Raw genomic sequence first — 71,754 nt, 5'->3', positions numbered from 1 at the left:
AGCCTCTCTAGCTACATCACCAAATTATTTAAGAAGGGTTTCTAAAACAAAACTTTCTTCTCTCCTTCTTCCATATCAGAGAGTGTAAGAAACATATGTTGCATTATAGGATTAAGATTAACAATTCTAGCTTCCAACATGTGCACTAAAGAGGCAGTAGCAATTTCATAAGTAGAAGCAAGTTCTACCAAGGATCTATCTTCAAAATCTTTAACCGTACTAACATGAGTGAAAAATTCTTCTATATTATCTCTTCCAATGATAGACCCACGCCCTACCGGTATATCTTTCAAAGTGAACTTAGGATGAAGTATGATGAAATAAACAAAGGTAAACTGAATTAAATAAAGTAAATGCAAGTAACTAATTTTTTGTGTGTTTTTGATATAAAGAAAGCAAAAAAACAGAAAATAAAATAAAGTAAAGCAAGACAATAAAAAAAGTAAAGAGATTGGATGTGGGAGACTCCCCTTGCAGCGTGTCTTGATCTCCCCGGCAACGGCGCCAGAAAACAGTCTTGATGGCGCGTGAAGCACACGTCCGTTGAGAATCCCAAGAGGAAGGTGTGATGCGCACAACAACAAGTTTTCCCTCAGAAAGAAACCAAGGTTATCGAACCAGTAGGAGATGAAGGCCACGTCAAGGTTGTTGGTGGAGGAGTGTAGTGCGGCGCAACACCAGGGATTTCGGCGCCAACGTGGAACCTGCACAACACAATCAAAATACTTTGCCCCAACTTAACAATGAGGTTGTCAATCTCGCTGGCTTGCTGTAAACAAAAGATTAAACGTATGGTGTGGAGAATGATGTTTGTTTGCGAAGAACAACAGAGAACAGAGTTTGCAGTAGATTGTATTTCAGATGTAAAAGAATGGACCGGGGTCCACATTTCACTAGTGGCGTCTCTCCAATAAGATAAATAGCATGTTGGGTGAAAAAATTACAGTTGGGCAATTGACAAATAGAGAGGGCATAACAATGCACATACATATCATGATGACTACTATGAGATTTACTTAGGGCATTACGACAAATAACATAGACCGCTCTCCAGCATGCATCTATGCCTAAAAAGTCCACCTTCGGGTTAGCATCCGCACCCCTTCCAGTATTAAGTTGCAAACAACAGACAATTGCATTAAGTATGGTGCGTAATGTAATCAACACAAATATCCTTAGACAAAGCATTGATGTTTTATCCCTAGTGGCAACAGCACATCCACAACCTTAGAACTTTCTGTCACTGTCTCAGATTCAATGGAGGCATGAACCCACTATCGAGCATAAATACTCCCTCTTGGAGTCAGAAGTATCAACTTGGCCAGAGCCTCTACTAGCAACGGAGAGCATGCAAGATCATAAACAACACATATATGATAGATCAATTAATCAACTTGACATAGTATTCCATATTCATCGGATCCCAACAAACACAACATGTAGCATTACAAATAGACGATCTTGATCATGATAGGCAGCTCACAAGATCTAAACATGATAGCACAAGAGGAGAAGACAACCATCTAGCTACTGCTATGGACCCATAGTCCAAGGATGAACTACTCACGCATCAATCCGGAGGCGGGCATGATGATGTAGAATCCTCCGGTGATGATTCCCCTCTCCGGCAGGGTGCCGGAGGCGATCTCCTGAATCCCCCGAGATGGGATTGGCGGCAGCGGCGTCTCTGGAACTTTTCTCGTATCGTGGCTCTCGGTACTAGGGCTTTCGCGACGAAGAGAATAAATAGGCGAAGGGGCAGAGTCGGGAGGCACTCGAGGGGCCCACCCCATAGGGTGGCACGCCTAGGGGCCCCACCGCGGCGCCCTAGGGTGTGACCGCCTCGTCGCCCCTCTTCGTCTCCTCTCCGGACTTCTGGAATGCTCCGTGGAAAATAAGACCGTGGGCTTTTGTTTCGTCCAATTCCGAGAATATTTCCTGTGTAGTATTTCTGAAACCAAAAACAGCAGAAAACAGGAACTGGCGCTTCGGCATCTTGTTAATAGGTTAGTGCCAGAAAATGCATCAAAATGATGTAAAGTGTATATAAAACATGTGAGTATTGTCATATAACTAGCATGGAACATAAGAAATTATAGATACATTTGAGACGTATCCGCCTCCGATGTCGTCCGTTTTCATCTTCGTGCCTTGTTCTTGACCTAAAAACGTCTATAAAAATACTCCCCCCCATGCCTTTCGGAAGGGAGCGCCGCCGAAACACAGAAACACGAAAATAGAAACCTGGAGCTGCAGATTGGAGGGGGAAAACTCCGGTGGGGCGTTGCCGGCATGGTCTCCACCTCCTCCAACGACTCCACCATCGTCACCATGATGAAGAGGAAGTAGTCCACCCCTGGACTATGGGTTTGTGGAAGTAACTTATGTATCTTTCCTCTCTTTGCGCTCACTAATTAGCACCGTATGAGCTGCTGAACATGATTACGGTCATCTATGTAATACCTTTGTGGTGGATCTTTTTATGAGTTAATATATATATATATATATATATATATATATATATATATATATATATGTTTAACATTGCAATAGTTTTGTTTCAGTTATGAAAGTAGATGCATATTATGTACCCCGTTCTTGTTTACTTGTTCTGATCAAACTTGTGTATGAGAGCGTGTGAGGGGGGACGTATGCATTAGATGGAGTAATAGGGGGTTGCTAGTGCGGTGAATGTGACAGAAATTTCGCGATCCACTTGGGTGTTTACCTTACTTTGTTACCTCACTAGGGATAAAGAGAATATCATGCTACCGGGGATGTGGGGTGACCTTGCCACTTCTCCATGACTAGATCTAGCATGTTCTTATTTTAACTTCATGTCATAGAACTTAATGTTATACTCTGATTTATCTTAATTACTATGGTGTTATGATTTAGTTCGCATCTTGGTCGAGTATAAGAGAGATTAATACACAAAAGATCTCTATGTTAGGACGTGATGCCCATATAACTAGTAACTTGTCATGAAACCTTTATGTTACAATCATATATGTCAATTCTAGTGTTCTATTGTCTATCACTTTATAAAAGAGAGAGTGCATTTGTGAAACTATGAACCCAGTCCTTTTTTAATCATAAGAAACACCTTTCCAACACTTTATACATGTTTATATTTTCAGCCATTCAAAAATCCGAAAATACAAAAATACTTTTATTTCTTGCATTCACAATACAAAACCCAAAATATCATTCATTATTGTTTCCACCATCCTTGCATATTTATTTACAATCATTTGCATATCCCTCAAGTTGTTTTCTGAACTGTGCAAGTAGAGAGATCTATCCCACTAGTTCCACACACCACATTGTTTTCTAGCACTGTTGCATTACCATCTATATCATTGCATATTTATTTCTTGTTTTCATTTATTATCTTTTCACATCTTTGCTCACACCTTGTGCTTCACAACCACTTGGTGAGGTTGAGGGCACAAAACATTTTGCTTTGTTTTGCAGGTCTCATAAGAGAAGGATAAGGAGATAAATCTTTAACACACAGTTCCCCGAGAGTTCGATATTACCCTCCAGTCACCCTCGTGGGGAAAACACGTCTTCCACATCTACAGACTCTGCACTTGGAGCTCAACCTAAGCGTATACACTCTACGCCCATCATCTAGGCGTAAAATCGGTTGTTCGTTCACATGTGTTTGTTTGGGTCTGACGGTAGCCTCAACGGCTCATGTATTTAGTTCACCTTGGTCGGTTTGATTTTTTCTCTAGTTTCACCAAAAAGGCCAATATATGAGTAAAAGGGATGTACAAACTGAATATAGTTCTAGCACGGCTAATTTAGGGAATCACATAGTTCACACAAATAGTAAATGAAGATTTAAAAGGACACAAGTTTCAGTCAAAAATAGAGAAATTATGAGAGACATGTGCGATCACAAATCAGTTGGCAGATGATGTCTTGCTTCTTATCAAATCAAGCCCTTTGTGATGGATCCATGAGACTCAAGTCGGCAAAAAGGGTCCGATTCTCCTCCTCAAGCAACTTGGTATCGGCCTCAATATTTTGTATTTATATAGCTTGTTTTGTGAGATCGATGAAGGTGGCACATTTGGCCTCTTTCTCTTGGCACCGCTTATCATCTCTCTTGGCAATGGCCCCCTCCTTCTCGGCCATCATTGTCTTCAAGGTTTTACGCAATGTGAAGCATCGCGCTTGAGATCGGACTTAGTGGCCTTGGACACTTCGGCAGAGATGGAAGGGACACCATTACCCAGGGCTTCCTCGTCAACATCATGATCGTCGCCACCAAGACATTGCCATTCTTGATGCTATTTTTGTAGGACGTGTAGCCTAGCCTCCACTTGGGGAAATTATTGATCTCCCTCCAACAATGTACCATGTGGTAGCCCTTGTTCCAAGCAACCTTGAAGTACTCCAAAGCACAGGGCACCTACAGATACGCAAATTGCTAGATATACTAAAATGCAAAGCCATGTACATAGCCAAATTAAAAATGGATATGGACTTACCGCATTTCCGAAGCTGATGACATTCATGGGGCGGGCAACTACGTGATTGATCGCTACACCAGGCCCCTACACTGGAAAAGCTTGATCCCAGCGAATAGAAGATGCTCAGCTCCGCACAACATAGGGATTGGCACGCTTTCGGAAAGAACATAGAATAGTAGAGGATCCGATGGAGTAAAGTTTCCTGGAAGAAAGAATATGAATTGATCTAGCTATAATATAGATAGAGTGTTAGATGAAATTCTTGACAAGGCAAGGAAACAGAACTTCCACATCCTCAGGAGCGAGCTTGTTGTAGTTGGTCTAAAGGGGGAAATAAAGGACTGTACCGCTACTACTTCCTTGATTCCTGGGAAAGAAGGAAGACCGAGGGTAACTCTTCTTTCTTAAAAATCTATATCCGAGCTCGTTTTCATCGAGCCTTCCCCCGTTTGGAGTATAGCCAAGTGGTAGGGCATCGGTTTTTGGTACCGGCATGCAAAGGTTCGAATCCTTTTACTCCAGAGCCGAACTAGAAAAAGGAAAAATATAGCGATAGTTTTATTCCTCGTCCCCATAAATAAATACGTAACTAGGAAAATGGAAAATTGCATTTTTTTGAATTTTCAATAATACGATGGTTGAACGATGGGAATTGAAACCGCGTATGGTGGATTCACAGTCCACTACCTTGATCCAGTTGGTTACATCCACCCCTTATCGAGTTAAAGGATTTTTTCTCTTTTTCATTCATTATTATTCTATTTATTTTGACCTCCATACTTTGATCGAGATATTGGACATAGAATCTTGGGGGAAATTTTGGGTTTGTTAAAACACGCTTGCTACATCACTTTGCTCTAAGAATCCCAACCAATAGGTATCCACGTAGATTGGTAACATCAATAACCTTTCTCTAATACGAATGGTCTTTTTGCTAGGTGCCGCAAATAGGATCTTGGTTAATTGCAACCCAAGATTTGCAAAGACACCGGTCCTCCTTGCCGTTGTAGCCTGTGGTCCTTTGTCTCACCTCGTTCTTTCCATCGCCAGTGTTGGCAACGACTTCAGCAATGCCCAGGCCCTCGGCATCACCCTCACCCTTGGGATCATCATCCATGACATTGTCTTGGCCCATTGGTTGGCCATATTGCCCAAACAATACCCCTTCCCCCTTGATAACATACCCTTGAGTCATTTCCTCCATTCTAGGGCCGTCATCCGGGATGAAGTTGCCACCATTGATCGTCCCGTGCACGTAGGTGTCATTGTCCTCGGCATAGTACAACTACAGATTGTTGGGCATCACATGCCATTGTCATGTGATAATGGACGAGCCAGCATATGGGTTGCGACTTTACCTCGTCGACCATCGTTGTGAGGGTAACTCCGTCGAACAGCTTTCGTGGCAGGGGCATGTTATCCGGCAGGATCTCCCATATATTATTGCTAGACGTTAGTCCCGAATCACCGCCCACATGCGTATGGTTTAGGTCAAGGACATGCGTCGTGAGGCCCCTTGGTAGAATGGGACCTCCGGCGACGATGATCATGCCCCACGAAGACGAGAAGGTGGCACCTAGGCGTGCATGACGGGGCATAGCGTAGCCGGCGGCATATGGGGAGGGCAACGTAGAAAATGTGGTTTTGTGGCCTGGGAGGTCAATGAGCATGTCAAAGAGGCTTGAACTTGGCCGAGTGCCTCCTGGTTGATTGCAAGGATGGCCTAGGACACAGTTCTAGAGGTCAAAATCGTAGCATTGGCTTTGGCCTGAATGACCATGGCTATCTAAGCGGTGGCCTTAGTAGCAGTGTGGGCTGCTACCTAGGCTTCCCTTGCCCTTGCGATGGCGTGTCGGTCCCCGCGCTTCTTCGTCTCTATTGCCCTATCTACCAGTGTCATTTCTTTCTTCAGAGCCTTGGCCTTCTCCTCGTGGTCGGTGGCAGGGAAGGGTGTGGGAGCGAGTGTTGTGGAGGCATGGGTAGTAGCGGCGGCATCGTCGTACATCGCATGCTAGGTTTGGCGCTGACAAAATTTTACTTTTGGGTGGCGGGAGAGGAAGAGGCGGGCCATAGGGGTAAAAGAGGGGGATGCGAGGGGACGCGCGTGGATGCGCTCGCTATCCACGCCGACACAATTAGAGCCCAAATTTGAGCTTTAAATGGATTTACTTGTACAGATCGGTCCGTTTATATCGGGCGGCAGGGCGGGGATTTTGGTGTCACTGTGTCAGGCTGCCTGCATGGACCAGAACAGACATCCGTAATCTGTTTGCATCATACTCTTAGAGATGGCCCAAGGAAAAAATATTGTAAGTAATTTCTGTTTGCTACAGAATCCATGGGGTAGCCGCATATCTTTCTCCGTTAGAGAGAACGAAAAGTAAAAGAGAGCTACAAGGTTTGTTTGATTCAAACAATTTTAAGAGGAACTGTGTAGGATTCTTACCTATAGGAACTTTTTCTATAGAGGACTTTGACTTAAAGGATTGAACCCTTCAAGAAATTATGGACCGCCTTTCTTATAGCAAGAGATTGGATATATTAGCAAAATTCCTATGTGAATATGACAACTATAACATGTATTCAATCTTTATAGATTTCCTACGTTTTTATTGTAGTGCAAACAAACGATTTCTACCGCTAATTTTTATTTGTATTACAGTAGAATTTCACGTGTCGTGATATACTATTTCTGTATTTTTTTAATCATGTGGAATCTTTGAATCAAACAGGCCTGACTAGATCGTCTGAAAAGAAAAGTGCACGGTGGATGTTCCACGTGTCCGGCCAGAAACTTGGCGCTTTTACTTTGTTTTTACCTGGACACGGTACAGTCCAGTCCTACACGCCTTTAAACTTGACCGTTCCCTTTGAAGTTCTGGATTACCAGCACGAAGTCAGGAACGGTAAAACGTCTCGGTTACGCCAAAAGCTCGCCAACAGACAACAGTATCGCGCTTCACTTTGATACTTTGACCTCAGAGGACGAGTATTCACATCCAACGATGCTATTCGATGATTAAATTAAACTCTGGCAAAAGAAAGTGAATTAATTGTGAGAGATATGAGCTGGAGTACATGATGTTTCAGTGGCAAAGTCTTCCAGGAAGTGTAAAAAAAAATGAGTTTGGAGTAGGATTGTTGGAGATCTCAAAAGAAAAAGACTAGGATTCTTGGAGATGATTTCAAGTATACGATGGCATAAATACTGAGTTCCTCTTTGATTCACAAGAATTTCATTAAAGAATTATGAAATGTCAAGGTATCATGATGATTTTTTTTTTGAACAAGTATAGGGCCTAGAAGGCCCCAGAGATTTTCATTCAACACACACGTGGCGGGTACAAATTGCATAGAGGCCCTTTGGCATCTCTCGCACTCAGAAACCAGAAATTTGAAGAAAGACCCTCTAAAGTTACAAAGAGCACCCTGGAACAAAAAGTAGAAACACAATCAGGTCCCTGGACTCCGCCGCCAACTGTCACCGGCATCCTCAAGGCGTCGCCGCCGAGGAACTGGGCGCAAATGCTCGAACACCCGAATCCGACGAAACTCTGTCGCCGTTGGACACCAAGGAACCACCAAGGACAAACCACTTGATGGAAGCCTGGCGCCGAGCTCCAGCCGCTTGGAGGAAGGGCCTCCACACAGGAGGTTGAGTTGATGCCGCCATGCCAGTAGAAGAGCGCGGAGGCAAGCAAGCCATCCGCGGGATTGAGCTCGAAGAAGAAGGAACACATATAGCACCACGCAAGCATATGTCGTCGATGCTGACCTTGGAGAGTAGTAGATCCGCCACAGCTTTCCTCCTCACCACCACGGCAGGCCAGGAGGGCGCGCAACAGAGACCTCCACCACCTTGAACAGCTCCGGCGACAGGGACATCCATCTTCTAGATCCAAAACCAGCGGATCTTGCCCCCACTCCTCCAGACCACCATGGCCAGCAAGAAGAGGAACCGAAACCCGCTTCACCGCATCAGATCTGCACTCCCCCTCGCCACCACGGCCGGACAGGAGAGCTTCACCAACGCCGAGAGATCGAGGAAGAGCAGAGTCAGGAGCCACCGATTTATTGGGGAAGGCGGTGTTGCCGACGCCCCTGTCCCTCCAACCGCAGGAGCAGAAGGGCGGGCAGCAGCAACCCTAGAAGCCCCATGGATCCAGTGGCCGGGATCCAGAGCTCCGCCTCCAGCTACGGGCAGAGCGCCCAGAACACCGGCAGAGGCCGGAACACACCAAGAAACTACAGATCCTAACCCTAAACTACTCCGGCGCCTTACCTAGACACACTCCGGCCAGCTATTCCGGCGAAGAGGTCGGCGGCGGCCCGGCCAGCGGCGAGCGACCCTCAAAACACTGTAGACGCGTGAGAGCCTGTGAGGGGGGAAATGCAAGGACAGGTATCATGATGATGGTAATATTTTTTTCCCAAACTTGTAATGTCACTTGATCCAAAAGAAAATCATGTAGCACCGCCGAACTCCTTCAAAGTTCAAACCCATGACATTATCCATCCGGTTGTGAAAATGTCTTGCCCACGGATATTAAGCTTTCCACAAAACATAAACAACCAGTAAAAGTGTACACTTGCAAGAAGATAAATAGCAAATCTGTTATATGATCTCTCCAATAGTTGGGGCATCTCCAGCGGCCCGACAGAAACGGACGCAAAGTGACTGATTGCGTCCTCGTGGTTCGAAAGTGGCTCTGCACTCCATTCCAGAGGTCCGATACAAAATAACCAGGTTGCCCGCTTGGGGCACCCAGACGCAAACGGATAGCCGCGGCTCAAAAGCCAATTTCATGTCCGCGTCCCGATGCAAAAAGACGGTGTCTTTTGGTGATTGAAATGCGTAGAGGCGCTGAGAGCACCCAGATGCAAACGAACAGCCACGGCCCAACAACCAATTCCGCGTCTGCGGCCCCACGCAAACGAACGCTCACAGTTACTTTTGGTGACTGAAATACGTCGGGCCGCCAGAGATATCCTTAACAATCTAATTGCAACAAGACTGATAAGAGCCCAAATGATCTTTCCTAGAATAATAACCTGAATCAATTTATCTAGACTGGTAAGAGCCGAATTATTGTAATAGAATGGATGTGTAGGATTGTCGGAGATGCTTTTCATGTTTATGCTGATATTTTACCGATCGAGAATTTCATGGAAATAGAAATGATTCATTTCATAACAAAATGTGCAGAGCCGGTACAATTCGTTCGACCGAGTTTCAAAGGATATTGTCCCCCCTAGAAACCACTTTTTACTTAACCCTTAGACCAGAACTTAGATGTTCCTTATGTGATGTAAGTAAACAAATTCGGTGACATATTCTAGTGTGTCATCATGCCGCTATCAATATCTTGGTCTTTTTCGTGTTGTGGTTTTCGAATTGTTACAATGGTAGGGATATTATCTTGATGGTTGATTTTTGTTTTTCAAATGTAGGACCCCTCGCTCACGAAAAACAAATTCGAGGTTCAAAAGCCATGACCCCTCCCTCTCAAAAAAAAAAAAGAGTTCGGAAGCCATGACTGAGTCACTGAGATTGTTGGTCAAATGATCATCATCACAGGCTATACAATACGTTTTGCTATATTTGAAAGGAGGAAGCACAACAAATTCTTCTTTTTTTTTTTTTTTTTTTTTTTTTTTGGCGGAGCACTCTAGCTACTTGATTGCTGTCAGGAAAGTGTTTCGATGGAGTTGGTGAAGCACCGCCAAAGCTCAGCCGCATCCCAATTCGAAATAAATTATATCTGTCAGCGCCAAAAATTATCCCTGTCTTCTGATCCTTCCTCTTACAGTAAACCCGTGTTCAGTGTGCGTAATGATATTCCCCTAGGAACAGGCATACCGCGGTTTTAAAACCGTTGATAGCACAGTTACCAATTTTTTTGCGAAAAATTTAGTACTGTACCTGTTACGCACGGCTCAGCAGAAGCAGTTCTAGGGACGAAAACACGATGGAACTAGGTGCTGTCACATTTTCATCCTCCTGCAATTTTATTAAAATTTTCACGTATGTACTAAAACACATTTACATGTATATCTGTATCTAGATAAAATTGAGATCTTCTTTTTCAGGAGGAAGTATTATTCTGAGAAACAAAAAACGATTACATAAATCTTAGAAACATATATAGAAACACGTACCATAAAAGATTTATAGAGAAAATTTGGCATGGAGAGAAAAGAGCGTCTGCTCGTATGTATTGTATTTCGTAAAAAAAAAAGCTAGCGCTCGGGTGGCTACCTTTCATCCACATCCCTCCGTGTGCTGGGGGAAACCCTAGCACCATCTGGTTCGGGCAGCATTAATCACTTTCTTCTTATATGTATTGCTTGGTACGTGCCAATCCGGAGCTCGGGGCATGGTGGTACTTCTCTGGAGGGCGCAACGGTTGTGGGTCTCCTTCGTTTAGTCGATCTGCCTCTGACACCATTTTCTTTCGTCTTTTCTTTCATTGGGCGTGTGTTTGTTGTTCCTCCAGCTTTGTCTTTCGTTTCAAAACTTGTGGTCGTATCGTGTGGCTGCTATATTAATATAGCATGGCGAGGAGTCGATGATGGCGCATACCGACATCGTTCCCTTATTGAAGGTGTTGATGTAGCATCTCTCACATGCCTTTCTCAAAATACTCCAGGGTAAAGCCTAGATTTGGTCTTCTCGATCGTACGATGGCTACACCACTTAGCACCGTGATCTCTCTTGGGGGCATCGCTTTGTAGATGGATCTAGTCGTAGGAGCCCCTTCCACATGCAAGGAGCATCAGATGTGCCGCATTGGCCGCTATTCGTTGGACCAGAAAGGCACATGCCTCTCTTGTTGGGCATGTCATTTCTGTCCAGTGACAACGAGTTTGGTGAATACGGGCATGGCAAATAGAATGGATGCGACAGTTTTCGGTGCACACTTTGGTAGAGGGAGTCACTCGGGTGTCCGGCTGTGTGTGACGTGTGTTTCACCTTCCAATGACTTGTATGTCTTGTGGTGCTTTAGGCGTGGCTTGTTGTTGTTCAGGTTTTCACCCGTTTTTTCACAAATTAAATGAGTAAAGTGGGTATCTGAATCATTTTGTATAACTTCAACAGATTTAGCTGGTTTCTTGCCAAAATAAAACCATACTCATGGTTAGGCATGCCTGATTGGGCCATCCACAACAACCTGAAACTTATTTGGTAGAAACGGGAGAAAACCGGAGGAAGGCTAAAATGTTCTGTTCGTAGTTCGTATTTCTGTCCCTCAAAATTCCGAGATTCCTTTTTTCTAAAAAAAGAAGATCGATATCTTTCGGCTCAGTGTTTATATTCCATCGGTAGCCAACAATACTTGTGTTCTTCTTCGTGAGGCTAGCTGAGTGAACGAGAACGTCGTTCCCGCAACAGAATATTTTGCTTTTATGAAATACCAAATTGTTAAATCAAAGATTTAATCCGCTGTGTGGTTAGAATACTAGTGCCCTACCAACCATTGAAGCTATAGGGGCCTGATTGGTTGCTCGCATCATTTGCTCGCATCTATAGAACATGGATCCGTGGATGTTTTTCGGGTAAATGCAACCTCAAATCCACGTTGTGCAAGTTGTTTGGTTACAAACAATTCCTATTCCGCATCAGTTGAGAAGTAAAGTCCCTGGCGTTTGGTTATATATCCACAAATCGTGTTTCAGCAAATGTCACGGCTACATCCACCGTGCCGAATATGATCACCTCCTACCCTGTTTGGTGAGCATACCCAGTTCACCATATATGCCCATGAGGTGTTCGGCGAAATAGAGAAATAACAACAACCATAGATCACATAATCAGCAAGGCTATCATATGTATATTAGTTCTAGCAATGGAGTTGCACCACGAGATCGTGAGCAGCATCTCGTGATGCAACATAAGTTCATCAACCGAGGGGTTACGTAAATACCACCTCACAAAATATACAGACGTGCTATCGGTGCATATCAACCCTACATACTCCAAAATATACATCATGGATGCAATGTTCATCATCAGCAATAGAACATGCATGACAACAAGCATCCAAAGCTCCCGCTCATCATTAGTAACACTTCATCAGGAAGACATTGGACCAGGCCATCCTGCCATCAGGGGTCATCGCGAGATACCTGGTCGCCTGTGCCTTGTGATCCATGAGTTGGCTCAGAGCACGGTGGACCACGGCGGGAGTGAGCGGACCAACTGGAACACGGCCTTCGTCGTAGATCTTCTTCATCTGAGCATAGTTCTGTATGGGCTTGTTGATGAGTTCCGTATCCCTAGGGTGAGTCTGCGATGATGATCTTACTTAGTTCTTCCTCATGTGAAAGTTAACAACACCCATCATGAATGAAGTGCAAGAGAAGTTGCAATGCGCTAACCTTGGTGTACGCATAGTATGCATCATCGTCCATCATGATAGCTAATGTCTTCTCCATCCAATGCACCCCCTCAATCTTCTTGAGCCTACAAACATGAACCCACCTTATTCTCCAGTGCCTCAGATGGTTGTAGAACTGAGCGACACCAACCTCACGACCAGTAAACTTGAGAATGACATGTACAATCTCCTTGAGGTTACGATTCCTGAAGAACTGCAATCCAACCTTCTCTTCCGTGACCAACTCGCACACCCGGTTCAACACGAAGGTGGAAATAGCGGCATGACATATCATGTTCTTCTTCTTCCTAATAGAGCACTGGAGTGGCACAACATGCATCACAGACTTGGACAGCAGATCAGGCGACTTCACGTCCTATACATACAAGCAAAGTAGCCAAGTGCAAGACCAATGGTAAGCAAGCTATTTGTTTCACAGATAGAAGCTCTCAGGTCAACATTATGCAACAATGGTAAGCAAGAAAGCATGCTAAGAAGCTTCATTCAACATCCAAACATATTGCGCGCACAAAGATTGACCATAAGACAGTACTAATCTTCTGTGCTTGCTGCCATGTATAAGTGCATAGCTGGTACAAGGAGTAGTTGTACACATCATAGAACCAATCGTCATACAAACTATCACACTTATACGTGGATGACTTGGCTTAGAAGATAAACATGTATTCGACGAAATAACGGCCACTAGATATCTTAGGAACGCACTGTAAGTCCAAGCAAGAACTAAGCAAAACAACCGTACTCTTATAGATCGAAGCAAAAAAAAAACTAAGAAAATCTACTCTGCTCTTACAGATCGAAGCAAGACCTTACATATCATTGCATAAATTTAGCAAACGTACACTAAAAGTACAGATCGAAACAACAAACTAAAGTTAAACTACTTTAGGTCTTATAGATTGAAGCAACAAGTAAGAAAAACAAGTAGATCTAAGCAAGAACTCCGTATCCCTGCACATACTAGCAACCTTAGTGTAGATCTAAGCTAGGTTTGGGAGGTACTCACAGTGATCGGTCAATCGGACCTGGCGGAGGAAGACGACGACATGTTGGCCAGGTGGTGGAGGAATAACTACCGCAACGGAGTTCCATCGGCTTGAGAAGAGGCCGTCCCTTACCTCGGTCGTAGGCGAATAGCTATGGATAGAGAGGTCGAAAGGGGGGAAATGGTGGCGCCTTTGGGCTGTGAGGCGGGGAGGTGTAAATAGGGAGGAGTCTCCAAGGGACGTTACCGAATTTCTCCCGCCATATTTTCGCCGGTGCGTGGACTCATGCCATCCGTCCCTCGTATCAGCACGGCGCATTTTAGCTCCAGCGAGTGCGAGACGAAGCTGCATCGTTAGAAATGGCCCTTATGTGTATTTTAAAATTTGTTCGATGCATAGAATCTTTCTCCTGTGAACAACCAAACGCTCGATTTTCGTCTCCATGCATAAGAAAAACACATTGTTGATAACCAATCACGAAGTTATTTTTTGAGAAAGCTAGAATCTTACCGCTCCATTTGTATCCTACCATTAGCCGACACGACTTGTGTTGTTGTTGGTGACTGTCGATCTCTAACGCGTCTCCCGTCCAACACAGTGACACACGTGTATACGAGACCGACGGAACGGAATCCCCACGCCGCCGCCGCAGCAAGAAACCAGCGCGCGCGCGCGAAGCCACCATCGTCCATCGACCATCGCCACGCCACAGTCCAAACCCCGACGCGGTCGCGGCCCCAACCCCGCCGCGTCCTTTTACCTTTTCCACGCACTCTAATTTAATCCGCCCCCCTCTACTGCTCCGCTCAGCTCCTACTCCCAGCCACCGTCTCGCGAATGACGGCCGCCGCCGCCGCCGACAACCTCCTCCTCCAATGACCCCGCTGCACACGCTCCACCTCGCGGCGCTCCTCTTCCTGCTGCTCGCGGCGGCCGCCTCCGCCTCCACGCTCGCCATCGCGGGGGGCTCCACCGTCTGCGGCGTCGCGGCCGACAACGGCACCGTCTACTGCCTCGACTTCGCCGCCGCCACCAACTCCTCCGCTTCCCCCATCGCGCGTCCGCTCGTCTTCTCCCGCGTCTCCGGCGGCGACGGCTACCTCTGCGCGCTCGGCGCGGGCGGCGGCGACCCCTCCGTGCTCCTCTGCTGGCCGCCCGGCCCCTCCGCGCAGTACCAGCTCCGGCGGGTCTACAGGGGCCCCACACCCTACTCAGACCTCTCCGTCGGGGACGACCACGTCGCGGCCTACGACGCCCAGACGCGCGGGATCCAATGGTGGAGGGGCGGCAACAGCTACCCGCAGTTCCTTCCAGGCGCCTTCACCTCCCTCGTCTCCGGCCACGGCTTCACCTGCGCGCTCGAGGCCACCAACTCCCCCAACGTCCGCTGCTGGGGACCCAACGGTAGCGCCGTGCAATCCGCCTTCGCCAACACCACCTCCATCTCCTCCCTCGCGGCCGGCGGCACCCGCGCGTGCGCCGTCGACTCCGCCACGGGCACCGTGCTCTGCTCCGGCATCACCGGCGCGGGCTCTGCCGCGCCGACCGGCCTCTACCCGCACGGCCTCGCCGTCGGCGACTCGCACGCGTGCGGCCTCAGCCGCCCCAACCACACCGCCGTCTGCTGGACCCTCGCGGGGCCCACCCCCACCGTCTACTACCCGGCCCCCGGCACCGCCTTCGAGTTCCTCGTCGCCGGCGCCAACCTCACCTGCGGCCTCGTCTCCGCCAACTACACCGTCGTCTGCTGGTCCGCCACCTCCGCCGACAACGCGGCCGTCGAACTCTCCTCGCTACCATCCGTTCTCCCCGGCACCTGCGTCCCCGACGCCTCCGCCTGCGACTGCGACGCCTTCCCCGGGTCGGGCCAAATCTGCGCGGCCGCGGGGTCCCCCGGCAGCGTCATCTGCAAGAGGATTTGCGAGGCTTCCGCGCCTCCGCCGGCCGCGTCGCCTCCTCAACCGCCACCCGCCGCAGCAGCTCCTTCCAAGGCCGTGTCCAAGAGGTGGATCGCGTTCGCCGTCGTCGGCGCGGTCGGCGCCTTCGTCGGCCTCTGCTCCATCGTCTACTGCCTCCTCTTCGGCTTCTGCAGCCACAAGCGGATCCACAACTCCGTCCAGCCCAACCTCCCCGGAGGCGCCGGCGCCGCCCCCGCCCCGGCCGATACTAACGTCGCCGCTGTCGCTGCCGCCAGCCCCTACGGCTCGCCGAACGGGTCCCGCGCGCGCGGGTTCCTCTTCCGGCGGCAGCTCTCGCGGGCCATGACGCGGCAGCGCAGCGGGCCGTCCTCCTTCAAGGACCAGACCGAGGAGTACACCTTCGCGCAGCTGGCGGCCGCCACCGAGTTCTTCTCCCCGGATGCCCAGATCGGGGCGGGCAGCTTCGGGACCGTGTACCGCGGCAAGCTCCCCGACGGGCGCGAGGTGGCCATCAAGCGCGGCGAGTCGCTGGCGCGCAAGTTCCAGGAGAAGGAGAGCGCGTTCCGGTCGGAGCTGGCCTTCCTGTCCCGCCTTCACCACAAGCACCTCGTCGGCCTCGTGGGGTACTGCGAGGAGAACGACGAGCGGCTGCTGGTGTACGAGTTCATGAAGAACGGCGCGCTCTACGACCACCTCCACCCCAAACCAGCCCACATCATCGGCGACGAGCCGCCATTGGTGTCGCCGGTGATGTCGTCGTGGAAGCTCCGCATCAAGATCCTGCTGGACGCGTCGCGCGGCATCGAGTACCTGCACTCGTACGCGGTGCCGCCCATCATCCACCGCGACATCAAGTCGTCCAACATCCTGCTGGACGGCAGCTGGGTGGCGCGCGTGTCCGACTTCGGGCTCTCGCTCATGGGTCCGTCGTCGCCGGACTCGGACGACTCCGCCGGTGCAGCAGTGCAGCAGCACGTGGCCATGAAGGCCGCCGGCACGGTGGGGTACATGGACCCGGAGTACTACGGCATGCACCACCTCACCGTGAAGAGCGACGTGTACGGCTTCGGCGTGGTGATGCTGGAGACGCTCACGGGGAAGCGCGCGCTGTTCAGGGACGCCGGCGGCGGCGGGGACCCCGTGAGCGTGGTGGACTACGCGCAGCCGAGCATCGTCGCCGGGGAGCTCGGCAAGGTGCTGGACGGGCGCGCGCCGGAGCCCACCCCGAACGAGGCCGAGGCCGTGGAGCTGGTGGCCTACACGGCCGTGCACTGCGTGCGGCTGGAGGGCAAGGACCGGCCCGCCATGGCGGACATCGTGGCTAACCTCGAGACAGCGTTCGCGTTCTGCGAGGGCAGCGCCGGAGGGAACGGCAGCCGCGACGGCCGCGCCACTGGCGGCGGCGGCTACAGGAACAGCTCGTCCAGCCTCTCCATGACGTCAATGGAGTTGTCTGGGAGGATCGGGGAGTAGATTATTTTTCTTCTTCTTAAATTTTGTTCAGGAGTTTCAAACTGTGATTAGCCCGGGAAGGGAGGAAGGAAGCGATGTTCTTGGAAATGTGTTGGTTAGTTCATTTTTTCGGGGGTAGATTTGATTTGGAGAGGTCTGTCTCTGTGTGTGGCATCTCATTTTACCACACATTTTGTTCTTGGTGGCTGTACATGATCTCGATGAGAAATTTTCTAGATTATCTACTCTGTTTTCACAGGCTTCATTTCCAAAATCCAGCACGATGATCTCTCGATGAATTGATCTCTTATTTTTCACGGGTCTGTGTGTGTGGTTATCTCACCCAGAACACACACTGTGTACATGATGGTGATGAATTGATCTCTTACTTTTCCAGGAGGGGATGGAAATTCCAGATTCTCAACAATCATCAGCTTTGATAGAACCCCTTACCAAAACGATAGTGTCTTTAGATTACTCTGCGAATTGAGCTCTGATTCCAACAGAATCATGGCGTTCCAAAGGCTCTCGAGCATCCATTCAGGAAGAATCTTTATCATCATCGAGCTCGAGCACCTTTCAGTTCTGAACAAATCATTCACTGTAAGGCCGGTGCCAGCGCAGGCTGGAGGGGAGGCGGTAGCGGCGGCGATGGGGCGGGAGAGGGGCGGTAGGCGGGCGGGAGTGGAGCGGCGGGCGCCGGCTGGCTCGCCCGGCGGTGGCGCCGCTACCGCCGGGTGTCGCCGCGTAGGCGGCGAGATGGAGGCGGGAGCGGGCGGGAGGCGGGCGGCGCGTTGGCGGGCCGAAGGGCGGGAGGCAGGCGGGCGGTAGGCGGGCTGGAGGCGGGCTGGAGCCGGGCTGGAGGCGGGCTGGAGGCGGGCTGGAGCGGGCGGGAAGCGAGGCGGGAGTGGGCGGGAGTGGGCGGGGAGGCGGGCGGGAGCGAGGCGGGAGTGGGGCGGGAGCAGGGCATTATTTTGAATGTCTAAACAAAATCGAGTGAAATAACTTAATGTGGAAAAGAAATGGTGATGTGGAGGGGAGAGAAGTGAGAGTGGGGACTATAGCCCATGCATTGGCACCGTGTGGTGAGAGTGGGGTGAGAGTGGGGTGAGAGTGGCCCAAAAGCTGACGTGGCGGGGCGGGAGTGGGGCGTTGGGTTGGCACCAGCCTAAACAAGAAGAAAAGGAGTTTGAACAAATCAAGTGCGAAAACGCTGCTTCACCGGCTTCTTTTCCGTTTTCCAGTCTCTGGTCCAACAGCGCGGAGTGGTCAAATTCAAATTCCAATCCAACCCATGCATGCTGCTTTCATGAGTGCATACGCAAACGCATCGTTCGCCGGTCAATTTGGGGGGTTCGCTCGGGAGTTGTTTGGAAAGACGCCGCTGCCTGCTTCCTCCGGGCGAGCGAGTTTGGTGTGTTTTTGGTCCACCATGACAAAGTACGTACGCCAAGGTCGTTTTCTACGAGCGTTTCACACCCGTCTTGGCCGCCGGTCGTCTCCTGCTCTTTCTCTTCCCAGCGTGCGTCAACGGCTATCTCTGAACCGTGGACAATTCCACGCTTAGAAAAATATTACTCCCTCCGTCCGTTTTTAGGTGACCGACCGACGTTTTTTCGAAAACCCCCCTAAGCATTTTCCGACCAAACGCGCGGTCCAACCGACAGAGTCTCTTCCGCGCGACCTTTCCTTCCGCGTCACAAGCCCCAACCTTTTCTTCCTCGCGCTCGTCGACGGCGTCCGCCACCCGACGCCGCTCCCCCTCCGTCCCCACGCCTTTTCCCTTGCTCGTGACGCCGTCACCCTCTTCTTTCGCGTCTCCGCCGCTCTCTCCTTCTCTCGAATCGCGACCGCTCTCATCCTCCCGTGCCCAGCAAGTTCATGCTAAAAATGGGGATTTTTTTCCTCCGGATCTCTCATGGCGGCGGTGTTGGCAGCATGGCGGAGCTACAGCTGGTGGCGGCTTGTGGAGATCCAATCTCGCTGGTGTCTTTGGTGGTAGATCGACGGAGCTCCAATTAGGTGGTGCTTCTTTGGATCCGCCAAGCTGGAGCTAAAAATAGCCACTTTGCTCGATCCGCCAAAGCTGGTGTCTTGGCGGTATAGTTCGTCCGCCGGTAGCAGTCGTGGGCGCGGCGGTCGGCGGCGGCGTGCCACATCAACTTCATGGTAAGGTACGTATCCTGCCGCATATCTCAGATATGTCTTCTTCTCCCTCAATGCTTACACGGCTCTGCAACTCTCTTTCTTTTAATTTCTAGTCTAAACCATGTTGCAATTTGTGTCGAGGAGAATCAATGGATGCTGCAATTTCTGTGAACTATGGGTTATCTCAAATCTTTTTGGGTTTCTCTGTAAGAGATTTATGAACCAAGGATGCTGTAAGAGATTTATGAACCACTGAATCCAAATGTTGATATTGCAGTTTATGAACCACTGAATCCAAATGTTGACATTGTAATCTTTATAGCACAACTATACCACATATGCTTGTGATGAAGCATATATAGTCTGATACTCCACAGGAGTAGCACATAGTCAATTAAGTTGATCCAAAAACACATCAGAATGGTTGCTAGTGTGAGTGCATCAATGGTTGATGCATCATGTCCATTAATCTTTCAAAGCTATCCTGGGTAACAACCCTGAGTTATGGAATGATCTTGATAAAACTTGCAAATTTATTTTCCACTGTTTTGATGTGGATGTTCTAGAAACAGGGGAGGTCATGCCAATTTTTGCTGATTAGTTGGCTTGACTATTTTCTTATACTCCGTACTAGAGAAGTATCAGTGTTGCTCTCTATGAACTACAAAATTGCAAAAGAAAAGTATTGGTTGAATCTAGTATATCACCATTAACTCTAGAACAACACAAATTTGGTTCTCAAGTTTTTCAGAAACCGGAAGATTCAATTTCAACGGTGGTCTAGTTATAGTTAACATAGTTTTTTTTTTCTTTCAAATGTACTCCCTTCGTCCAATTTTATGCAAAATCCACGATTTTGCCCAATAAGCATGGGCTATGTTCCATGGGGAAAGAGGGAACATTGATAGGAAAAACATAGGAAATATTATGTTTTGCCCATGACTACAAATGCAAGACGTTTATGCTTACGGCATGGGCAACCTGGCTCGAAAAAACTGACCCGGAAACCCCAAGTCATGCCTAAAGCTCACAAGGAGTGTTTTTCAGGTTTAGTAAGAACATATATATATATATATATATATATATATATATATATATATATATATATATATATATATATATAGAGCCCAACTATTCTCGAACCCCCTTAAGAGTGGTTCTAGAATAGCTATTCTAGAACCCCCAAACCAACTCGGCAAGCGAACCTCCCACCCCGCGCGCAACCCACCTCCCGCCCGCGCGCCTCCCACCTCCCGCGCGCGCGTCGCCTCCCACCACCTGCCGCGCGCCGGCTGCCGCCGCCGCCACTCCGCCGCGCGCCCGGCGACCGCCGCCACACCACTGCCGCGCCCCGGCGACCGCCGCCCCCACCACTCGCTGCGGCCCCGGCGACCGCCGCCCCACCACCGCTGCGCTTCGGCGACCGCCGCCTCACCACTCGCCGCGCCGCTTCGGCGATCGCCGGCGACCGCCGCTTCACTCACTGCAGCCAGAGCTTCCGCCGCCCCGTCACCAGCAGCGCGCACGACCTCCACCGCCCCACCACCTGCCACGCGCACAGCCCCCACCGTCCCCACCAACTGTCGGAGGCGCCACTGTCGCCCCAGGGAGTCTACCTCCCGCCCCTGCTCCCAGCTCCTCCGGCGGCGCCCCAACCAGACCGAGAGTACAAAAAATCTCTAGAGTACAAAAAATCAGGAAGTTCACATCTACAAGACTCGGTAGTTCACATCTACGGAACTTGGATGTTTCACATACACGAAATTTTTTAAAATTATGAAATTCTCCAGATTTCAAAAAATCAGAAGTTCACATCTGCAAAGACTTGGAAGTTCACACTCGCAAAATTCAGAAGTTTAGAAATTTTTTCTAGAGTTCAAAAAATGGGAAGTTCACATCCGCCTAAATTTAGATGTTCACTTTCGCAGATTGGTGAAGTTCACTTCGCCGAATTCAGAAGTTCAGAAGACTGCTGCATAACTAAACATGAAAATCGAAAAGTTCACTTCGAACACAAAAAATATAGAAGTTCACATTATTTTGGGAAGTTCACTTCGAACAAAAGACAAAACAACTCGGAAGTTCAATTCAAACATGTGGAAGTTCGCAATATTTTCAGAAGTTCACTTGCCACCACCGGGAAGTTCATTTACCTCCATACGGAAATTCACTCCCCGTATAGAAGTTCATATTTGAAATGGAAGTTCACTCTTACAATGTTGAGGTCCGTCTGGAAGTTCAGATGCGAGAGAAGGGAAGTTCAGATAGTGCAGATGCGACGGTAGTTCGCTATATTTTCTGAAGTTCACTTCAAACTAGACCAAAGTTTTGGAAGTTCGCCCTGTACAATATTGAAGTCCGTCGGGAAGTTCAGATTCAGGGGAGAAGAAGTTCACATCCACAGAAGTTCGCTATAATTTTATTACATGCCAGAAACTTTTATACCGCGATCGGAAGTTCACTAACAGATATAAAGGAAGTTCACTTCTATATTCGAGCACCTCATACACTCTGTTTTTCTGGACGGAAATCATACGCATAGAAATCGTCCGTACAACCACCGATTGCGCAAATCGACCAACTCAACTTACAATTAGCACTAATATAACTCTACTAATACTCCAACATATCGCAATGCCACACCTAATCAATCTAGATGAGCCAATTTCGAAATGTTCTTGTGTCGGCGTTATCTTCACTTTTATGTATTTCTGAAATTAAATTAAAACCATTTAGAATTTGGAAAAACATTCAACATGAAAAAGATTCGCCTAATCAATATCTTTTCAACGCAATATCATTTGGAAAATTCCGATAAGTGGTTCGGAAATTAGCCCCAAAAAACAGTTCGAAAAACCGAGAAGTTCGAAAAACGTAATCACGTATTTTCAAATCTGCTCTTAAACTGTAAAGAATTTAGAAAAGTGTTCTTCATGAAAAAGGTGCGCCTAGTCAGCACCTTTCCAACGGCATATCATACGCATCATTCCGATAAACGGTTTGAAAACTGGAACCCCAAAACTGTACAAAAATAGAGAAATCCGCGAAAACGTTGTTTTGTATATTTCAAATTAGTTCTAATAAATGTAGAATTTGGGAAAACAATGAACACGAAAAAGTTGCGAAATTTCCGTGCGAATCCAACGGTATATTATACGCATCAATCCGATAAGCGGTTTGAAAATCATCATGAAAATACTGTCCGCACGAACATGCAATTCTGGTATTCCGTCGAGAAGTTCACTAGGAAAACTCGCGGAAGTTCAGAAAGGGTTCGAGAATAGTTATTCTCGAACCGGTTCGAGAATAGCAGACCTATATATATATATATATATATATATAATACTTCACTATTTTACCCTGAAATAATTTATCAAGTACTTCTTAACTTAAAATAGGTATTTTCATGTGTCTTGAGACGAGACTTTTTCAGGAAGCCTGGAACAAAGCAGGATTTTCCCGACTGTAAAGAGGTTTAAATAGCCGTGCAAGACCCCTCGGCGAGTAAGGAAGCGACGTTTTGGCTCCTAGGTGCATATGAAGCTATTATAAAAAAATATGCATTTTTAGAAAATTATCAGAAGATTCTGAAAATAATTCATGTATACATGCAGGGCATTCTATGTTAGCACACAAGTCTTCAGGAAAAGGAATATTTTATGTGGCGTGTGTAAAAAGATTTAAAAAAATTGTAGTCATATTCAAGGGTCACAAAAAATGTTAATTTTTCAAGAAAACTTGTTGTGCCAACATAGGATGTCTGTATTTACATGTTTTTTTCTGAATTTTTTGATATGTTAAAGTATGTTTTCAAACAATAGATCATATGCACCCTAAAGCATAAGATGGAAGGCTCGTGATGCACCTGAAAGCTGATTTTTTGATACAAATAATATATTAATATCACGAAGGTACTAATCACATCCCACCTCTGCACCAACAAAATGTTCATAGACATCAATAATGCACACAACTAAACAAATAAAAAAAGAGAAACAAAAAACAAAGACATCGTCGCGATGATGAAACACCTGCAACCACAATACTCTAACCACCACTAAGACAACACCCTTCTCCAAAAATAACGTGCCCTTTTTTTAAAATATTATCGTCGTGCGATCAAAGATGTTGGGTTTTCACCCTTAAGAAAAGTCTGATTTCAAATGCATGGTAAAACAAATGCATGCTAGCCCTTCGGACATTGATCAAACGACTTGGCACGAGAGTCTCCATGCGGCCATTCCCCACGCTGGTAGAGATGATCTCATGCATTATTGTGCCCTTTATAAGTGCCATGTTGAATAGTGTCACACAAGTTGATTGACCTACTCTAGAAAAGAAAATGAAACCGATTGACCTAGGCTATTCTCGGTACTAGTACCATGTTGAGACGTCTCAACAATGCGTTTGTCCATATAGGAAGAAGAAGATGTGACGTATATGGTGGGTGAAACGAATCCTTCATCGTGTCACGCTCGAAATGGCTTCTCCCATCGTGCCATTCTCCCCATGCTTAACTATCCGGCCATGGAGGCCATGCATATATGCATGTGAAGTGTTGGACGAATACCTATCTTTATCAGTGCAGCAAGTAAAAGGAACTATAGAGGACTGTGTGAGTTTTTTCTTAGAAGAAGAGGGCTAATTGACTCTTTGGTCCCTTTGATATTTTTTCAAGGATACACCTAACAAGTGTATCATTGTAAAATAAAAAAGGATGACAATTAAGCCGCTACAACGTTTGACCCTCTAGGGTCCACTATCCTCATATTATGTTTTTTTCCGATAAAGATCCTCATATTATGTAGAATCTACAAAAAGAAGTAGTAATTCAGACCGTGAGGATGTCAATTTTATCCATGAATCTTGGTATCGGTTGTGTGACCGGTTGAGTATGGGTACACAATTAGATACTCGTATAGTCGTGTCGCTTGTGTGGAAGTGACCCTAAACCTTATACACAAGCCCAGACCCTAATTCTTAATCCACAAACCCCAAGATTGTGTGATGAACAAACTTGAAGAAGTTTATGTTTATTAATTTGCTTGTGTAAATTTCAGCAAGTGTTGCTCCCATTCCTTGGATAGTCTCATGGTCGGGCAATGGGTGGGTAGCCGGGTTCCATATTAACTCTTGGAATGGGAGGTAATATTAGTTTGATTTTGTTGATACATGCATCCCAACAAACGGTGCATTCAACTACAACCACACGTACACAAATCAGAAATTAATTTGTCGATAATCTTTTCTCGGTTGTTATCGAGCGATGGATCCACGGAGGCATGATTAGTCAACAAAGTACCGATTAGCACTGGCCTGTTCCGATTATTCAGCTTCAGTTTTCCCATCACCAACTTTTCGTATGTCCTTTTGGGCAGCAATCACTTTATTTATTCTCGAGGTGCATGTGAGAACACAGGACCTGTAGGTGCATATATTTTTGGTCGCCACTGTTTGGGTCCTGGTGGTATAATAATCTGCCTTTGATCTCCTTGTGATGCTCTTTTCTACTACAAAGCAATTTTGGTTTGGTGAGTAGGCCAGTGTGCGTGTGTATATGTAGCGCCAGTGCGGCCGACTCGAAGCGGCCAAAGAGCTTTCAGCCGAAAGCGGTCAAGATGGCAGCGCCGGGAAAGGGAGATGCACGAAATTTGGGGTTTAGTTTTTTGACAAATTTATTTTCAGGGCGTCCTGAAAATTAACAAACATGACAGATGTTTTTTACCGTCGGATCGAGAAAGACCGGTCGTACTTCTTGCCTGTGTCCGTCTCATGCAACTATCGGTGCGACCATATGGAACCATCGAGCGGCTTTAAATCCTGCACGTCGTGCGCTGGCTTTTGCTTCCTAAAAAATAGGGATACGACATAGCTCTGTTCCTGCCAGATCGAGAAACATAGGATCTTGTCTCTCTCGCCGTCCCTCCCGAGTGGCGGTGGGAGGGAAACCCTAGCCGTGCCACCGGTACCCCTCATACACACCCCTCCCCTCCCTTGCTGCCCCCAGAGGGGGCGATCGGGCAAAGCTTGGTCGTCACCAGTGGCGGCGGGTTGTTCTCGTCCCCTAGTGCGAGGGATCGTTCCGGGATGAGGCCTCCGTGCTTCAGTGTGCTGCGTCTGTTTGGTGCCACGCCGTGGCGGCTCACCGGCATGGTGCGGCCGCAGGGTCTCCAGCGAGCAGAGGCACATAGGGCCAACAGTGGTATGCACTCGGTTGTGGCCTCCGTTCTTTGGGTGGCAAGGGTGGTGGACGGAAAGGGTTGTTGCATTCATCGTCTCGGAAGCAACACCCATATTATTTGCAGCGGCAAGACCGTGGGCTCCATCTGGGTCTGTGGGGCTTATCCCACATCTAGTGGTTGCAAGTTGGCTGAGCGTGGCTTCCGGTGAAAACGAGCTATATCGGTCGATCGTAGCATCTATTTGTCGTTACCTTGTTGAAGGCATTGTTGTTGCAGTCATCGTCGACTCGCTTGGGCTGCTCCGGGGGAAACCCTAGATCTTGGTCTCCTGTATCGAACGATGACGACACCTTCAGTGTCACCCTCCCTCTCAGGGGCATCATTTTTGGAGTAGGTGTTGGATGGAGGAAGCAAGAGGTGGAGCACTGTTGCAATTACCACTTCCACAACGATGGATCTAACGACGTGGCGCAGGAGGACCCGGTGACAAACGTATCATGATGGAATCACATAGGACGGGGGGTGCTGGCTGGCATCGTGGACGCGTCAACAATAGAACTGGTGAAGGCTATGCCGATCTTTGCCCTAAAAATTGCTTGGCGGTTTTGATGGTGGTGACTGTAGCGTGTGCAGGGTGCTCTCTAAGAGTCTGCAACACCTGATGAGTGCTATTGTTTCGTCTAGAGGGTGTCTCGAGGTATGCGATATTTCAGATTCCTAGTTGGTGGGGTGGTTTCGTGATTTCACGACATAACGCCTTGTCGGCATGATCTTCACCTATTGTCTTGTGTTGCGTGGTTTCGGATTTTTTTTTGATATATGCTAATTATCAGACTTTGTCCAATAATTTAATAAAGAGGGACGCATGCATCTCTTCGATGCCCGAGCTGTCTCTTCTTCCCTTTTGGAAATGAAAAAAAAAACAAATAAAAAGGGCAGGTCAAAAAGACTACGAAGGCATGGCACTCAAGAAGGCAAAAGGGTAACGAGCCAAGAAAAAGGACATAAACTTGCACCAACCCGATCCTGTTTTGGTTCCTCATAGTACATACTTTTTCCGGCTGATTGGTTTTGGTCATCTCAATTCGACTGCACGTACTGGTGCTACATATATTCCACTCCAGCTCGAGAGAAAAAACGCAAAGGATGTATGAAATGCAGATCACTCTCAGTCTTCTTCCATTTCCCTTTTGTAGTGTCAGTCACACAAGAGGAAACGCTAGGGTGTGTCCTGCTTTTGCTTTTGCCTTGTACTAGACCTAGTGTAATGTTAGTGTCAGTGGATTTGTTACGATGTTTGTACTGGTTCCTTAATGATCATGGAACTAGATTCACTAGCCCTTTGATCGCCAGCTAGCAAGAGTTTAGCTAGATCCTCCTGTTGTCTAACACTATAACTACCGATCAAATAAATGTATTTAGCTTTCCTCTTTCGTCTTTGTACTTTCAGTTATATACTTACTATGTGGATGCTTGGCCTAAGAGTAGAGGAGCAGCTGAGCTTGAGCGGAGTAGCTGTAGTTCAAGCTTGACAATGGCGAGGGTCACCTGCTCTGCTCTCCAACAACTACACCCTGCACGGCACTCACTGCACAGCATATATACATCACCCTCATGCGGCGACCAAGTACCAACAATGGCGTCCACCTTCCCCTCGCTCGACGGCCTCCTGGCCCGCCGCCCGCTGCTGCTCTACGCAGCCACGTGGACCGCGGTCGCTGCCATGTCTGTGGCCGTGACGGCGCTCGCGCCGGAGCTCGCCTATGTTTGGGCAGTCGCGCCGGGGACGCCGCTCAGCAGGGCCTGCACCGGCAGCGGCTTCAACGGCGGGAGCATCGGGCTGCCTCTCGACGGGCCGCCGTGGGATGGCGTGTGCGTGCCGGCCAGCATGTTTGGCCGTACCGTCCCTGATGTGGTCGTCCCGCTCGTGTTCGCCGTCGTGGTCGTCGCCAGTGCCGTCGGGTTCACTACCGCAGTCGGCGTCTGGGAGGACGATGAGGAGGAGGTCAGCGATGGCCAAGTAGGACAGGTGTAGGCTATGGCAGATAACTCCATATGTACTTTCCAGTTTCTGAATGTTTTCACCGTCAATAGAGCAGAGACAGATATTCCTGAATGTATCTGGCACTGAAAAAAGATTCAGGCAAAATAGCTCTGAAATTAAGATGATAGACCAATTTAAACGATCATACTAACAAGGACACAGGCTGATCTTTAACACGACCCAAACAAAGCACGAACATTTATTCGTGAACAACTGATATTGGTTTTCACCATTGTCATCATACTTGTTGCTGCTACATACTAACCAAACCAATCATCTGTATCACAAGCTCAACAATATTCCGAAAGACACGCCCTTTCCCGGGCCTGCTTCCAGCTCTCATTGGGCAGATCTGATGAGTTCTTCGCTGAGTTCCCATAGCTGCTTTTCCAAGGCGTCACTCTTTGCCAGTTTGCTCGTCTTCTCCCCGTTGCAGTTGGCAAAGCATTTGATTTGCCCGTCACTTCCTTCAGCTGAGGGTTGAGCCCTACATAACAGGCAAGCATAAGAACATCATGACCTCAATAGACAAAATGCACATCTTCATACTCCATTCTTCTGAATAAAGATGAAAAAAGTACCCAATACTGTAGAAAAAATGATACCTTGAGCCGTCTAATGAGCTCTTTCGCGTGCAGTATGTTTCCAAGCATAGACTGTCCAAGGCCCTTTTATCATCGTGTTCGCCGATACAAAAACCATTAGCAACAGTTGAATCAATCTTAGATTTTTCTTTTAACGAACCATGACAACGCATACACTTTCTTATCGTTGAGTTCACCAAACTGAACCCCTTTGGATATGTATGGAGGTGAGCGACTGAGGACAAGTTCACAATGCGACTATCAATATACCTGTAGATGTATCGATGGCTTTCATATTATAATGGAACAGGTTGGTACTAGAAAGTGACCTGATTGAGCATAAGGAGTGAAAAAATGTTAGTTTCAGGATATCTACCATTGATATTATATGTATGTAGTATTTTAAGACAATACGAAATGATTGGCAGCAAACTGCATCTCGACCTAGTCTTCACACAGTTGGAACAGACAGAATATGGCACCTGCATTGTTTCTGCAGAACAGAAGGATTTTGGACAGCTTGATCCAGAGAAATGACCAGTGCTGCAATAGAATTTCAGAGATATACAGCTACCCGAACCGAAACTTAACCTTAACGCAATTTACGTACATGTAAGACAAACAAGTACCATACAAGGGATGAAGGTGTTACACATACATCAAGATGTTGAGAGGAAGATTCATCAAGTTGAATTGTAAACCCAAGTTCCCAGCATCTTCTGCTAGGACTACCAAATCAGAAATGCCGGTGAACTATTTATGAACATGGAATAGTCCTGAGAATCAATCCAGTTTTAGATTCTTCCCATTCCTACTTGGTGATCGATCTTCTGTGCCCATCTTTCTTCGTATGTATTGCTTTCTGTTATGGTGCTGCTAGAGGGATGGCGCGAGAGGGCCGGCCGGGGGCCTTGCCCACGGCCGGTGGCAAGAGGGAAGAGATTTCCTTCTTAATTCTTGCTTGATTAGATTGATATGTCTCCTCTCCTTATATAGAGAGGTTTACTTAACCCCTAAGCAAGCGGCTCTTATCTCTAATTAACCCTAAGACTAATGGGCTATACCGCCAGCCCAAGCCCATTACGTACTCTAACACTACACCCCCCTGGACATGCAGCTCGTCCTCGAGCTGCAACCTAAACAAACCATGACTCGACGCAACACAAACCTAACACCTAAAAACGAGCCTTTTACATATCGGCGTGTTTTTTTACTCTCAACCTGAAATGGAATGGGACGCTTTATTGTTGACCCCTGAACATAAAGTGGACACCATCCGCCCATCGGACGTGCACCTATACAGCCTCCTGGATCCCATGGAAACCAACGGGACAAAAGGAGCCCGCGCGGCGGCCGGCGACGGAATGCAGTGGTGCTATGCGGTGCGCTCCTGTCGGTGACACCATGCCTTCTCCACGCCGGATGACTGTCGATGGCGCAGACTTTGAGGTCGCTGTCCGCGGGAAAAACAGCATGTCCGCCGCCCGTGGGGGAAACCGCACACCCAAAATCCCCGACGCAGCGGACGAGATCGAGGTCCGTTGCGCAACGAAGCGCAACTTGGAGGAGCTGCAGCTGCAGATCACGCATCTCCCGCACACGCCGACGCACTAGGAGGCCACGCGCAGCAGCCTGTAGCCTCACCGCCGCCGACACGTGGCGGATAGCGATCCAAGCCGGAAGCAGTGACGGCGACGGAGGGAAACGGACCAGGTGGAAGGGCATCCCGGGCGGTGTCGATGTATAGCCCGGGGCCAAGGTCGCTCCCACACCGCCGAAAGGCAGGGACGGCGTCGGTGGCGGCAGCAGCCGCTGCTGCGGTGTTGGTGGCGACGGCAGCTGCTGCTGCTGTTGCAGCTGCCCACCGAACGGCAGGGACAGCGTCAGTGAGGACAGCAGCTGCAGCGGCGGCGTTGGTGGTGGCGGCAGCTGCTGTTGCTGCTGCAGCGTCCCGGTGGGGAAGAAGGCGGCCGACTGCTGGAGAAGAGGGACCCCCGGCGCCAAGGTAGGGCTCGGCCCGGAAATGGTGGACAGCGGCAGCGGGGACTGCAGCAGCCCGGCGTCGGGTGGCGGCGACGACAGCAGCAGCGTCGGCTGCAACGGCCCCGCGATCGCGGCGGAGGCCGCCTGGTGCGTCGGCTGCCACGGCAGCAGCGCCGATGGCGGCGGCGGCCCGTAGGGACCGGCTAGGAAGAGGCAGATCTCCTGGACAACAGTGGTGAGATCGCGGATTGCTCCGGCGATCTCCTCCGGGGTGAGGGCGACGGGAAGCGGCGCGGTGGAGGTGGCCGGCATCGGCCTGGGCGGGGCGCCGGTAGTGGTGGCCATCGGGCCAGTGGTGGTGGGATGGCTGGACATGATCGAACCCGGAAAGCTGATACCAAATGTTATGGTGCTGCTAGAGGGATGGCGCGAGAGGGCTGGCCGGGGGCCTTGCCCACGGCCGATGGCAAGAGGGAAGGAATTTCCTTTTTAATTCTTACTTAATTAGATTGATACGTCTCCTCTCCTTATATAGAGAGGTTTACTTGACCCCTAAGCAAGTGACTCTTATCTCTAATTAACCCTAAGACTAACACTTTCACCAATATCCTGGTTCTTGGTTCTGGAGTCATACCTCTGGACTTCATTGTCGTGTAATACTGCAATGCCTGGTCCAGCTTGCCATGGGAATCAAGTCCATGGACCATAATAGTAAATGATCGCTGATCTGGACCTGATCCATTCATCTCCATCTCCTCCCATATTTGTTGTACCCCATTCTCATATTTCATACTGACATAAAGGTTCAATATTAAGTTATATATGTCAGAATCCAACTTACAGACTGAATCCTCCATCCTCTGAACCAAATTAATAACATCTCACGGCCTCTCAGTTGTCTTCAGAATGTAGGTTTATGTCATATTGTTTGGAGAGCATCCCTTTCTTCTCCATATCATCCAAAAGCTCATAATACTTTTAGATATCTTTGTATTACTGTTGATGATTATTAATAGATCGATGGAATATTCGCAAAAAAAAGTGTTGTAGGTAGCCGCATCTGCTTGGCAACCACGGTCATTCATCTCGCAAAAAACCTCGAGTGCTTCTGGAATCTTTTTCTTGAAGCACAATTGGTCAATGATACTGTTGCAGATCGCCACGTCGGGATTGATTCCTTTCTCACACATGCTCGAAAACAGTTTAACAGCCGTGCTAATTTTGCCAGCTTTGGTCAGTAAATTTATAAATGTACCATAGGTGAACAGCTCTGGCTTGAGCTTAAACGCAATGATCTGGTTCCAAACCCTTTTAGCATCTGCAAGGCTTCCCTTTTTTTTTTTGAACAAAGCAAGGCTTCCCTTGACACACCAGCCATTGAGAATGATGTTCCAGCTCTTTATCACAGGAGGGAACTCATCTTGCTTCTGCAGAAAAGAGGGCCTCGGCCTCCTCGACGTGCTTGTACCGACACAGCGATATCAGGAGTATCTGGAATCCCACCAAGTCGACCTCAAACCCATACTCCTTCCTCTTGTAGAACATCTCGATCGCCTCCTGCACCTTGTGCGCCCCGCATACCGGTTCAACAGGACAGCAAACATCCTGTTCGTCACGACAGACCAGCAGCGCTCTTCAGGGGTCTTGTCGAACAGCTGCCTCATCACCCTGACCTTCTTCATCCGCCCAAGGATGTTGAGCATCTTGGTGTAGTCCTTGGGCCGTGGGCATACGTGGGTAGGCCCGCCGCCCAGTTGAAGAACGACAGCGCCACCTGCCAGCTAGACCTATGCTTCTGCAGGACTTTGAGAACGACATCCTCATCCATCTCACCGGCAAAGCGACGAAGATCTTTCCCGAGGTCAGCGTCAGCATCGCAGGACCTGAGGACTCCCATAACTTTGCCAACGCGGACGTCCCGGGAATCCTCTGATGCGGTGGTGTGGCAGAGTCTTAGTGATATGAGTACACATAAACTTGGGTGGAACTTGGAGGAGTGGAGGCGAGGCTGCCTGAGGAAGCACCTCGAACGCATTCTGCCGTACAGTTGGTGGGCGCGAAGCATGAACGCCCAGCCACCTCGGAACTGCGCACGAACAATGTCTAGATTAGCAACGAGTGGAGCTGACTGAAATAGGAAGAAGATCTGGACACGAAGCGTACTGGAGATGCAGTTTTTGGTCCTGGGGGAGGCGGCGAGCACGGCGTACGGCGGTGCCGGCGGCATCTTGCCTGCCACAGGTTGGCACGAGGGAGAGCGAGGCGGGAGCGCGTACAAAAAACGGACCGGAATGCCTTGCGCGCGCTCAACGGAGCCCGTTCTTGGAGGGCCGCAAAACTTGCTTCGAGTCCCCGCCTGATCAGCAGCGAGTTCCCGGCGGCCGGAGCGGGAGAGGGAGCAGCGCTTGATATTTGAACCTATCACTTTATTGGGCCTGTTGATTGTTACAGGCTTACAGCTATGTGAGCAGCGTTTTCCGTTTAGTGGGCCAACTTCGAGGCTCTAAATCGTTCGAATAAAACATAAAAACAGCCCATAAAATAAGTTTTCTTTTCGGGGTGCATAACATAAACTTTTGTTTTTTGAACAAGACTTTTTTTTTTTTACGAAAACAAGACATAAACTTTGTTCATGCGCATGAAACTTTGTATAGATTCACAACCAAACTGCTGCATGAACGAGTATAATGAGTAGATGGTAACTTGTTTTGTTAGCCTCGCTAAATTAATGACTTTATATAAAAGGCCATCCATGTCCAAGACGAGTTTTTGAGTTTTATTATCACCCTTGGCTATGTTATTAAAAATTTGTTCCATTTGATGTTAAAATCAAAATCCCGTATTTTATCTTCCCATTGGTAAAATGTCCACATCTGAGTTATATTAAGTTTTTATTTCCTCAATTACTCAAAGGCCGCGAGCAAAAGGAGGTAATTGCTCCTACCTCAGATATATCAAAGCCAATTCGATCCTGACAGAATTTAGAAATTTTTGTTGCCAAGATTTTACTGGATTGGATTGGTGCAATCGCATGCCCTTTTTTGGGGGCTTGTAACATATATTTTGAATTCTAGACTGCCATATGCGCTAGCTCATAGATTTTTCTGATGGCTTAACTTGTTCCCCGCAGAAAAAGGAAACTTGATGGCAGTCGGTTACTTCTCTCTTTCAGTTGTACTAGGTCATGATATTAATTCAATAGAAAAACTCTTTATTCCATATTTGACAAATCATTTTGGGTCTTAGTTATAATCAGCGAGTTTAACTAGGTTGGCACACTTTTAGTTTACATCATCAACCTCGACTCTCCGCTGCGCGTGGAAAACCTCGGTTGCGATGCATCCTTGTTGTAACAACGCATTTCTATCTTGTGTACTCCTTTAGGGAAGGGTCATTGCAACCCTTTCGTAGCTACACTATTTGTTAAGTTTGTTTTTCCCATTTCAAAACAAAAAAGCTTATAAAATGATTTTTAAAAAACTTATATGGCATGGCATTGAGGTGGACGAGATATGACTCACTTATGGTAATTTTAGAACTAAAATATGCAAATTAAAAGAAATACGACTAAATTGACGAGGTGACATTACTTTTATGACCAGGTGTGGGCACTTTACTCTTTTACCAGGGATGTTAAGTAGTGGATGACTACTCTACTTTTTTTTGTATGCAATGCCTCATCCAGTGGTCTCTTTTTTTTCTATGCCGGGAAGATAAAATTATTAGAAAGAAGTGATTGCACAAGCCGCGGGGGAACAAAAAAGTCTTTATGAGCACAAAGATTGCTTATGAATGCAAGAAAAAAAAATCCAACTCTCAATTGCTAGAATTTCTCCACGAGAGTGCATGAAGTCAACATATTGATAAATCAAGTCAGCGTCAAGAGTCCATAATTGTAGGCAGATAGAAGAAATGTAAATCAAGTGGTGGATAAAAGTGCATCATATTCGATAGAAACCTCTACAAGTTACCTCATAGGATAGATCTTTAGCATTATTCCGTCTAAACATTAATTCTGAACGCATCTTTTTTGTTAGTCTCTCAATAACGCAAATTATTATTTCTTGCTCCAATAATATTATGAAACAAACAACATGCACGTCAGATAGCAAAAGCATTCCTTGAAGAAAAACTAGTATGTACAGCAAGAATTAAATGGCTACTAGATGACCTCGGACAATACACATATACGACTCATACACGACGCAACATGCACGGATCGCACAAGCGGATGCTCTTGCATACTGAATCTGATTGCTAACTAGAACAAGATGAATGCGTACCTTAGGGTGAGTTCATGCATGACAACAGCTTAGCTTATGATGTGAATTAATCGGGATCCTCACATGCATGCTCGTTCCCCTCAAAAATAGATTTGACTGAAGAAATGTTTTCCTATAAAATGTCCACAGCTGAAATTGAAAGGTTGAGTGAAGAGTTTTCCCTCAAAAACAGATTTTGACATCTTTGAATGGTGGAAAATACACATTTCTCGCTACCTAGTTCTATCTTGCATCGCTCATGGTGTGTTCTCCTCCAACAGCTCCCTCATATCCGCCCATCTCTCCTTATTCGATTACCTTCCCGAAGTGTCTCTAATCATCTCCAATGAGCGTCGGTTGTATATCTTCTCCGGCCTTCTTCTGAAACATGCCCCTCTCCGGGCATATTGGCACAAAAGGATCGCGAGGACACCGTCGTCTTCCTCGTGGCCGGCAGAGCGCCACCACCGCTAACCTCCTTCAGTGTTTCCATACATCAGCATTCCTCTACCTCCCATGTGTTCTCTCTATATCATCTAGCCTTTGGGTGCAAACATCCCTCGACCAGCATTTCACCACAATAAAACTTATCATCATAGGGGTCCTCCTTGCTGTCACAATCCTCACTCTGCAGCGGTCCTCTGCGGCTGCGGTGTGTGCGTGCGCGCATGGCTCCGTTTCCGTCTCCACGGGACCGCCGACCCCGAGTGCGGCTGCCACCAAGCTCATCCTTCACCTCCACCACTTATTGACGATACATAGCGCGCACATGCTTCTACATCCACGATGATTCGGAGCATGGGCATCCTTCTCTTCCACCGCGCGTCAACGAGTCGTTCTGTTGGCCCTGTTTTCCTCCGGCTATTAAATACAAAAATTATGTCAAATACACAACGATTTCACGCTATGGGGCGTGGGGGGGGGGGGGGGGGGCAAATGTCCTGTCTCCCACTACCTAATTAAAATAGTATACAACTTTGTGTTTGCCACGCTATCCACAACACTGACACCATAGCCTCCATCATCATCGGCTATGCGGCAGCAGTCATCGCGGTCTACCTTTTCAGGCGATGTCGTCAGTAACGACAATACATGGCTTTCCATCGTGTATCCGCGCCTACGAACGAGGACATAGCGTAGTGCGACCGCTCTTCGCCGAGGATGGATGACCTCCTGTCCTTTCCGCATGGAGCTCAGCGCAACGTCGGCTTCCAGCGCAGCCGCGCATCGCGGATGCTGGAAATCACCGAGGTGGAGCGGCGCTGTGGTCGACTGCCACCTGCGGCACTCGAGCGCGGCCAGTCGTCGGTGCCTCCGGAAGCATCAGAAGTTCCACCGGCTGCACTACACGGAGGCCAGGTGCCACCAGCGGCCCTCCAGCTTGACGGAGCCAACGTCATCGCCCCATCACAAGCGGCCTACGGCTGCAGGCGAAGCCCACCCATGGTGGTGAGCGGCTGCGTCAAGGCTCCCCAGCCAGCGCCAGCCATCCTGCCGGCGGCATCGACCTCGAGATCTACCCCGACGGGACACCGGATTGGGTGCACCGGCGGTCTGCTTCTCGTCAGATGTGTCCATTTTGTCTATGATCTGTGTCGTGCCGTTCTGTTGGCCCTATTTTCCTCTGGCGATTAAATACAAAAATATGTCAAACACACACCTATGGGGGGGGGGGGGGGCAGTTGCCCCTCTCCCATGCCCTAATTAAGCAATAGTATATGACTTTGCGTTTGTCACGCTATCCACAACGCCGGCACCATAGCCACCATCGTCGAGGCGCCCCAGCCAGCGCCAGCCATCCCGCCGGCGGCGTTCTCCGCTCGGTTCACCGACCTCAAGTTCTACCCCGATGGGACACCGGATTGGGTGTACCGGCGGTCTGCAGAGACCAGCCACACGACGGAGCCCGCCAGGGTCGAGTGAGGTGCTAGACCATGGCCGCATTTCAAATGAGAGTGTTTGCGTGTGTTCTCCGTGTCGTTATGTAAGTCCTTAGCTGTGGGTTAGGTGATCGTGTTGCATAGTTCCTTTCTCCATTAATTAATGTCCTTATATGTAGCTCCTTAGCGTTGGGTTTGGTGATCGCCGTATGTTGCCGTGCACTTATCCACAAAAATAAATACTTTCTCCTATCCTATTTAATTGATTCAATTTAGTATAAAATTCTGCTAAATTCGAGTCAATTAAAAGAGACCGGAGAGTATGTGTCAGTAGTAGTACAAAAATAAAAGAATTACAGAGAAAAAAAAGGAAAACTAAATGAACCCATCCATCTGATAGTCAGAGAAGAACAGAGTAGGAGCAAAACCCTCGTCCTCCCCATCCCCTCCCTGTCGTCCGCAAGCGGCCAAGCCAATCCCACCCAAGTTGGGCGCCGGAACCACCTGCCGCGGCATCCGTCGCCATCCATCCATCCACCATGGAGATGGAGGTGGACTACTACAAGGTGCTGGGCGTCGGCCGCGCCGCCACCGACGACGAGCTCAAGAAGGCCTACCGCCGCCTCGTCATGAAGTACCACCCGGACAAGAACCCCTCCCCGCAGGCCGGCCCCCTCTTCAAGCAGGTCTCCGCCGCCTACGACGTACGTGCCTCCCTCCCTCCCTCCATTACCGCCGCCGCCGCCGACAACCACTGAATCTGCCGTCTCCCACGGTCTTTCTCCTCCTTGCAGGTGCTCAGCGACCCGGACAAGCGCGCCGTCTACGACCAGTACGGCGAGGAGGGGCTCAAGGCGGGCGTGGCCCCGCCATCCCCCTCCGCCGCGCCGCCCCCGCACGCGCACGCGCACGGCGCCGGCCCCGGGTTCCGGTTCAACCCGAGGACCGCCGACGAGATCTTCAAGGAGATGTTCGGGGCGGGCTCCTACTTCGGGCAGCCACCCCGCAGCCCCGCCACTCCCCAGAGCGTCCCAGGGGCCACTGCTTCTTCCTACGCCGCCGCTGCCGCCGCCGCTGGGTTCTCCCCCGGGTCGGGGGAGGCGTCCGGCGGGTCGATGAGGAAGGCGGCCGCGATCGAGCGGCAGCTGGCCTGCAGCCTCGAGGACCTGCACAAGGGCGCCACCAAGAAGATGAAGATCTCCAGGGACGTCCTCGATTCCGCGGGGTGAGATGAGTTCCTCCTCTCCCTTATCCTCTGTTCGTTCTGTTCTTGACTAAATAAATATATAAAAGATTTACTTGGTAGCTTAAAAACGCTGACATTGTTGTGATCTTGGTGAATGGCTTCAGTCTGAGTTGTAAGAAGCTGTAGCAACCTGAACTTCAGTAACCAGCCCCTTTCTTCGGTATGGGTATTTTTAGTTTAGGGTCACATTTGTAATTTGTTATGCTCTTGTTGACTAGAGAAAGATCATTTATTTGTTACGTAGCTCTCGGTCTATCACTCGCTGTGAAGCGGTGCTGATAACGACTGTCTAACTTCTCTGGTGTCTTATTGGCTAAACACTCGGTATTCTCCTCTACACACGAAACCTAACGTTGCATCAAAGCATACATGAACCTTGGTGTGTTTCCACTCATGACTTCTTTCGAATGCAGCTTCACAGTATTTCCTCCTACTTCCTAATAATGCAGAGATATATTTATACTTTGGCAACAACATATATGTCTGAAGGCCCTAAACCGTAGCTCTTTGGTGTGATTCCCAGTTGTTGTGATGTCTCCATCTTCTAGCAATATGATACCTTCGAGTAAAATCTGAATTCTCGAGCTTTTGTAGTAGTCCTCCTTAATAGGTACTTCAGGAGTATTCAGAAATCATGCAGTCCAACAAGCCAGTTAGCATTGGTTTAGATAATTAGCATTTACTGGCATTTGCGTGTACCTTGATGCCATTTTCCTTTTGGGGAGTGCTTCGGTACGCCCCCTTTTTAAAAGTTTACGACTTTTGATGTAGATGAGCAGTAGAGATTAGAACTTACCCTTTCATTAAAGGGTAAAACTGTCTATTCCATTTTGCAAAAATCTAGTCTATATTATTTCAACAAACCTCCTAGACGACTAGGCAAGATCTATCAACTGCAGCGGCTATGCTAGGTCATGTGGTGGCGGCGCTGCATTTGGTGTCGAGCAGATGTGGCTGGCAACGTTCTTAGTTAGGTGGTTCATTTTTGCATCCGATCGGAAGAGTAAGAAAGACCAATATCCAAAGCCTAACTAACAACATCCTAAAAAAGCAACGTGTGTTATGGTTCTGTACGTGGTTTTGTTTGTTGATTCGATATATAGGTTGGACACTGGCAGCGGTGGTGCCATTAGAAGATAACTCCAGACTTATTTTACTTTGCTGTCCACGAAAGAAGGACAACGAGGTACCGTACATCTAACATTGTCCTGAGCTAATCTCTTTTTCTACAACTAATCACACCATCAGTACATCTGACTGATTAAGAAAAGGTTTAGTTTAAAGGGATAACTATCCAATTAATTAGTCTCAACTTTTACCAAAGGATGGGAACATCCTTTCTAAGAATGAAGCACACCCCTTTCCTTTTTTTTTTAATTTCCAGCTTTCCATCACATCATTACTTGAACTAATGTATTTGTTCACCAATGAAGAAGTTATTACTACAATCATCACACGACAAGCATGATCTGTCAGCGTTCCTGTATATTTGGTCATCCAAGATCGGACACTGTTTGATGGACAGTTATTGTGTCCATAGCTCATTCTTACTGTTTCCACAGTTATGGATTCTCTTAAAAAATCAGTTTGCGACTTCAGTTTGTATATCCACATAAGCATGGTAAGGGCATTTTCAATAATTCTCTATGGTCCCAAGTTTGGTCATACTCGCAGGATTTACAAAAATGATAATAGTGTTCCAAGACGTGCATAGTTAGTTAACTGTGCTACTAGTATTCCATCTAAGATTTAGTGAAAGATCATTTGATGTTGACATCAGTTTTTAAATTTCGAACTCATAATAGATCTATTGTAGTAGTGCAGCTTAGGGAAAAAAGGTCAGTACAAGTGTGCAATGCAGACCGACTCTTTGAGCTTAAATTTGGTATATCAATCATTTCAAAATGAACCTATCAGGTCACATATAAAATAGTATTTATGCACATCTTGGGTAGATATTTCTGTGCCCAGATGAACATAAGTATGACAAGTTGGCCTCCAGTACCTGTAATTGATTGAGACTGAATATGAGATGATGATATCCGAAAACATTTGTTTCAAGGAGTCAGGGCAGCAGTGCATTCAAATTACTATACGTATATAAGTATCTAGCATATTTTGTTATCATGATGGTATCTAGCAATTTTTTAAGTAGTTCCTACACTTATGCATGCATGCTTGAATTTCTTTTCTGGTTAATCGATGTGACCATAGAGTGAGTGATGGCGAGTCAGTTTTCTTTTGAAAAAAGAAAGAAAAAAAATGGCTATTCGGAAACTGGAGATTTGAATAATTACAAAGATATGGCAGTATGCCTATCCGGGTATCCATTTGTTTGTGTGATTGATGATTACCAGATACAGTTTTTACAGCATACTGCGTGGATAATGCTCACTAATTGTGTATGCCAAGTTGTTATGATGCCCTAAAGTAGCTTGAAACTTAACTACCCGAGAAGCTTCCAATTTTCAGGAAAAAATCTCGTTATTTTCATGTTTTTCGTTTTGAGAATATATTTTTCTTTTTCTTTTTGCAGCAAACCGATGAGTGTGGAGGAGATCCTAACAATTGATATCAAGCCTGGGTGGAAGAAGGGAACAAAGATCACCTTTCCTGAGAAAGGCAACGAGACCCGTAACGTCATACCATCAGACCTGGTGTTCATAATAGAAGAGCGGGCACACCCGAAATTCAAGAGAGATGGCAATGACCTTGTTTACACGCATAAAATCTCCCTTGTGGATGCTTTGACTGGTTGTGCAGTCCAACTGATGACTCTGGATGGGCGAAATTTAACCGTTCCTGTGAAGTCTGTCATCAATCCCACCTACGAGGAAGTAGTGCCGGGCGAAGGTATGCCGATCACAAGGGAGCCATCTAAGAAAGGAAACCTAAGGATCAAGTTTCAGATCAAGTTCCCCACCAATTTAACAGCTGACCAAAAGGCAGGGGTCCAACAACTTCTGTCTTAGCTCGCTGTTTATAATGTGAATCTATGCTGTTTCTTGTTCAGCGCTTACAGTTGCTGAATGTACAATCACTGTCTTCATCCTAGTGTAAAGGACATGATTTCCTAGATGCTTCGAACTTTGCGCTTGATTGCTAACTGCTGACAGAGTAGCAGCTGCTCCACTAGCAGACCTAACTTTGTTTCAGATTATCTGATGATTCTTTGTTTCTGAAGTTAACAATTGTGACCTTTCTTTGAGAAAGACCACGCTCCTAACTAATACAAGCCTGAGGCCACCAAGTTAGACAAAAGACATGGCCCAGGCTGCTAGTTCAGAGTAAGAAGTTCTCTTGGCCTTATGAACTAGCATAGCTAGCTCATTTTTGATTTTTTTTCCTACATCTGTAGAAAGTCAGCTGGATGTGCTTGAAGATGAGATCATTTCTTGTGGTCCAAAGATCCCAGCAAACGAGAATGATAATATCCATTGGGAAAGGCTTAGAAATAGCTGCTTGTAGACTGGCTATGATATCCTGCACCTGAATTTGGGACAGACCGATCTGGGCAGAGATACTTCCAGCACATGACAGCAAAACAAGACGAGTTCTAGTTTCTAGGCCAGTTGTTTCACAGAGCTTGCATCTCTTTGTTGGCATGAAGAAACACTTTCTTTGGAGCAACTCTTTTGTGTTCAATCTGTTGGGAATCAAAGAACACCTTGTGCTTTTGGAAGCAACATGTTTTCCATAACCATTTGAGAGCATTCTATGTTTATATGCTGGAGAAACCTTGAATATAGTAGAGCTGTTTAAAGCCATCCAGGACTCGTATTGCTCCTGAAGAGCAACATTCCCATTCAGGGTTTGCATATCAATATATTCAGCATATGCTTCGACTGAGAGAGGCAAGTGAAAAAGCTCAGCCTGATCAGGCATTCCGGCATGGATAGAACTTGTTGAACTGAAATTTTTTGATGCTTTGCAAAGAAGAACATATGGGGTCATTGTTCTTTCAAGGATCTTTCCGGCCAAGGGTCATGCCAGTAAAGGATAGAGCAGCCATTAGAAAGAGAGCACTGGGCAAGAGAATTGTAAGCTGAGCAGAGGGGCGTGTGCCTATTATTAAGTTGGCCCATGATCCAACCTAGAATCGAAGAATTCCCTTCATAGATTGGTGCAACCCAGTCCTTTCGTACTAGGGTTGGCTCCTCGCAGTTCTTCCATTAACACCAACGGTAGATAGGAACCGAACTGTCTCACGACTTTCCAAACCCAACTGACGTACCACTTTCATCGGCGAACAACCAAACCCTTGGAACCTTCTTCAAGGCATAAACTTTAGGCAGTCTCTTCACCAAAATGAGACATCCTTTGTTCTAGCGGGAGGCAGGTTGTTCCTATAATATGTCTCCCAAATAAGGTGCACCCAAGGTAGATCAACATGTTTCAAAATTTTGTGCAGGTGCTTCATCAGCAAGCATTCATTCTGAACCGAGGAGTTAACCACCCCTAAACCCCCTTGTTTTTTTTTTTGGTTTACACACAAGATCCCAAGCAGCTAGCGAAGGATTCTTCTTATCTGAATCTTTATCCCTCCAAGGACAATGTCTTCGGTATTTGTCTGCCTCATCAAGAACCCACTTAGGGCATGCCCAATGCACTGCCCTAGAGCTACTGCCTCAACCCTTTAACTAGGTTCGGATGAGGAGGCAGCCTCCTCTTCAGGAAGTGGGATCTTAAGCCTTAAAAGCATACTTTTTGGAGAGAGAAAGAGATACATAGTATCATATTTGTGGGATCTCTTCTCTCTTTTTTCTAACTAAAGTTGTAGCTTCCATTGGAGATATAAAATTGACCATGTTGCTTTTGACAACTTTTTTACATGGAGCAGCTAGTTGTGTATGCCACCATTGCTCATGCCCTTATACAATTTGAGAGAACTCAAGTAAAAGGTGGGTAAAGAGGAAAACACAGAGTTCACCATTCTCAGCTTACTTCCATAGTCCAAATACATAGTACATGGTGGTAATCTTCGCTGGAATGTCTGAAGCAACGGCCGTGTCAATGCTGATATTGTTCCATGCCGTCAGACTAATGTTCGTTGTTGCTAGGACATGCAAAAATAACCTCTTGTTGCCTTTTAGTTTTCTGTCAGAGTACCTTTAAGGAACACATGTTTTATTTGCTACCACCCAAATGTTTGCAAGAAGGTTTTCAAAAAAAATTCTGCCATTAATTGTTTTCTGCAAAACATAGGCATCTCACTTTGCTTTCAGAGAATACTCACCACAGATGGAGTTTTCATTTCCTATCAGGGAATACTTGGATGCTATTCAAACTAGTTGAATGCCCCTGCGCGCGTTGCTACGGCCCTTTAATTTTTATCAGCCATATATGTATATATAGATTGTATTTTGATTATATAATCTAACATATAACGATAATAAAGATACACCATTTTTAACCGAGTTGTTCTTATCGACAACGAAACCGATACGATTTTGAACCACGTGGTGACAAACTCCGGTTTATTCTCACCCACTCTTCACAACATATCATTCTCTCTTCCTTGTTAACCTCTTGGTTTGGGTTTTGTTAATGTTTTTGTCTCCGTCTCCAACTTCTTATGGTGGCAGATGAAACACCTCCACTTTGCATTTCTTCATCATTATGTTGCCTCTAACATACATGATATGGTAATCCTTGCCCCTCCCGTTTTCTTTAGCATTTATACTTTTTTCCCTTGCCCCTAGCTTCCCACATTAACAACCTTTGTGCCCCCCTCCCAACCTACATACAACATAAAGTAGAGATTGTTTAGATTAAAATGGACTCCTAATTCTAGAATTTTTCTTGCACTTTTATCTGAAACGTGCAAGAATGAATACCACGCATTCTCCGGTGCACAATGGACCAATCATACATATCTATACTCTGAAAAATCAAGATATGAAAAGGCATTATAAAATGCTTGTTAATTTTTCTTATAAAAAATTCATGATCACATTAAATATTTTGGACTATATATTGCTCCAACTATTACGTTACATAAAAAACCATGACCTGGAAACATGACCGAGGGCACTATCCTGTTTAGTGGCCATAGATGCGCCGAATTTGTCTGTCGGTTCGCATGGCAGAGACACTCTGAGTAGGGGGGGTTGGTAGGAGGGGTGCAGCTTTGCATGTCCTCTACAACTTCTCATCGCAGTGGTGACTGATGCACCACGCATCGGCGCTTGACCTGGCAGCCCAGTTCTTTGTTCTTAATCCCTAAGATAAGAAATCAGTACATAAAAGACATCTACATTAGCCACTCCTTTCCTTGTCAAATAAAACCAAATATAAATTACTTCTTGTCCAGCAGTGAATTCAACGGTTGTATCATGTAAATGATAAAAATCCACTCGGATCGGAACTATGAGCTAATGCAATCTCACTTCTTTGTTGTCTAGGTGCTCCCGTAATCTCTGCTCCCCAGTATTCTTTTTTCCATCAAGTTCCTTTTAGGTGTCTAGGAACCGTCCTTTATCTGAGCTTAACCAGGCAAGCTATCTTTGGAGAAATTACACTACAAGCACAATAGCAGATATTAACAGCTTAGAAAAAATCAGTACAAAATAAATTTTTTTAGAGGAATTTTATCATTGCCACCAATCCAAGAACTCTGAAAAAATGAGTAGGCCACATAAGTCAGCTGTTCTTCAGAATAGATGGTTATAATTGTAGTCAGCTGGATTGATTTGAAGTGCATTATAGTATTTTGACAAATAAGATCTCCGTAAAATTTGGAATGAAACAATACAAATTATAATGCACTGGCACCAGCAAAAAAGAAGAACTCCCGTTCGTCCTTGTTCATGTGATAAGCTGTTTTTGATACAAAATTACTACTCCAATGTTCTAGGTATGACGGATCTTTTTTTCTTTGTAAGTCAGAAGATTTTTAGTGAGGTTTGTCATGCTTCTGGTGATGTATAACACCATGATTTTTAGGGTCACTTTCGAGGTCATGCTACATGCAAACTCTTTTCCTTGTTACTCCTTATCAGTTAGATGCAATGTCATTTGCTCATTAACACTATGAACATGCAGTTGTTTATAGGTGACCTGATGAAAATAGCAGTTTATCAGATATTGAAAAATAGAAGTACTACCCGTTTATATACTAATTGACGACGCTGCAGACAAGAAGCGGCATGGCCGGGGACCAGGGACCAGGGACCGGGAAGAACCTCTCCTCCCTTAAACCCTCCGGTCATTATATACACTCAACTCTGATATTGTTTTGAAACATCTATAAATTTATAGTGTCCTAATTAAGGTGATTTTCCCTCTCTTTATAAGAAATATGATTATATTTTTCTAAATTTTCTTTCACCAATAGAATTTGTTAATTCTACTTTGTATGGGGACTGTCTCACATATGTTTACCATTTGAAACCATCAACATAATGCAGCATTATGGTATTGTAGTCTGCAGTTTACTGAAACCACATTAGAGAAAATAATTTGCAATGATTCTCTGCTCTTCTTGTCCTCTCATCATGTTTGTCAGATTATCACTGAAAATTTGTTGTTCTATCTAGGCAATGTATTCTCCGGTTCAGTTGTCACGAGCTTACCTGAACATCACAACATCTCCTTCAAAAGTATGAATGACCACAATGCAAACTGCAAACTGAAACAACCCAGGCAACAAGGATTATCTCCATATACTGCATAAAGTTTACCTGAACTCCATTGTGCTCCTCTGCAATTTTGTTGCGACTTATGAACTGACAGACAAAACAATATCGCCGTGTCAGGACGACACTGGGAAGATAGCAGCATTCGCAAGCCAGTCGGCGAGGCATGTGCGCGTGCTCACGACAATGGGCTCCATCTCTCTAGGACCGTGCTCCGACACTCAGAAGATCACGCCGCCTCCGTCTCGATGGCTCCTCCTTCTTATAACAAAAATCATTCAGTTTACGAGGTAGGCGACCATACTATATGAAGGGAACAACAGATCAATATACCCGCCTGATGATGGCAATCCACCAAAGAATTTACAGCCCATCGTTCCAGTTCTAAAAAATGACTACACATGGTATGGAGAAAAAGCAAACATAATCACCATTACGTGCATCCAGAAACAAGCTGCTATGATACCAGGCCCACGAAGACACCGCAAGCGTGACATCAGGCGGGCCTTGGGCCGTCAGCCCAGCGACTCTACGACCCAAGCCAAGGAAGCAGACAACCGGTACTTACAGAGCTAGGCAAGGGTTAGAGAGGCATCGATGAACTGTAATCAGAAATCCCCAAATCTCTCCCTGCTCTATCTCTCTCGATCCCACATTCCTGTAACTATATCGAGACTAAGGATCCAACTGCCTGTGCGTGACGCGAGGACAGTGATCCAGGTCATAGCAAGTGGTACCAGAGCAGTTTCGGTCCTGGATTTTTTCTTCCCGTGTGCGAATCGCTGATTCTGGTCGATAAATCCGGACGACGGGTGCGGATCCTTACGGATCTGCACAAAACACCCTCGGGTGTACCCTAATTCGGTCCGCCGGAGGATAGTATTCCACGACGGCGAAATCCGGCCGATTGAATCTGACCCAGCGGGTGGAGATGGCGGAGATGACTGTCGCCGATCTGCGCCAGTTGCTGGCGGCGACGATGGAGGCGAACAAGGCGACCGCAGAGGCGGGGCAGGCCAACGCTCTTCGCATCACGGAGATCAACTCGGCGCTCGACAAGCTCGCCCTCACGCAGCAGGATCTCGTGCGGAGCGCTGCGAAGGTGGAGTCTACCATCGACCGGGTAATTCAGGCCAACACCGGCTTGGAACGCTCAGTGGAGGAATTGAAGCAGTCGATGGAGCGGGTGGCGACGCGGCTGACGTCCATGGAGACAGCCGCTCCCAAGCTCTCGACACCGGAGTCCGTTGATCGGGACCCGGGTCCGCTTCGGCCTGAAGGGCACCGTCCGCAACAACGCTTCCAGGGTACTGGTCTGGGAGAGAATCTCACCTCCAGCCGTGCCCTGGTCAGGGGTGAGCGATCTGTTACCCATGCTGAAACTTATGCATTGTCTGATATTGATGATGAAGATGAGCAAACTGAAACCGAACACACGTTCCATACTAATAGGCATGGTCATGGTCCTAGATTACCCAAATCTGATTTCCCTAACTTTGATGGTGATAATCCTAAGTGGTGGAAAAAGAGCTGTGAGAAGTACTTTAGGCTTTACAATGTTCAAAAAAATCTGTGGGTAGATTTTGCTACTATGCATTTTAGAGGCAATGCCGCATTGTGGTTACAAACATATGAAGCATTGCATAGTGTTGCAACTTGGCCAGAATTATGTGTAGGAGTTTTCACAAAATTTAATAGAGATAAGTATGCTAGGATCATGGACAGTTTCTTTGCTCATAAGCAAACTGGTTCAGTAGATGAGTATGCTCGCAAATTCGAGGAGCTTATGCATAAAATTCTGCTATATAATCACTCATATGATGAAACCTTTTTCGTAAGGCGTTTCCTAGCTGGGCTCAAATCAGATATTAGGAAAGCTATAAAACTGCATAACCCTAGCACAGTTGATCTGGCTTTTTCTATGGCGCAAACGCAGGATGCTCTCATTGATGAGGACATCTCTCCACCACATAACAAGTATAGCCAGCGTGATACACTCAGACTGAAGTATAAACAGCATGGCCAACTGCCCGGATTTCTTGGGGCCCCTCCAGAACAGAAGAAACCAGAAGAAAAAACACCCGTGCGTTCAAAGTTTAATTTGCTGAGAGCTCAGCGTCGTGCACGGGGGGAATGTTTCAAGTGCGGTGAAAAGTTTAGCCCAGGTCACAAGTGCCCTGCTCAGGTGCAATTGCATGTCCTGGAAGAGCTTCTGGAGTCCTTGCATATTGCCGATGAAGCACCAACGATTGAAACTGAGAGCGCAGACTCTGATACGGCAGATTCTGAAACAGAAGAAATGATGAAGCTGTCAGTTCATGCAGCCTGCGGTACTACAAGTCGCAGGAGCATGCGTCTTGAAGGGGTTATTGGGAAACAGTCAGTCATGATACTCATTGACTCAGGTAGCTCAAGCAACTTCATGAGTCAACAATTAGCCGACAAGCTGAAAATGGAAACTGTGAGCATTCCTATGGCCAAAGTCAGTGTTGCAGGTGGTGGCACGATTAACTGTGACAAGATGCTACCTGCGGTTACCTGGTACACTCAAGGGCATAAATTCACCACTGAATTGAAGCTGCTACCTCTCACATCCTATGACATTATTCTGGGGATGGATTGGCTGGAGAACCAAAATAATGGCAAGATGTGGGTGAACTGGAAAAAGAAGACAATGCGCTTTAAGCATGACGGAACACGGATAACACTGCGTGGTGTGCAACCAAACACCGCCGTGTGCTCCCCTGTGACTGTTCAGGAGCTTGCCAAGATGGTCAAGAAAGGGGAAGTCTGTCAGATGATGGAGCTGTACAATATGACAGAAGAGACACCCACAATAGCAGAGGATGTGCCACCGGCAGTTCAGTCAGTTATCAGTAAATACAGTCAACTGTTTGCTGATCCAAAAAAGTTGCCTCCTCATAGAAAATTTGATCACCAAATTCCCCTGGTACCTGGGGCTGCTCCGGTGAATGTCAAGCCCTACTGGTATGCTCCTCACCAAAAATCAGAGATTGAGAAGCAAGTGAAAGAAATGATGCAAATTGGAATCATTCAAGAGAGTACAAGCCGGCCCGTTTGCGTCACCTGTCATCCTGGTGCGCAAGAAAGACGGCACATGGAGGTTCTGCGTGGATTATCGTGGCCTCAATTGCATCACCATCAAGAACAAGTACCCGATGCCAATTGTTGATGAACTCCTTGATGAATTGGCCGGAGCAAAGTGGTTCACTAAGATAGATCTTCGAGCAGGATATCATCAGATCAGAGTGGTACCAGCTGATGAGCATAAGACTGCATTCAAGACTCATCAAGGGCTGTACGAATTCAGAGTAATGCCATTCGGTCTCACGAATGCACCAGCGACATTTCAGTCCACCATGAACGCCCTTTTCGCTGAGATATTGAGGAAGCATGTTTTGGTTTTCATGGATGATATCCTAATCTACAACCCTACCATGGAGAGTCATATAAAGCACTTGGAGCAGGTGTTTCGCATTCTGCAACAGAATGAGCTGTCGGTCAAGCAGTCTAAGTGCTCTTTTGCCCAACATAAGTTGGAGTATTTGGGGCATATAATCAGTGCTCAAGGGGTTGCAACAGATCCGGCGAAAGTGCAAGCAGTTCAGAATTGGCCAGTGCCCAAGAATGCAAAGCAATTGCGTGGTTTCCTGGGCCTCACCGGCTACTACAGGAAGTTTATAAGGAACTACAGTTTGATTAGTCGCACACTGTCCAATCTCCTGAAGAAAAACACATTGTTCTCTTGGACATACAATGAGCAACATGCTTTTGACTTTCTCAAGGAAAAGATGCTTGCAGCTCCAGTCTTGGCCCTGCCAGATTTCTCGATACCATTCACAGTTGAAACAGACGCAAGTAAGCGAGGTGTGGGAGCAGTACTGACACAAAAGGGCCACCCTCTGGCATATCTCAGCAAAGCTTTGGGACCCACGGCCCAGACCATGTCCACATACGAAAATGGCGCTCGTACCTGCAACATGCTCAGTTCACAATAATCACTGATCATAGAAGCTTGGTTCATCTATCTGACCAAAAGCTCACAAGTGATATGCAGCAAAAGGCATTTGTGAAACTTATGGGTTTGCAATACAAATTGGTTTACAGGAAGGGCAAAGACAATTCAGCAGCTGATGCTCTATCTCGGATACCTACTGCCAATGAACTTCATGCCATATCTCTTTGTCGTCCAAGGTGGCTGGAGATTATTATTGAGGGCTATGACAAGGACGACAAAGCAAAAACACTTCTACAAGAGTTGAGCATTGCTTCTCCTAATGCGCAAGGCTACTCACTACACCAGGGGCTTATCCGACACAAAGATAGAATATGGTTGGGACACAACAGGGAAGCACACCAGGCAATCTTATTATCCTTGCATGATAGTGGTGTCGGCGGCCACTCAGGAATTCTCGGAACATATCAGAGAATAAAATCCCTCTTCTCCTGGCCAAAAATGAAGGAAGACATTATGAAGTATGTGAGGCAATGCTCTGTGTGCCAGCAAGCTAAGGCGGAACACATCCGTATCCCTGGACTGCTTAATCCCCTACCGATTCCCACAGAGGCATGGAACACAATCAGCCTTGACTTTGTTGAAGGATTGCCAAAATTGGGCTCTTACAATTGTATCCTGGTGGTGATCGACAAATACACCAAGTATGGGCACTTCCTTCCATTGTCCCATCCATACTCAGCCCTGACGGTTGCCCAGAAATTTGTAGACAACATCTACCGACTGCACGGTCTCCCGAGTGTTATCATCTCCGATAGGGATCCGGTGTTCACAAGCAAACTGTGGCAGGAGCTGTTTCGTCTGTCAGATCCAAAATGAATATGAGTTCTGCGCATCATCCACAGACGGATGGCCAAACCGAGAAGCTGAACCAGTGCCTCGAAACCTATTTAAGATGTGCTGTGCATGCATCCCCGAAGAAATGGTCGCAGTGGTTACCTCTAGCGGAGTACTGGTACAATACAAATCACCATTCGGCTCTGGGTAAAACGCCATTTGAAGTGTTGTATGGCTATAAGCCTAGACACCTGGGAGTGAGCAATCTACAGTCAGCAACATCCAGTGACTTGGCAGGATGGTTGCAGGAAAGGGAAGAAACAACAGCTCTTCCCCAACAACACCTATTGCGTGCACAACAGCGAATGAAAGCTCAGGAAGACAAGCACCGGACCGAGCGAGAATTCCAGGTTGGTGATCTCGTGTACATGAAACTGCAACCATATGCACAAACAACTATCGCCAAGAGATCAAACCAGAAGCTGGGATTTAAATTCTTTGGACCATATGAGGTACTCGCACGTGTGGGCAAAGTTGCATATAAGCTGAAACTTCCTCCAGGAAGTCAGATACACCCTGTGCTGCATGTTTCCCAATTGAAGAAGTCTGTTCCCGCTAATCAGGTGATTGATTCTGATCTGTCGTCCCAGTTCCTTACTGATGAGTGTTTCCTGGTCGAACCATTAGCACTCACAGGTCGACGAACGATCAAGAGAGGACGTGGCTTCGTGGAGCAAATTCAAGTATCCTGGACAGGACTCCCTGATGGACTGAAGACCTGGGAATCTGAAGCTGCCTTGCGCCATCGCTTCCCAGGAGCCGCTGCTTGGGGGCAAGCACCGTTTCAAGGAGGGGCACCTGCTATGATACCAGGCCCACGAAGACACCGCAAGCGTGACATCAGGCGGGCCTTGGGCCGTCAGCCCAGCGACTCTACGACCCAAGCCAAGGAAGCAGACAACGCACCGGTACTTACAGAGCTAGGCAAGGGTTAGAGAGGCATCGATGAACTGTAATCAGAAATCCCCAAATCTCTCCCTGCTCTATCTCTCTTGATCCCAGATTCCTGTAACTATATCGAGACTAAGGATCCAGCTGCCTGTGCGTGACGCGAGGACAGTGATCCAGGTCATAGCACAAGCCTGCAAATCATGAGTGATTTCCATGATTTAGCAAAGGGGAAGGAAAAGAGGAGCTGCTGGTTTGTTGCTTCCATGTGAGAAACTGGGCTGGATTGATGGGCGGTGCCACACCCGCCGTTGCAGGTTAGACAACAACGCCTTTGTCTTCCCGTCGACCATGCCCGGAAGCATGGTGCGGCTGTGTGCGATCCGTGTGATGCCCTCGACGTTGACCTGAATCACGCTCCGCATAACTTCCTCGTCCACCTCGTGAAATTAGTTGGTTTACAGCTAAGAGACGCCGGCCTCCCCATGTGGTGGTCTAACGTGGCAGTGGTGACCAGCAGTGCCCTACGGCGCGCGGAGCGCTAGCACAATGGCCCTCGGCTCTAGCCATGGCCCATGTGGATTCAAATCTCTCGGGAATGCGTGAGAACAAGGGCGAAGCGTCGTTCCTGTCACGGGTAAAGGAAGAAGATTTTGAGGGGGTTGCCGGCGGCATTCTAGAGAAGTCCTCGGGGTGGTGGCCTGATGGTACTGAGGCGGATGCACGATCTTGGAAGAGGAGATGGTAGTGGTGACATAGACGGGAGTTGACGTGATCCAGGATGGCTAGGAGGCAAAGAGCTATAGGGCAACGATGCGGGCTTCACTTGGTCACAGCAGCAACGAAATTGGGCTGGCGGCAATGGATACCTTCCAACGAGATGGCAATCTCCTGATTGATGGGTGCATAAAATACTTCCTTACCAATTTAACCGACATGATTTCTTTGCGATCCCATGATTGATGCTTCTGTCATCATAGTTTTGGGAAGTCTTGATTGCTGTCATATTATTGATTGATGCGATCCCTTAACTTCTGTGAAGTTGTGACCATGGATGGCTAGATATGAAACGGAAGATGTTTACTGCGATTAGAAGGTCAAGATGTCTTCAATCTTTGACATCAAACATTTTTGATGACGTACAGACTCGAATATAATAGTAAAGAAACGGCAATGTTGTACGATGGTTACTGTCAGGAGAGAGGCTACCAGTATCTAAGGCAGTACGAGCCAACACATAACACTGTGTTTGGACTACAATGTTGTCGGGTATATTTTGCTTTCCCATTGTGGTTGTTGACAGTTTTTTCTCTGCTCCTTCTCTTTTCATTTCCATTTTTCGATACAATTATAGAGTTAATATACGACATGTCTATCAACAGTGAGATACAAATTTGTTTGCAAAAGAAAAGCAATGTTGTACAAATCCTCTGCACTTAACAGGTAAATAGTGACGAGATCAATAGAATCTGGCCTATTATTGTAATGGACATTGATCTACCAAATTAATAACATTACACATTATTTCTGAACAGCAATTACCCCGGTGACCGAGTCCTCGCCACATGGAACTGATGCTTCTGTTTCAAAATGTGGGGCGGGTTTTGAACTTTTTTTATGCTTTGACCAATTTTTAATCCAATAGTACCATCCATTGTATTCGAAAAATACTTTCTCATTATTTTCATTTCTGTAACTACGAACAACTGTTGTGTATGGGAAACTTACGGTCCAAGTATAACTGTAGACATTCAAAATACGTCATATATTTCTGAACTGGAACTAGGTATTTTTCGTGATGGGCATACAAAAGACATGGGCTAATGTCGTTGACAAAGACTCTACTTGCTGTCATTTTCTGTTCACGTGCGAAAGAGATGGGACAATAGATCCATTGGATGGACGCATGTTGGCTAATTTAGTCCATTCTTTGCCCCAACAATGCACAATTTTTGTCCGGAAAAGTACTTATACAACAATAAATCCGGTAAGGTTTTAATACCGCTAAAAGTTACATTTTGGAGATTACGTCGATGTACGAGTTGACAACTAGAATCTCTGTGATGGAGCCATCACCACGTGGAGCCTAACACGTAAGATATGGCATGTAAAAGGCCTACGTCCACATCAGCACCACATGTCGTTGACAAAGACTACGAGCTATTATTTTCGTTCACGTGCGAAAGAGATTGGAACAATATCTTGGAGATTCGTTAGATGGACGCATCTTCAAGAGTTTTGTCCATTTCTCACAATCCAACAACAGTAGCATCACAACTTGAATTTGGAACTGCATCAAGGAATGGTTGGGGATCCCCTTCATTCATCCCAACAATGGCACGAGTCTGGCCGCTCGATCGATAGAGGATGATTGCGGCGAGCGCTATCCCAAACTGCAAGGCGTTGGCCTCCCTCGTCTCGCTCACTTTGCGGGAGATTTGGTATAAGCTAAACAAATGGTTTTTTCATAATAAGCACACACACCATCGTTTGTGCTGCTAAATAAGATTAAGAAAGAATCCTGCTTGTGAGCTATTGCAAGTGCTAAATGAGTTTGGACGAAATGATGCTGAGAGAGTATATTTTTGTAAAATGCGCTTCAACTTTCTTGTCGAAATCCTCTCTTAATTAATAGATGGGGGCAAAGGTTTTTGACCCTCTTCAAAAAGAAAGATGATATTTTTCCCCTCGCCATATTTAATGTTGTGTTGTGAGGCTTTTCTTGGAGAGTCGTCGAGCTCTGCATTACACTATATATATATATATATATATATATATATATATAGGTCTGCTATTCTCGAACCGGTTCGAGAATAACTATTCTCGAACCCTTTCTGAACTTCCCACTTCACACAAGTGAACTTCTCGACGGAACACTATAATTTCCTATTTCGACGGACACTGTTTTGAGGCTGATTTTTGAACCATTTATCGGAATTATACATATGATATACCTTTGGAAAGATATGGAAATTTTGCAACTTTTTCATTCAGAAATTGTTCCCAAATTCTTCACGGTTTAAAAATAATTTCTAGTATACTAAACTCTATTTCGCGGAATTCACATTTTTCGTACAGTATTTTGCCAGCCATTCTCAAACCATTTGTTGGATTGATGCATGCAATATACCGTTCAAAAGGTAGGAAAATTGCGCATCTTTTTCGTTTAGATTGTTTTCCCAAATTTTTCACGGTTTAAGAGCAGTTTTATAAATACTCAAATCTCTTTTTCGCGAACTTCTCCGATTTTGTAATGTTTTCTGCGCTATTTTCAAACCGTTAGCTGGATTGATGCGTGTGATACACCGCTAGAAACGTGTGGAAAATGCGCAAATTTTTCATGTTGGACAAATTTCCAAATTACTTACAGTTTAAAAGTAATTTTATAAATAGTAAAAATAGTGATGGTCGTCAACACGCCAACGGTTTGAAATTAACACCCCTGCGGTAGCCGAGTGAGGTGGGCTGACATGTTGTAGTGAAATTACACTCGCATTGGTGTTAACTACATAAGGAGGGGATTGATTTGGTCAATCGAAGCTCGTATGGATGAATTTACCACGTAGGATTTCCGTCTAGTAAAAACAGAGTATGTGAACTACCTCCTACATGCATGTGAACTTCACGATAAGTGTTAGTAAACTTCTGGTCACGAATTATGATATACGAAATTGTTTTTTTTTTTTTTGAACTCGTGTGTGTTTTTTTGAACTCGTGTGTGTTTTTGCAGGCTGTTTAGTGGGTTGTAATTATTCTTATAGTTAACTGTTGAAGTCAAATGAGCGAACTCGTGTGTGTTTTTGCAGGCTGTTTAGTGGGTTGTAATTATTCTTATAGTTAACTGTTGAAGTCGAATGAGCGAACTTCCCTCCGAGAAATGTATTCTCTGTTTAATGCCAAAGCTAAAAGAGTGAACCTTCCAAAAACAAGGGAATGCATTGTCCGTGTGCTGCAATACATTTTACGCAAATTTACAAAGAAGTGAGAACTTCTCAGCATTCGCACAAGAACTGCACACAAATATAATAAGAGACAAAGTTTGTAAAATAACATATACAGCCAAGTAGCAGTTTAGAACCAGCCTCCCCAGGTTCAGCGGAAGTAGCATCTAGCAGGAGTAAACTTTTTCATACGATCAACTGAACATCATTTCACAAAAAGGTGTACTGCTCTCCCAGATACATAAAACTGAACCACACATAGTTAATATATAAAATCGTCCACCCCTCAACGTAAACATCAGAAGCAAACTTTCACAAATAATCCATCTAGCAGACTCACGAATAAAAAAACCATCTAGCAGGAATACTGTAAAGTAAAGTATCAGGAGACATGAACTTCACGAATAGGACAACATAACTCGATGAATTAATATCAGCAAACTTCATACATCCCACGTTTGCTTCCATCCTCGCAATGCTCATCAACGGATGCCCCCACGGCGCGAGGAGGTTGGGCTTGACGACACGATGGTCATGGAGCGACGGCGAAGCCGCGTCCATCACCCAGAAGCCGCGTCCTCTATTGCATCGCCTCATTGAAGTTGCGGCGCTCAGGAAGTCCCTGCTGTATATGCATATAATGCTCAGACGATGATAGTCAACTTATCAAGTACCTGGCACCAAACAAATGAACTTCTTGATGCAAACCAACTGAATTTCCTAGTAAATAAATTGAAATTCTCACATGGACAAACTGATTCCCTTTAACGTATTGAACTTGGAGAAAAAAATCTTAACTTTCTGCACATGAAGAAGTGTACCTCTGATTTTATCTACCGAAGTTCTCTGATTTTAGATAGCACACTGTTGTAACCTGAATAGTGAACGCCTGCTTTCTTTTCCTCTAGAAGAGTTGTTGCAATTTTTTCACATTGCACTTGTAACTTTTATACAACGAACTTCACAACTTTATAAAGGTGAACTTTTTTTCCCGTGTGTAAAGAACTACTGTATAGTTCACAATGCAGTCCTAGCCATGCTTCAGGGCACAATCGACTCATTCTCGTATGCTACTGCCAAGAACACCATGAAGAAGTGCAATTACATAGTCCTAATGAACATAAAAAGGTAAATATGAACTTCTCGACAAAATTGGGTGGGCTTCCGCAAACGAAGTGAACTTTGAATAGCTACTTGATTATGTTTGTCAAAATAACCCCTTGAATTGTTTCAACATTACCTTGTCTCTGTGTGCATCTTCTCTTATGTGCCTGAAATCAACCGAAGAGGCGCAGTTAACATACCTGAAGATGGTTGGACATGCTCGCTGCGTACAGCGATGTGAACTACCGCGGCGGGGCATATGAATTCCCGCATCAGCGCTTGTCCCATGGGCTCTAGAATGTAACATAAATTAACTCAAAAATGATCTTTTCTGTGAACATCTACTTAACTTCTTTGTGATAAATTAACTCAAAAATGATCTTTTCTCTAAACATAGGCTTGTTTTCTCTCTGAACTTCACAACTCTAACTCTCTGAATTTCAAAACTCTCTCACAGTGAACTCTCACAGTGAACTTTCACACGACAACTCTACCTCGTCCGGCAGCAGTTTGGGGCGCCCGCCCGACAGAATCCCTCCGCAGACACCGACCCCTACCAACCCTAGCCGGTTCACCAGCACCAAATCAACCGCCAGAGCGGGCGAGGGGGTGGGGGGAGAGAGATCCCCAGACATCGAATCGTCGCCGGCGCCCGGTGGTGCGGCAGATTCCCCACAGAAGCTAGAGAAAATGGGGGAAATGGATCAGAGGAGCAGGGCACAAACCTTGCTGGCGGCGGCGGCGGGGGTCGACGAAGGCTCCTCTCTCCTCTCTCTCTCCTTCCGGTCGGCGAAGTCTACGGAAATTTCCCTTGCTCCACCTCCTCCTCTTGATCTCCAACCTCGGCGGCCGGCGCGTGGGATTGGCGGCCGGGTTGGCGGTGGGATTGGAGGCCAGGGCGGCGCTGCCTTACCGTCGACGGGGAAGAAGGCGGCGCGGGAGGTGGCCATGGGGTGCGGTCGGGTGGTTGTGGGACGAGGGAAGGCCGGAAGGGTGGGGGAGGCAGGGCCGTCGAGGTGGAGGATGGAGGCTGGGGCCGCGCCGTTGGGGAGGGAGGTTGGCCGTCTCGCCGTCTATGGGATGGCCTGCGGCGGCGCGCTAGGTGGGTGGCTGGCCGGGGCAGGACGCCGGAGGCGGGGAAGGCAGCCACGGGGGAGGCGGGCGTGGTGGTGGATAGGATAAGGCAGGAAGTTCTGCGGGAGTGGCTGCGGGGTGCGGCTAGGTAGTTTTTGGGCTGCCTCGGTCGGTTCTTTCGGGTGGGTTTCGGTCGGGATAAGAAGGTAAGCGGGAATAGGGGTTCGAGAATAGCTATTCTAGAACCCCTCTTAAGGGGGGTTCGAGAATAGTTCAGCTCTATATATATATATATAAGCGAAAAGACCGTGAATTTAAGAAAACAACTTTTTGTAGAACCCATCCTTTGCTATTTGCATTCTAGAGTGAGAACTAAGCTAGTGCTCAGTACACTTCTACAACCTTAGATTTGCATCGTGATTCGTGCTCTTGAGTTGCAAGTGAGGTTTCAACTACAAAAAATGCCTCCAAACCGTTAAATTTACTTTGTGATCCGTGATAATAGTGAATTGGAACATAGATTGTAACGGACATTGGATGACGTCATTTTATTGAGAACTAAGTTAGTTCTTAGTAGACTGACAATCAGTCACCCGGATTTTTTTTTTCTCATGCAGCAAAATCACCAGATTGTTATGCTTTTTTCGGCGATGAATACGAGATTATTAGTTAACTGTACATGGCGCTGATGATCATGTGACACATTTCCATGAAGACACCATGCGTCTTCTAACCAGTTACAACATCTCATTCTCATCTCCTCGCTTATTCATTTTTATTTCTACTAGGTAGACCAAGAGAACTTGAGATGATCCTTAATCATTTCATTGAGGATCATCATCAGTGTCGGTCCGCCTTGAGCGACTCGACCTGGCTCTTCCCTTGGGGCCCCTTCCTTCGGATGTAGAGCCTGTACTCGTCGAAGGTCATGGGCTTGTACAACGGTGGCCTCTCCGGCGGGGAGACGAGCTCCGCCATGGGCGCCAGCGGCAGGTCGCTCCTGGGGTTGTAGAAGGTCGCGATCGACAGCCGCTCGGCGCCGGCGTTGGCCATCACGCGGTGCTCCACGCTCCGGTACGTCGCGTTTGTCAGCGCCTGTATATATGTATTCAGCATATTAGCTTTGTCAGCTCCCGAAAGCAGTGGACACGTGGTCTCCTGTTTTTCTTCCCTAAAATTACACCGTTTCATAAATAATTACTACAACAATAGTATAAATAGTCTAGAAAGTAATAAATCATATATAGGTACTTGAACTACAACAGAAATTAGTGCGAGCCGAAGGCGCGGCGCTGTATTTACGCCTACATCTCCGAAGTCAGAGGAATATTGTAGCAGTAAAACTTATTGTAATATTTAGACGAAAAGTTTTCATATCAAGATCTCAAATAATTTATACCAAAGTAACAACAATCACTAATGATAACAACCGTAGATTAGAGCATCTCCAGTCGTGTCCCCCAAAGCGTCCCCTAAACCGCGCCAGATTGATCGTTTGGGGGACGTGTTTTGTTCGTGCCGCCTTTGGAGGACATCGCTCCCCAGCCGCGTGCCCAAACGCCGCCCCCAAACATGTTTTTAAAGCTTTTTTAACACAGAATCATTTATCATAGGAATAAATATGTTTTTAGAGATAATTTTCAAACTAAAATACAACAAACAATAAAACAACTAAACAAATGTAAAATAGGGCTAGATCAAGGTGCCGCGGCATTTCCTTTGATCCTCCACAAATGCTCAACGAGATCAGCTTGAAGTTGATCATGAACATTGCTGTCACGGATTTCTGCGTGCATGGCGAGGAAATCAGCAAAATCTGCCGGCAACTCATGATCAACCTCCGCAAGAGGGCCCTCACACTCATAGGGACTAACATGTGTCATGGCGTGATTCTTGCGGTCATCCTCGATGATCATGTTGTTGCATGATCACACAAGCCTGCATCAACTCCCACATTTGGTCGTGAGACCAGCTTAGAGCAGGGTACCGGACAATAGCAAATTATGCTTGAAGAACACCAAATGTCCGCTCGACATCCTTCCTGCAAGCCTCCTGTCGCGTAGCAAAGTGGGAATTCTTGAGACCTGATGGATTCGAGATTGCTTTGACAAAAGTGGCCCATTTTAGATATATACCATCGGCTAGATAATAGTCTTTGGTATATTGGTGGCCATTGACCTCATAGTTGCATGGTGGAGCATGCCCTTCCACTAGTCTGCTGAACACCGTAGACTGCTGCAGCAAGTTGATATCATTGTGTGATCCCGCCATGCCAAAAAAAAGAATGCCAAATCCACATGTCATAATCTGCCACAGCTTCAAGCATCACATTGCAATATCCATGACGGCATTTGTATATACCTTGCCAACCAAACGGGCAGTTCTTCCATGACCAGTGCATGCAATTGATGCTTCCAAGCATTTCAGGAAATCCTCTGGCAGCATTTTATGCCATGATCCTTGCATTCTCTTTCTCAGTTGGCCCTCTCAAGTAGTATTTGTCAAACTTTCCCAACACAGCTAGGCAAAACTTGTACATGCACTCAATGGCAGTAGACTCACTCATGCGAAGGTAGTCGTCATGTGTATCGGTATGTGCTCCATATGCAAGCATCCTCATGGCGGCGATGCACTTCTGAATCGACGAGAACCCGACAACGCCTACAGCGTCGAGCTTGAGCTTGAAGTAGGGGTCGAACTCTCGAACGCCTTGGAGGATATTCATGAACAGACCCTTGCTCATCCTGTACCGGCGCCGAAAATTGTCTTCATGTGTTGCACCATCTGGAAAGTAGTCGTTGTGCAGCATGGTATGCCCCTCCATCCTCTGTCGGGGCTTGGACTTCTTTCTCCCCGGCCTTGATCCTCCGCGGCGCGAGCTCTTCCTGTTCTCTGCTTCAGCGTCAACCATGTCCTGGAGGGACGCGATGATCAGCAAATGCTCCCGGAGGTCGTCGTCGAAGGCTTGCTCGTCCTCCAGTAGCAGGGCAAGCATCTCATCGTCGCTATCCATGTCTAAAAGCAAAATCAATGGTTAAAATTGCGCCGAGGCAGACGACACAACGAACAGAGGCCAATCGCGCCTACCTGGCAAGTCGTCGAGCACCTTGTGTGCGCGGAGGTGGGGCGGATTTGACGCCGCGTTCAGGGCCGTGACGGCGAAGCGGCGGCGGAACGACCGGCGGGAGCGCCAGCCGCGACGACGGTGCTGACTCTCCGAAGATCAGACGCCGAAACGGCCGGCAAATCCAGCGGCGGCGGAGGGGTGGGAGGCGCGGGAAGGAAGGAGCGACGCGAAAAAAAGACGCGAATCAACGGTTTATGCAAATACTCGCCGACACGTGGAAGCCCGCCTCGCTTTTCGTTGTGTCCGGCGTGCTCGGAGCGTCCCCTGTGAGACGGGAATGGGCTCGGGGCATCGGACACTGTATCGGGACGCGCCGGACAAAAAACGCGTTTGAGAAGCGCGGCTGAAAATATTTTTTTTATCTGGTGCGCTTCAAATAACTTTGGTGACGCTTTAGGGGACGCGACTGAAAATGCTCTTAGAAGAGACTCGCCTCTAACCAAGTCAACAAAACATACCTGGTGAGAAAACCGAGATGACTTTTGACGATCACCTCTGTCAACAGGTGGTCCCGTGACAAGTGATGACTGTGCCGCGAGAGGATCGTTCAGATCTCCGTGCGAGCGTACAAAGGAACAGGAAACTGCGTCCTTGTTTGAGCTAGTTGATTTTTCGACGAACCAGCGGGCACGCGAGAAACGTGCAGTTTCCTCGTGTGGTAACGAAATTGTACAGGGCGCACTACATGGGCGGTGGCATCCTGCTGCACCAGCATAGCAGAATATCGCAGGATCGGACAGCGAGGCTGCCTGGACCATAAGCTAGCTAGTGCCCAGTGATCAATGGTCAGATCTGTAGAGTCAAAATGACACGTGCATTTCATTTTACGGTTTTACCGCACCAGTTGGCGGGACGATGGGTGGTGAATTTATTCCAAAATTTTGAAATTGCAAGCTTTGGAAATTCTGAAATCTTCCGAATGAGTTATACCAAATGCCCATTAAAGAGTTCCGAGAAACCATGCAAGATGGTCTTGTTGAAATTCATCTTCTGTAAGGGCGTCTCCAACGCGGACACCCAAACCCAAAAACGGACGCTGGATTGGTCCGTTTGGGTAAAACCAGCTCCCAACGCGCGGACCCATATTAAAAACGGACAGCTGCTACGTCCGAAACGATGCAAAGCCAGACCAAATTTGCGTGGCTTTTGGGGCGAGCCGGACAAGCGTGGGCGTGCTTTTCCATCCGCACATGTTCGTTCGTGGCCCATTTGGCAGTGACAGAAAAAAGGCCCCAACAACTTCTCTCCCCTCTGCGTTCTCTATTTGCTTTTTGCCATGGAAGTATCCATGGCTGCCCGCCGGAGTTGAGCTCGCTCGGCCAGGTTTCGCCGTCGCCCTCGCCTGGAGGTCCTCAACGCCGCCGCGTCCTTTTTTTTTTTAATCCCCGCTGGAAGTCGCCGGAGCCGAAATGGACATCGTGCCGCCGGACTCGATGCCGACGAGCCCGCCATGGCCGAGCCACGGCCGCGCCGCCCTGCCCTCCATGGCCAAGACACGCCCGCGTCGCCCGCCAAGCCGTCCTGCCCGCGCGGGGGCTCGCCTCGCCGGGGCCGCGCCGTCTGGCCCCGCGCCCCTAGCGCCGCCCGACACGCCGTCACGGCCGCGCGGAGGCTCGCCTCGCCAGGGCTGCGCTGGGCTTGTCGCCTGGCCCCCGCCGCGCGGAGGCTTGCCTCACCAGGACCAAGCGAAGCGCGAGAGCGGCTGCGGCGGGCGCCGCCACGGCGCGCGAGGGCGAAACCGGGGGCTGCCGGCGCGGCTTGGGCGTGGACGGGGCCGACCTCGAGATGACGAGCGCCGTGGTGGCCGGGGCGGAGGCGCAGCTGGCCGGGAGATGGCTCGGCGGCCCGCGCGGCCCTCGCACAGTCGTAGCCTCGCGCCGCCCCGCCACCGTAGCGCCGCCCCATGCCTCGCCGCATGCGCCGCCAGGAGCTCGAACTCGCCGAGGGAGGGCGAGCGCGGGGACGGCGTATGCGCGTGTGGCTGCTCGATGCCGAGGTCCTGGAGCGCGGCGCACGTCGGCCTCTTCGTCTTCCGCGGTGGGAGGTGGAACAGGGCGCGCACGGCGGCCTCCTCCGGCGACGGGGCCGGCACTGCGGCCTCCTCCGGCAACGGGGCCGGCACTGCGGCCTCCTCCGGCGTTGGCTACAAAGTAGTACTACTAGAGAATTTTTACCATGAAAAAAAGAGAAAGAAATAGGAGATGCTGTCTGGGTCACACGGTTGGGGAGTAAAATGGGTCACGACCGTCCGTGCGCGTCCGCGTGTCCGGAGGCTGACCCAAACGACCCAAACTGGACAGCTCAGCGCGTCCGTTTGGGTCGTAGCGTTGGAGATGCCCTAAGGGCATGTACAATGATAGAGAAGGCACACCTTCTCTTAGCTATGCACATCATCTAGAGAGGACATTAACGATAACGTGTACAATGCATCGTCTATTTGTGTTATCTCTTGCAATTAATGAGAATCAATTAATTTTGGTAGGAAAATAGGCTGCTAAGGGCATCTCCAACCGCGTGACCCAAACCGCGCCCGCGCGTCCGTTTGGGTCGAGCCGGACAAAAACGCGGCCCAGCGCGCGGACCTATCCCTAAAACGGATGGCCGCAGCGTCCGGGACGACCCAAACCCGGCCCAAATCTGGGACGAGTTTGCGTGGCCGCGGACGCCGGATGCTGGTCGCTCGCGTCCTCCCTTGTCCGCCCCTGGCCCGCCTGTCTGTCTCCCAAAACACAAACCCCTCGCACACATCTCCCGGCGCTCCGCCGCCAGCCAAGGACCGGCGATTTGGGAGAGGCGTCGACGCCGGCCACCGTCGTCGACACCCGGCAAGCGGGGCGGAAGCATAGGTCGCGGCCCCGCGGTGCTTTCGCCGCGTCGTAGCAGAGTCGGAGGACGCCGTCGCCGTCGCCGCTGTCCTCCCACTGTCGCGAGACCTCCCGCCGTTCGCAGCTGCGCCGTTGCCGCCGGAGGTGAGCTCTCGTGCACCGTGTTTGCAGACCGCAAGTCGGCCGAGACGGCCATGGCCAGCAGGTCCCTACGGACGCACCGGATGCCCTCCGCGTGCGACGTGTTCGATGAAATGGGCATACTAAAATTTGTCCCTTTTCATCTGTAGATCATGGTGGACAGCGACGACGACTACTTCTTCAAGAACTTCATCGACACGTCGTCCGACGAGGACTCGGACGACGAATTTTTCACGGATGCTGCGCTGATCATCCACGATCACATTGTCTCGCAGATCCCCGTGCATCGGGGGTCTTTGCCGGGGCGCGCCGCCGCCTTGGACCGCAAAAGAGAACGCGGCCACGACCAGCTCTTCACCGATTACTTCCGCCCCAAGGCATTGTACACGCCGGCCATGTTTCGCCGTCGTTTTCGGATGTCCAGACCGTTGTTCCGCCGGATAATGGATGGCGTCAAGCTCTACGACGACTACTTCCACGCGAAAGTGGATGCAATTGGCAAGGTAGGCCTCTCTTCGTACCAGAAATGCACGGCATCGATTAGGATGCTTGCATATGGCGTTGCCGGTGATTTCGTAGATGAGTACACGCGCATGAGTGAGTCTACCGGATTGGAAGCGATGTACAGGTTTTGCAGAGCTGTGATCGGTTCGTTCGGAGAACAGTACCTCCGGCAACCTACTGCAGAGGACACAGCTCGTCTGTTGTCAATCAACGCTTCCAGGGGGTTTCCTGGGATGCTTGGCATCATAGACTGCATGCACTGGGAGTGGAAGAACTGCCCCTTTGGTTGGCAGGGGGCATACAGTGGCCATTCTGAGGGGTGCACAGTCATTCTTGAAGTTGTTGCTTCACAGGATACATGGATTTGGCACTCATTCTTCGGAATGGCTGGCTCGCACAATGACATCAGTGTGCTTCAGCGCTCTCCGGTGTTTGATAGGCTAGCGTACGGTCAGTCCCCTGATGTGGATTTTGAGATCAATGGCCACCACTACACCAAGGGGTACTACCTTGCTGATGGTATCTATCCACCTTGGGCTACACTCGTGAAGACAATCCAAAAACCCAACTCAGTGCAGGAGGCAAGGTTTGCCAAAGAGCAGGAGGCAGCCCGGAAAGATGTCGAGCGGGCGTTTGGCATCCTCCAAGCTCGTTGGGCTATCGTCAGACACCCTGCCAGAGCATGGGATGTGCAAACTCTGTGGGAGGTGATGACCGCATGTGTAATCATGCATAACATGATTGTTGAGGTAGAGCGGGATGATTCACTCTATGATAATGACTGGGAGGGCCAGGGAGAGTTGGTTACTCCTCAACGTGGCCCGGCATCATTCCAGGAAGTTCTTCGTGCACACCATGAAATTCGAGATCTAGCTGTACACAACCAACTGCAGGCAGATTTGATCGAGCACGTCTGGCAGCATGTAGGCAACAATGCTGCAAACAATGATGATGAAGGAAATCCGGAAGACTAGATCATTTGTATCGTTTTTTCAATTTTTTTTCAATAATACTTTATCCTTCATTACGTGGACAATGTAATGTGTAATAATTTTTGAGCATTTGAATTATTTTATATATTTTCTACAAATTATTTTGTGTTTTTATAGTGGATTTACAAGAAAAAGTACTGTACGGGGCCGCGATCCAAACCTGCCGCGTTGGGCGCAGGGCGCGACCCAAACGGACGCGCGGACGCAGGGCTCCGTCCGCGCGTCCGCTCGGCTACCCAAACGGCCCAAAACGGACGGCCCAGCGCGTCCGTTTGGGTCACGCGGTTGGAGATGCCCTAAGGGAAGACATGTGGTACAATGGAGCAAATTGTCTTCTCTTATTTTCTAAGGGATCATTCCTTAGCTAAGGGAAGGCAACCTTCTCTTTCTCTATTCTATCTTCTCCAACTCAGCAAATATCTTACGCGGCGACTCTAAGGGAAAGCTGACATCATTCCATTGTATAAAGAGGGAGAAAATAATATGTGGCCCAACAGCATTATCGGGGCTACAGGGAATTATATGGACGGACCGGCTCAAAGGAAATGGCACTAGTTTGCTAAAACAGTGAGCTAGGCTATCAATTTGTAGGCTGTTGACTGTTGAGTAAAAAACATGGGCGGGCCATGGCCAAGTTTTGCCCCTGTGTAGCTCTGTCAGTGCCCACATCTATCTCACGTATGCACAATGATTGAAAGTGTAAATCAGGACTTTGTTTTGGTCCTGTTTCTTTAGCACCACCACGTATATAAGAAACGGTTTGGCTATATCTCAGTCAACTGAGATTTTTTAAAGTCTAAATCATTTATAAAAAAATACGTTGAGTAGCACTTTTTTGCTAAAAAGGTGTAATTGCACTTCTCTGTAAAAAATGTGCAATTGGATTAAGTTGCACTTTTTTTTAAACTGTAATTGCACTTTTCTGAGATGATTGATGAGACATAGACACATCTTATAAGAAATATCAGACGTTCTTCTAGGTATGACGACTAGAGCGAACACACAACCCCAGCTACCGATGCTAAGAAAGCGGTGGTAAAGAGAAGCGAAGACCATCTCCACCGCCGGCCACCAGGAGGGTTGTGCCGTTGCTCCTGGGCTCCAACCTGCAGCTTGTCTTATCCAACCATTACCATGCCATCAGATTGCTCACGGTCATCACCATAGGCTGATGGCTATCCCCCAATGACATCTACTAATTCAGGTCGACGTTCATTCTTACTCGACCTAGAGAGGTGCTCTAACGATGAGATTAGGTTCTAATGTTGTTGTTTCCCCAATCATGATTTTTTTTTGAGTGTTCCTAATCATGCATTAAATCCAACAGGTTCTAGTTAGCTAGCTAGAATCGTAGGGCTCAGATGGGTAACCAGAATGGTTGTACGAAGTGTCGCTGATTTGATCATGCGCGAGGTGTGGTGTGACCACGCTATGTAGCACGTGCGCAATTAGACCGACCGACCACGACCGCTGTACCACCGCCGAAGCACGAGGCAGGTTGCAGAAGCACGCGATTCCGTTGCATGCTGGAACAGATCAATGCGAGACGTACGTACGTACATGGACCAGCCTAGAAAAGATGGTCCACACCCGGTCGGTCGGTCGGTCGGTCCGGCTGTTCCCGTTTCTCAGAAAATATGGAACTAAACAGTGTAAAGTTTGTGCAATTAAATGGATGAGAAGCAGGAAAAACTGCAGGGATCGGTGCAGTACGTACGTACGTACGTAACGCTGCTCACATCACATGACTGCACGTTGTTGTATGCTTAATCAGGCATGTCATCCGGGTACGTACCCTTCGTCGCATGCATATGCCGTGCTGACTCCGCCTCGTGGCTGCGTGTACTCTTTTCCCTCTCGGAGCAATCAACCCATTCAATCGGCCCGATCACAGAACGTATACGTTGTCGCGTCTGCTTTTTTTTCCTTTTCCATTAGTAACCGAAATTTTTATTGAGCGTACGTTACGATTCTAGCGCGGCGGGTGACGCGACGTAGATGACGATCCGACGCGTCCTGTTTATCTACACCTAGCTAGCTGACGTTGTTATCGATCGATCGGAACGGCTATCTCCTGCTACGTACGTCGCGCGCGTGTGTCCTTTCTACATCTACATACATCTCTAGCTACATGTGTTTGCGCACGAAAAGCACGTGCAGCTTCATAGCTTTGCAACGCGACGTACGTACGTACGCAACAAGTTGGCCCCGGAAACGTATTAGCTAGCTAGCTACGTCCCCAATGACACGTACGTACCCCTAGCTGATCATGGAGACGATTTAATTATTTCCAATTCACTTGACTGAAATTCAACTTATACCTAGCTAAAGTTGAGTCTCAAATAATTTGAAACAAAGGCAGTACTAGCTAAGAAGAACAGAGAAATGCAAGATTCAGCTCTAGCACTTGCACGTACATATGCACATTTTAGGAGGGAAAAGTGGGGCATGAAAAAATATAGTAGTAGCATATTTTTTAATTAACTGCCAAGTATTGTACATGATATGACTATAAACTAGCTATAGATAACATGACATCTTTCTTATAACCAACCATCAGTTTCAGCCCGCCCAGAGAAAATAAATTAATTTAGAAGGGAGGAGTAGGTGTGTCGATATTTCCGTTTCAGCACGAACGGCAGGATATATTCCGTTTCGGCACGACGTACAGGATATATATGGAGTACGTATGATGATGGGAACAAAAAGCACGTGCTGAAATGGACGCATTGTACTGAACCTACTAGTGCGGTTTTCGTGACCTAGCTAGACTTGTGCACACAGTAGCCATGTACAGTACCAGACGTGGACGCCATATTTCTTTTCGCCGACTCAACAACAACACAAAAGCGGCATCGTACATTTAGCTCTCGTATGTATCAGTTGATCGATCGGGGCAAATATCGTGCAGTGCATAGCTACCACGTACGCTCTAATGGCGACGTCCGAAAGCAAGGGCTCGTGGCAACCACACGAAACTAGACCGGTAAATCGCTCACAAACAAAATATTTTCCGTTGGGAAAGTAAGAAAAGTACAAATGAAAAGGGCATGCAAGTGTGCAACATGCTGGTGCTGAACTGATAACTGGTACGCATGTGTGCTGGTTTGGTTTTGTTACCTGGATCTGATCCCCGACGTTGACGATGAACGCGTCGGCGACGGGGTCGACGGTCACCCACTCGCCGCCGTGCCCGCGCACCTGGAGGCCCCGCACGCGCTCGTCGGCCAGGAGCACCGTCATGCCGCCGGGGTCCGAGTGCGACGACAGACCCAGCGTCAGCTCCGGCTGCGGGCACCGCGGATAGTAGTTCACCCGCACGCACACCCCGGCGCCTTCCTCGCCGCCGAACTCCTCCTGCAGACGTCCTTCACCGACGCCCAGCCCGGACGACATCGCCGCCAGCAGCCGCCCGCACAGCGCCGCCACCTCCCTCCCGTACTCCTCCGTCGCATCCCTGGCCAAAACACAACGGAGGTTTTTGTTACACTTACTTGCACCGAATGGCATGGCTCTCTCTGCTTCGTGTGTAACTGTTACCGGAGGTCGGGAGGGAGGACGGGCCACTTGTCGGCGGCGGAGAGCACGCTGGGCGGGCGGAGGTGGAGGAAGTAGTAGTCGCCCCAGTCCAGCACGGCGCCGCGCTCCACGCCAAGCCGGCTGCCGTACCCCTCGTACGTCGCCGGCGAGTTCGCGTGCCGCTGCTTCAGCTCCAGCGGGAGGCCGAAGAAGCCGCGCCACGCGGCGCGCGCGCGCCGGAGGAGGTCGAGCGGCACGCCGTGGTTCACCGCCTGGAAGAAGCCCCACTCGCGGCAAGCCTCCGACACCGCCCGCCGCGCGTCGGGCGACGACAGGTCCACCACCGGTATCACGCCGTTGCTGTTGGTGGTGGATGACGCCGAGGCCGCGGACGAGGAGCAGTCGGACGGCGAAGGGCGGTCGTGCTCCGGCTTGACGTAGCGGTCCGGGATGGTGGCGGCGCCGCTCTCGGACAGAGACTGCACCCGCACCACCGGCTCCGGCCACGCTGCGGAATCCTCCATGGCTGGTCTGGCTGGCTCCGGCCACAAGATCGATTGGTGCCGCAATGCCGCTTGGCGCTCTTCTACTGTTGATTTATATAGGAAGATCGATCGGCCAGCGGTTTGGCTGCTTGTCCCTCAGCGGTTGCGGTGAGCATTTATATTCCAGCTAGAGCTCATCTTTGGGCTGCACCTGCGATCATTAGTGCTTAATCCGATCATTTAGTACAGTACAACTCATCTTTGGGCTGCACCTGCGATCAATTAGTGCTTAATCCGCTCAGCACTGTTTATGTACAAGGTTGAAGAAGATCCAGATGCAACACCACACTTGTTTTATTCATCTAGCCATGACACTTATACAAGCGTAGGGTACACATGCACAAACGTGGGGTGAGGCAACCACTGCATTGACCCCTGAGCCATTGACCGAGTACAAATGCTAACAGGGTGGAACATAATTGCTGAAAAAAAGCATAATTTTGATCAACCTGACAACACAGCGATTATGTGTAGTTGTGGGCGTCCCGGTCTTATCCCGACCATCGAGTCGTGTTGGAGATTCGTGCAAGTAAGTTATTGCAGAAAACAACATGTCAATTGCCCATTTTCATCCTATATAGGCAACGAAGGTTTACAGGTTCATCTTCCAGCCATTTTTTCTCTGTTAATTGTCCATTTTCATCCCATATAGGGTTTACATGTCAACCTGAATATCTCATTTTCTTTTTTCGACATTTACTGAAATGTGCCACATTTTGTCCTTTGTCGCCTCGAGATGCCAAGGGCCACCGAGATGAGTGAAAATACCATTGGAGCTTTACCTTTTATTCCATGAGCATGTATAAACTGTTAATTTGCATGACTAAAGTGCATGAACTTCACAATTTGCCGTTGGAAAATGTCGGTTCGCTAAAACACAAAGTGTTTCCCTCGTTTATTTGCAGGATTTTTTTTTACATCGGGAACCTCCCCTCAGAGGAAAATCCTCACTCTTCCAAATTATGACTGTGTGCACTCTTTGGGTAACAAGTCACTGAAACTCATGTACATCTTGTTTAAAATTGCTCCATTGCCCATTTTCATCCTATATAGGCACCGAAGGTTTACAGGTCCGTCTTTGAGCCATTTTTTCTTTTTTAATTGTCCATTTTCATCCCATATAGGGATTTCATGTCAACCTTAATATCTCATTTTATTTATTCAACATTGACTAAAATGTGCCATATTTTATACTTTGTCGCCTCGAGATGCACTACAACAAAAAGTGCATGTAGAGACGCCTAACTTGTATACTAAAGACGCTTAATTTCATCTCTACATGAGCGTAGAGTCGTTGGGTAAAGCGTCTTAGAAGCGTCTTGTTATGCACCGTCTCAAAATCTGTAGAGACGCTATATGAGCGTGTTTAGGAAATATTGAGACGTTGATAAAGCATCTTTATCATTGTATAGACGTTTTGTTAGATTCCCTTGCTCATCGTCTCTACTCATGTTGAGCCTCTTTGTTGCGTCTTAAATAATTGGAATGCATTTTCTATTCATGTATTGTTTTTTCTTAGTATTGCTGATAATTACGATTGAAATCTATAAGTTATATGTTTCTATTACAAAAGATAAAGCAGTACAAAAATACAAGTCACCGCTAGAAAAAATATCTTTATTTGTAAAGATCAATTGTACATTACAGTCGAAGAGTACATCTATTACAAAAACAATATCAGACTTGGCCGCCAAAATCCCTTGAATCCTAAATACATTGTCTACGTAGTTGGCATCTATCTAACTATAACTAACTATAAGCTTTTGCATACAGCTAATAGTACATGAGCTCCCACGGCGCCATCTTAACTTCTTAGATTTCCATGATATTTTAAATTGTCTGTCTTCAAAAATCATCGAAACGGTTACCCTGTACAAAATGTCAAATCAAATACAAATAGATTAAGCAGAAAACTTCACTAGAAATTCTCACTTTTAGATAGGCACACCGATAAGAGAATTTTACGATGTATATCAGTACATACATGTGAAGAATAAATACTGTGTTGAACATGCATGGGATTATTTTTCTGGAAACTAGTGACTCGTGAGAACTGTGGTTTGCTACCTTGGCAATTTCTGTTCTCTCGTCAACTGGAGACAAGTTCAAATAAGCTCCTATCGAACCATCAACATATCCTGCACTGGCTACACAAGACAACTGGATCATAACCAAATGGAACTTGATATACATTCAGTTATTCCCATCGCTCAACAACCAAATATTAACACTTCAGTAGCACAACGGAAGTATTTTACCATTAGAGGCACTAAGTATCCATATCAAAGGAGCACCATCACTCTCTTTTTCCGAATAGGAGCACCGTCTCTTCACTTTGCTACTCTAGCTTCTCTTTCGAACATTGCATATCTACAGGAAAAAAGATTACTCAACAAGATGCAGACATGCTTTGAAATTCAGTAATAATAGTTATAGATCTTAACTAGTACAGCCAATAGGATCTCGCTTGGGGGAGAGTAACAAACCTTGTCGAGCATTGGTGTACAACATCATCAACTAGTAACTAATGCAGCACAAAATTAAATCAAATAATTGTAACAACAGCCTGCAATGCATCAAGAATAGTCAGAGTTCACGACAAGGGAAATCTGGTGGAGGTTAGTTACCACGTGCCATCATTTGAAATTCTGGATAGTAAAAAACTTCATCGAAATAGCAGTATAACAGATATTTACGTAGCTTCACTAACCTGATGCCATGATGTAGCAGTTGATCGGAAACAAAAAGGAATTTCATCTCAGAAAAGTTATCGAACACCTCATCTATATCATATTGGATGGAAAGCAACGGCGATCTAACCTGACGATGTAGCCCTGTGTGAACTGCAGTTCCGCAGGCTGCGAGCAGGTTCTTCACGAAGGATCAGCAGATTTCGTCGCTAGTGCAGCGGGAGCTCCATAACCGCTGGTGTTGGTGGAGAAAAAGAGTTGTATCTCCTGACCTGGACGTCCGTGGAGAGAGAGGGCCGAGGTTGTAGAGCGATACCGGGAG

The 71,754-nt window shown here is 47.5% G+C and overlaps 4 protein-coding genes and 1 pseudogene across 4 annotated transcripts; 3 read left to right on the top strand and 2 right to left on the bottom strand.

Moving 5' to 3' along the window:
* The first annotated feature begins 14,618 nt into the window (after nucleotides 1-14,618).
* On the top strand, nucleotides 14,619-17,508 carry LOC127345192 (putative serine/threonine-protein kinase-like protein CCR3). The gene has a single exon (XM_051371634.2). The coding sequence runs from the start codon at nucleotides 14,748-14,750 to the stop codon at nucleotides 17,262-17,264; it is 2,517 nt and encodes an 838-aa protein (XP_051227594.1). The 5' UTR covers nucleotides 14,619-14,747; the 3' UTR covers nucleotides 17,265-17,508.
* Nucleotides 17,509-26,971: 9,463 nt separating this feature from the next.
* Nucleotides 26,972-27,742, top strand: LOC127332748 (uncharacterized). Its single transcript, XM_051359112.2, has one exon. It carries the CDS (start codon nucleotides 27,108-27,110, stop codon nucleotides 27,606-27,608), a length of 501 nt encoding a protein of 166 aa, XP_051215072.1. The 5' UTR covers nucleotides 26,972-27,107; the 3' UTR covers nucleotides 27,609-27,742.
* A 1,212-nt stretch (nucleotides 27,743-28,954) lies between these two features.
* Nucleotides 28,955-32,411, bottom strand: LOC127332666 (putative pentatricopeptide repeat-containing protein At3g15200; annotated as a pseudogene).
* A 4,346-nt stretch (nucleotides 32,412-36,757) lies between these two features.
* LOC127345181 (uncharacterized) lies at nucleotides 36,758-40,755 on the top strand. Its single transcript, XM_051371621.2, has 3 exons — nucleotides 36,758-37,030; nucleotides 37,121-37,551; nucleotides 40,109-40,755. Exons 1-3 carry the CDS (start codon nucleotides 36,866-36,868, stop codon nucleotides 40,542-40,544), a joined length of 1,032 nt encoding a protein of 343 aa, XP_051227581.1. The 5' UTR covers nucleotides 36,758-36,865; the 3' UTR covers nucleotides 40,545-40,755.
* Nucleotides 40,756-57,701: 16,946 nt separating this feature from the next.
* On the bottom strand, nucleotides 57,702-68,842 carry LOC127345172 (jasmonate-induced oxygenase 1). The gene is made up of 3 exons (XM_051371611.2): nucleotides 68,219-68,842; nucleotides 67,799-68,135; nucleotides 57,702-58,184 (listed from the first exon to the last, which is right to left on the bottom strand). Exons 1-3 carry the CDS (start codon nucleotides 68,719-68,721, stop codon nucleotides 57,930-57,932), a joined length of 1,095 nt encoding a protein of 364 aa, XP_051227571.1. The 5' UTR covers nucleotides 68,722-68,842; the 3' UTR covers nucleotides 57,702-57,929.
* Nucleotides 68,843-71,754: the final 2,912 nt, after the last annotated feature.

This window comes from Lolium perenne, chromosome 1, assembly GCF_019359855.2.
Source record: "Lolium perenne isolate Kyuss_39 chromosome 1, Kyuss_2.0, whole genome shotgun sequence".
Lineage (NCBI taxonomy): Eukaryota > Viridiplantae > Streptophyta > Magnoliopsida > Poales > Poaceae > Lolium > Lolium perenne.
This window is presented reverse-complemented; position numbering and strand designations above follow the sequence as displayed.

Bases quoted from the DNA above. Each gene is read 5' to 3' on its own strand.
- LOC127345192 (XM_051371634.2), top strand. From the start codon at position 14,748: ATGACCCCGCTGCACACGCTCCACCTCGCGGCGCTCCTCTTCCTGCTG.
- LOC127332748 (XM_051359112.2), top strand. From the start codon at position 27,108: ATGGCGAGGGTCACCTGCTCTGCTCTCCAACAACTACACCCTGCACGG.
- LOC127345181 (XM_051371621.2), top strand. From the start codon at position 36,866: ATGGAGATGGAGGTGGACTACTACAAGGTGCTGGGCGTCGGCCGCGCC. The intron at 37,031-37,120 runs GTACGTGCCTCC...TCCTCCTTGCAG, and splicing joins AGGTCTCCGCCGCCTACGAC to GTGCTCAGCGACCCGGACAA. The intron at 37,552-40,108 runs GTGAGATGAGTT...TTCTTTTTGCAG, and splicing joins GACGTCCTCGATTCCGCGGG to CAAACCGATGAGTGTGGAGG.
- LOC127345172 (XM_051371611.2), bottom strand. From the start codon at position 68,721: ATGGAGGATTCCGCAGCGTGGCCGGAGCCGGTGGTGCGGGTGCAGTCT. The intron at 68,136-68,218 runs GTAACAGTTACA...TGTTTTGGCCAG, and splicing joins GTCCTCCCTCCCGACCTCCG to GGATGCGACGGAGGAGTACG. The intron at 58,185-67,798 runs GTAACAAAACCA...ACATATATACAG, and splicing joins ACGTCGGGGATCAGATCCAG to GCGCTGACAAACGCGACGTA.